Source organism: Anopheles moucheti, chromosome 3, assembly GCF_943734755.1.
Source record: "Anopheles moucheti chromosome 3, idAnoMoucSN_F20_07, whole genome shotgun sequence".
Lineage (NCBI taxonomy): Eukaryota > Metazoa > Arthropoda > Insecta > Diptera > Culicidae > Anopheles > Anopheles moucheti.
Genome location: NC_069141.1, coordinates 18,949,114 through 19,010,061, shown reverse-complemented (window position 1 = coordinate 19,010,061; position 60,948 = coordinate 18,949,114). Strand labels below are relative to the sequence as shown.

Sequence of the window (60,948 nt, the reverse complement as noted above, 5' to 3'; positions counted from 1 at the left end):
CAAACAAAAGGATTCGTGAGAAAAGCAGTGCGGTTGTGCCAGCTGCAGCTATAAATCGCCTTAAGCTTAATCGATGGTGTTCCATTGTCTTGGTCTGCACGGTCGAAGTTGATGGTGTCGATGATTCCGTGGGAAACATAGTACCGTGAACGAAATTCCAACTGCTAGTGGCAGTGGTGTTTGACTGCTTTTTTTATTTTTGCAAAATTTTCTTCAAATAGCAAAGGGAGACTTTTCTAGGCGAGCACCAAGAAGGCAAACTAGAGCAAACGTTTTGTGCATTGCCACAATCGGTAGTCGTTGGTACATACCGGTCGTACCTAGGTCAAAATCAGCAACGTCGCCATTGGAGCTTAACGCTTCATTAAACCTCTGCATACAATTTAAATATTGGTTTTTCGAGCTACTTCAGAGTTTTGATTGCATGATTTTGTACAAGTTTTGCGTCTAAAAGATGAGGCGATAAAAGTTTACCGGCCACTTGAAGCGAAGAGCATGAAAAACGATTCCCGCATATCGTTACCGCTTAAAAGTGGTAAAATATGCTTTAGATTCGTTCACGCTTTCAACTATCTTTGGGGAGTGCCAGAAAATATGCTTCTCCCGTGTTACATCATTCAATAAACATAATCAATCTATTAAATCTCTTCAGAAAGAACGTTTTGCAGTGAGGTTTGCAACAGGTTTCGCATCGCTGTTGCACCAGCAAACTTCACTTAGTTTTCCCCTTGGGGAAACCTGTGGCCCTCCGATAACCATCTGCGGTGGTTCCAGGTTTCATCCGGGTGATGAAACAGCCACAACACACGGCCCGGGCGCAACCCGAACGAACATTGTTTTAAATGGTAATCCTGCATTATTCAGCATGCAAGTGGTCGTGAATAAGTAATCGCACGGTAGTCAGTTAATGCAAAACACTAAAGTCCGAGCAACCAGCCAGAGTCCTTGGGAGTGCTCTGCCCGGGAGCTGTAAAGTATGCTGCTATATCTCAGTTGCGAAATGCTACCTGTTGCCTGGAACCGTTCAACGCAAAGAAATGTACCACGGCATTGTGCACGGGGGAAAGTTTGGCCCCACTGAAACCAAGTTGTGCAACAAAATCATCAAAAGTTAATTAGTATGCAATTGTTTTGGCAATTTTCCCGCATTAATAGATGCCGTTGGTTCGGATGAAATTCGGATGAAAGTTATGCTAGTGCTGCGCGTTGTTGTTGAACTTCTCTACTGTTTTAACCATTCTATATTTTAACGTTGTTTTGTTTTTGTATGTTAAATTAAAATAATCACATGATCGTTTTTTTTTTCTACACCAGTTTGAATTTGTTTCGCACCTGCTGATTCTTCCGATAGCCATTTCTCTACATGTCCCCAGTTCGTGGCTACCTTAGCCATGAGTAGCACCAACAACCACCCTTTCTCCATTTTGCTGCTGAACCTTTGTAGGCCCCGGCAGAAATAAATATATCCATTAATAAATAGTTTGAACCGCTAACAACAATGTGTAATAAATTAGTATAAATTACTCTTAACAATGACTCACCGAATCACATCCTAACATCTCTATGAATGCAATTTGTCTCCTGTCACCTTTCATAGCGCAGGTTCGCTTCTCGAACTTCGTACCACTACATATGTGTTCGCGCGATAAGGCGCCATTGAAAACATGTTTTTTTTTGTGTGTTTGTGTAGTTTTTGTGGCTGCAACAGCCGATGGGCCGACTACTCTTCTGATCGTTTTGTTGCATTCCTGGTACCTAATGTTCCAAGCAGGTTATACCTAATCTTTCTGCTACGTGTTACACACTTCCTAGCTGTCGCTATCGTACACACACACACACACTCAACGGGATGCTTCCGAGTTTGTGGGGTGGTTTTAAATTGTTCTCCTGTGGGAGTATAAAACCCGGACTCAAATACTCATACATATAAACGGATACACACAGCTTCCGACGTTCACGCGAGATGTCTTGGTAGATCTTCCGCTTCATACATACGCAAGGACACACACATCCAATCATGCACACATATACACTCGCATACCCATGGTGCATATAACCCCTAATGCCAAAGAGTTGCACACACTAACACCACTGCTCTACCTCCTACGCCTTTTACACCCTGTTGTGGGGTTTTTGGGGGGATGCTAGTCGGGGGTGTTACTTCACGCCAGTAACGCTTCGTAGCCAGGGTTTGTAGAAGGTCGTCCGCATGTAGACACCGGGCAGATAGGGGGCGGCACACCGGATACCGTGGGATACGGTACCGACCAGCTCGTACCGGCCATCGGGACGCTGCAGGACCAGCGGACCACCGCTGTCACCCTGTGTGCGCGGAGAAAGGAGAAACGTAGGTATTTAATTACATAAAAGTTCTGTCTGCCCGTTACGATGCGCCGCCTGATGCAGCTGACGATCGGTTCGTTTTAATTAGAAGCGTAATGTCATTTTTATCACGTCACGTTTTGTGTGGGATCGTGTTCTAAAATGTCGCCATAGTTTTGGGTGTATATTTGGGTAATTAAAGGCGCCGGGGTGGAATGCACTAGAATCATAATGGAGCAGCATAACGATGGCGTATTATGGAGAGGTAATTGGATCTATTTTGAAGCGTAACACAACACTGTTCAGGTACATGCTGGAAGGCTTTTGTGACTATTCATTAAAGCCATTTTCAGAGTTAAATTGCTTTTTATGGCATCCATTGTGTCACAATTTAAAGGAAATAAGGGTGGAATAGATTTGATCATATAACCTTGAATCTTTTCCAACATAATTAAAGTCATCTATTGTAATATAATTGTAAAAAAAACTTAACAATTTAGCACTGCTCCCTAATCATCTAACTTTTAAAACAAAGCATTTGTTTAAACATAATTTGTGCCATTAAAATCATACAAAGCAAGCTCACGATTGCTACCGCATAAATTAGTCATTCGTGGCAAATCCTTCTGGTGGTGCTCGCATCAGCACATTGTGCTTGCTGGAAGCATACTGGCGAACCAAGAGAGCACGTACATCGCAAATTCCCACGGTTCCTGGGACCGCATTCTATCCGGCGTGGCACCATTCAACAAAAGCGCCAGCAATTTTTGTTCATTATGCTAATGAAATACTTTCAGACGATGACGGAAATTAATTAACCGAAGCTCCCAATCAATAATACTGAGCTCCCCCGGTGTACCGTGGACGAAAGGAGTTGGTAAGGATATGAGGGGAATGCATCAAATCGTGGCCCGTGGTCCCGGTAGGATTTCCCAACCAGCGTTTACCTCGCAGGAATCTCGCTTGCCGTTTGCGTAACCGGCACAGACGAACGACGGTAGGATCTTCTTGTTGTGTCCGGCCATGTGGAACATCTCCTGGCAGACGCTGTTCTCGATGACCGGCACCTGCACGGTTGGAGGAGGGCCACGATTGGAACACCATTTCCGAGTCGAGTTCATTTCCACGTTGTCGACACCGACGCGGTATGCAAATTAGTGTACCGATGGGTGGATTGGCAGGCGGAGCCCAGAAAGGGAGGAGGAAAAGAAAATCTCATTAGTTGTAATGCGAGTTGTTGTTTGCGAATGAGATGATTTAATGTTTAATTACCTGCACTTCCTGGAGGACGGAGGGTACACCGCCACCGTAGGTCAGCCGACCCCACCCCGTCACGGTTGCCATGCGTCCAGTAAAGTCGGCATCATCACCTGGCATACAGATTGGCACTGTTCGGGGGGAAAAGCGAGAGATATGCATGAGACAAGCAAGAAAACCGATGCCGAATCGCGATGGCACAATGGGTGAAGCTGGAACGTAAAGGATACTCGGGAGTTTCCCTGCCCTGGCTGGCTAATGGTTGCAGCAATCAGCAACGACCGAATGGCCGAGTTGCTGTGATTTGCCCACGTAATGGAGTGGATTAAGCTGATTATGTAAAAGGTTGGAAGTTGTTGGGAACACATCCCGCCTGTGCACGGGGAAAATAGTTTCTTACGAGAAACAGTCGCCACTGTGTAGGCGTCCGGATGGAGGAACTTGATTATGAAGACCGGAGTTTCACCGTCCCGCATACCAACGAGGTACGTATTTGACATTTCCACGAAACGAAAGCCACTTAACCGAAGAGAAGCCAACTTTCCGATCGGGGATGGGAAGAATGGGATGTGTGACGGGCAGGCAAACTTACCTATATGAACGTCGTAATGGATGGGATTCTCGAGCTCCAGGATGGCCAGATCGTTCTCGAAGGTGGCTGCATCGTACTGCCGGTGGACGATGACACGTTTTACGTTCTTCGTGACGGAACGCTTCGTTTCTAGGTCGCTGGAGATATCGAACTCGCCGAACACGGCCACCAACGAGGCAAGGAAGCTGCAAAGGAATGGAAGGACATTCGGGTTTTATTGCGAACCTTTTGAAAACTGAATCAATTACGTGAAACAGTGCCCCCAAGTACCACCATCAAAGCTTGTTTGTGGAGGAGGTATTGTTTTCCCTGACGCATTTCGTTGTGAGAGGAAATTGTTCTTCAATTTCCGGGAATTCCTTGCGATGCTTCTTGAGATGCTTTTAACCTGTAACGCATTTATTGCACTTTGATGCGTTTCTCGTCGCATTTTCAAATCCAGTAAAAAAGCTTTTCTGTGGTAGTTAGGGATATTCTTTCATCTAAATCGCACTACCTACCCAGGTTGACAGTGAGCAGCAGTGATGACGTATTCGTTCGTGATCAGCACACCACCGCACTTGTTCTTGGTGAACAGTCCGAGCCAGGTTGACTCACGTACCAGCACCTGCCAGGGCCATTCGCCAAACTTCGATGCCTTACCGCCTACCACGCGCCCACTCTTCATCAACGGCCGCTGGCCACAAACTGGAAAACGAAAAGGTGTATCAGAATATCAGCCATCAGCTCGTCAGAACTCCCCCCATCCCGGTCCCACTGAGTGTCTCCAATGCTTACGAATCTTTCTTCCTCCTGCCGGCTGCTGGTCCACCGTCTCGTTCGTCTCCTCACCAACGTCCTCGTCCTCTTCCTCCTCCTCGTCCTCACCGTCCACGGCGTTTTCCTCCTCGTCGATCGTTTCGTCTTCCGGTGGGGCGGCGGTGGTGGTCGTCGTCGAGGATGGGCGTTTGGTGGGGCGCTTCGTGACCTATAAGAGTGGTTTTTTCAACTGATAAAAAATGGAGTTGCTAATTTTTTATCATGCATGCCTAGTTGGTAATCGAACCTACCTTGGTGGGTTTGCGCGTCGTCGTCAGCTGGGTTGTGGTGAGGTCGGCATCGGCCAGGGTGGGTCGGGTGCTGGGTTTACGCGTTGGTCGCTTGGTAGTGGACGCACGGACCGGTTTCTTGGTCGTGCTAGCAGCAGACGATGGTTTTGGAGAGGTGGAAGGCTTTGGTCGTGAACCGGCTGCAGTGCTGCCACTGCTGGGGGATGTGGAAGGTTTCGGTTTCGTGCTGGATGGTTTAGCCGGTTTCGCGGGAGTATCGCTGGCGATCGGTTTAGTGAGCGTGGTCGCAGTGGTCGGCTTGGAACCGGTGGTTGGTTTGGTGGAGTTGCTTGGTCGTCGTACCTTGGTTGGTTTCTTCGAAGGGCGAGACGATGGTTTGACGGAGGTTGCGTTACTGGCGGCATTGTCAGCAAGTGCCGTCGGTTTAGCGGTTGGTTTCTTCGTTGCGGTTCCGGAGCTGGAGGTAGTACCGTTGGAAGGCTTTCGGTTGCCACTGGGACGCTTCTTCTTCTTTTTCGGCTTTGGAGTTGTACTGGAGGTAGGAGCGGATCCTTCACTGGTGGATACACCCGATGAGGGACCCACCACGGTGGTTGCGCCCAGAGATCCAGCCGTACTGGTGACGGTCAGGTTTTTACGTTCCTTGAGAATTTGTTCAAGCTCCTCAAAGTTGCCATTAAATGTCTGCACAATCTTGTTGACCAGCATGTTTACCTTGTCCTCTTCGCTGGCCGGCGTACCGTAGAGCCCGTTCTCGATCTTCGTAATGTTTGACATGGTGGTAGGGTCCGTTAGGTTGAGGTTAGGATTGCGCACCGGCGGGAAGTTGTTGATGTCATCCGGTGTCGTGTAGAGTTCATTCTTGAGCGTGGATGCCTCCACAACGGACGGTGGCCCATACGTTTGCATGCTTGGTTGGTTCGGTGGGACACGGTTTGCGATCGGGTACGTTGGAGTGGAACCGTATGAAGCTGTCGGTCCATACGGAGCGTACGTGGAGGACGCGAAGTTACTTATCTTGTTGTTGTTGTTGTCAACTAGCGTGTAGATGGCGGTAGAGGTGACAGCATTGTCTAAGGCGGGACGGTTAGTCGATCCGAAGTATCCCTCATCTTCAAAGTCTGCAATCGAGGACATGTACACGGGCGGTGTGTTCTCGTAGAAACCGGGCCGAGAACTGCTCGGTGCTACCGACGAGCCCAGTTTGTTGTTGTTCCATGTGGAAGACGTAACCAGCCCAACTACCGGTTTCGGTGTGATGTGTACCGTAGGCGAAGGATTGTCAGAGGCACTTGCAATCTGAATGTAGTTGACGTTGGCTAATGTCGATGGGTTCTGGTGGGATAGAGTTGACGACTGTACGATGTACTCTGGCAGCTTGATCGTTGTGGCAATTGGACGTTTGGTAGCGATCGTTGTGATTTTCTTGGTCGGTTGTACGGAAGATATGGCCACAGTTGAGCCGGGTCTCGTCGGACCTGTGTAGTAGCCACTGCTGGCAAGTGTATCGGTGGTGATGAGCACAGGTCGCTTGGAAGTACTCGACGATACTATAATCTTTGTCGGCGGTGGTCGGTGTGTCGAAGAAGGCTGAGGTTCACTTTGCGGAGCAGCGGATCCTCCATAGGAGACGGCACTATTGGTCAACATTGTGGCCTGTACTACAACCGGTGCTAACGTTGGCCGCTTTGTGGGCTTTGGACTGTAGACGTAGCTCGTCGATGGAACATTGCTTGTGGTGTGAGTGACCGTCGGTGCCTCAGTCTTCTGAGGCTTTGTGATGTAGAAACTGGTCGGTCCATACTTGTCGTAGTCGATCGAAGCCGTGCCGTAAGTGGACGGGACGGTGGAAGCCTCAAACGAAGCTTTCGTTGCATTCGCATCGTCGGTTTCATACTGTGGGCCAACATTGGAATCGTTCAGCATAAGAATGATCGACTCGATCGAGGGTATGTTGTTCATGGAGACGGTGGGTTTTGCCTGGGTGTCATTCTTAGTGTCATTTGAGATTGTCTGCACCAGAACGTACTGGCCACTGTTGCCAGATTCATTGGAACTCGGTTGCGTCGGTTTCGGACGTGGTTTAAACTGGGGCTTAGGATAGGTCACCTTGACAGGCTTTACCGTAGGTGCGGATGGTTGGGGCACCGCTTGGGATGCCTGCGGTACACCGGAAAAGTCATTCGGGTTTGCATAGCTCTGATCCACGGCACCGTGCTCGTTCAGGAGATCTGTTTCGGCGGCAGGATGCGTAATGTCACTGTGATCGAAGAACTGGCTGTTTTCCTGGAAAATTTGATTGGCTATTTGCTGGACACCGGTCGCAGTGATATCCGTGCTCGTTTCCGTCGAACTGGCGGATGCACCGGTGCCAATCGTTTCGATCGAGCTGGTTTCACCGTACGCGCTGAGCAGTGAAGGGATCTCCGCGCTGTAGACATTGTCCTTGTTCACCTGCACGTAGTGCGTTTCATCCGATTCCGTTGTGGAAGGATATCCGAGGGACGATGCAGGCAGCTCTTCGCTTTCGGTTTTAATCTTGTTGGTGGAGGGCGAATAGACAGACACCGCATCGCTGGCCACATCGTACTTGTTAGCGCTGATGCTGTTCAGCACGATGTCCTCGTCCAGGTCGTCATTCACGATGTAATTGTTGTTCTGGATTTTGGTGAACAGTGGCTTTATTTTCTCACTGCTCGCCGTATATCCTCCACTTGTGTCGGTTTCCAGCGAATCTGGCTTTGAAGCGCTCGGCTCCATATGCACCACTCCTTCCCCGTAGCCACCGCTCGAAATCTGGCTGCCGAACTTCTCGTACTGACTTGCAATAGCCGAGCTCAGCGACGACTGGGCCGTCTGCTCGGTGGTGTTGATTTGCTCCATCAGCGTGTCCGTGGCAAGGGTGTCCTTGGTGAGGGGCAACTCGCAGCAGGTCCCAAACAGAAACCCATCCATGCAGGCACCCACAACTTCACCCTGGCGCTGGAAACATTCGTGATTGAACATGCAGATCGTTGGGCCACGTCTTTCCGGCTCACGTTTCAGTAGCGACCGCGTAGCATTGCAGAACTTTGGCGTAATTCGGTACCCACCGAAAAGTTTTCGACTCTCTGTTCGGGGCGAAACGAGAGAAGGCGGAAAGAAGAGGTTTAGAAAAAAAACGGTAACGAATAGAAGAAATAAAGAATAAAACTCGTTGCACTCCGACGCTTGGGATGTTGAAAAGCTGTCACAACGCTAGGCACTGGAAGAGGAACTGGAAAGGGGCGCTACTGGGTTCGCTTCGGAGACAGGCGGGAAAAAAGGTACGTGACCTGAAACGAGCAGAATCTAGCACAAGTTCTTTGGCATTCTATCTGCAGTGTGTTTTGGTGCAGCGCTGGGTAAACAGTAAATTTTACTGCCCATTTTTTGTGTATTCACCCCAAAAAGGAAACAAGGTGAAAGAAGGTGGCCCCCGTACATACACATACACGGGGGCCCATTTTCTCGAATACGGCACGAAATGTACGATGCTGCTTCCCCGTGTGCGCAGCATCCCACTTGCAGCTCGACAGTGCCGTTTATCTTCCAGCGTGTGTGTTCTTGTGAACAAGAAAAAAAATGTATCGATTTTTCGTAGGCGTCAAAAAAGCACCGGGTTTGGGAAGGATCGGATTGCATTTGTTACGGTTTTGGCGACCGTTTTGAAATCGGTATGTTGAAGAAGTGAAATAAAACGAGCAAACAAAACATACGGCCACCAAAACTCAAATGCCACCATTCACCCAACGGGTGGCAAAAGGTTCGATCGATGCCGGCACCCGGGAAACTCGGGGTTTCCACCTCTCGGGCATATGGTTTTGGGTTGGCTGGGATGTCGAGCGCATAGGTCGTGTGTTCGGTTGTTCTAAGGGCGTAGTGTAATGCCACAGCCCATTTTCCGATGCCGGCATGGTCACGTAGAATATTGCACCATGCTTGCGGGGAACACCGTGGTCGAGGCAAAGCGTGGGCGAAAAATCGGTGATTGCTCCAATCACGTCCGGAAGCTTTTCCGGAGCGGGTGGGGAGGGTTAAGCTTTTTGCACGATTGACGTTTGAGGTATGCCGTATGGACGACCAGATTTCAGTGCGAGCACTGGCACGCACTTGGGTACGATGAATCAATTTCGGTAGTTTAAATGGAATTAAACAGAGTGTCTTTTTAATTAAGCGAAAGTAAATGAAATACTTTTGTTGCCATAAAACAGAACGCAATAAAATGGAGGACCAACAGCAAAAATGTTTGATTTATCGTGATGAATTAACAGAAATGGCGCTACCAAGGTAACAAATGACCTGTTCTGCGGGGTCCTAGACATCCTTTACCAAAACCGTTATCATTACCATCCCATCGGACCGGGAAAGCGGAAAACCATTTACCGTTTCCCAATCAATCCTGCACAATGGGCGGAAATGCGTGCAATATTTAACATTGCGTTTGCTTTTCTTCGTGTCGTGGTTTACCTTTTCCCAACCCAACGTTTGCAGTACGTGTCAAGATCGTGCCAACACCGTTCTATATTAATAAACCGCTCGCAAAAGCGTGTAATAAAATGGCAGCAGCGCTGGGAGGTGCTTTTTCGGTTGGTGCTTCTTGCCGGGCATAACAAGTCACTTGCCGGACCGGTACCACCTGCTGGTGAATGTCGTGATCCCCGGCGCAATTCAAACGATATGCGTTGTGTATTTATTTTATTCTACCCTCTTTATGCCCCTCCCCCCCTCGCCTACTTCACTCCACTGCCATTCTCGCCAGAAAAAAGGAAAAAGCGGAACCGGAAATGGCAAAGGTAAATGTTTGCCAAGAACGGGCATGACCTCGCCCTGTTTGAGTGGGCGTCGTCAAGGGCGGGATAGGTGATCCAGTGGCAAAAGAATTACAATCAACGAACAACTTGTACAGACACACGCACGCATACAACGGTCCACTCTTGACACGTGTGCTTTGACGTCATGGCTCGCATACGTTAGTGTTGATGTGGCGCAAGATTACTTCTACACGAGGATGTTCGTTTGCTTAGAATATGATGTAAATTGAACAGGCACTTGGAATGTGCTGTTGGTTATTATCATTTTTTTCTTCTCTCGATTCGCTTCTTGATGGTTTATTAAATATTGGCATAAAACGAGCCTTGAAATGAATTTACTTTCTTCCGGTGTCGGTGCCTCCGCCCGTATCAGGATCGTACGATAAGATTCAATGTTTGTGACGCACATGATGTTTTGCGGCACTGCCAAATGAAGGAACCTCCCAACCAGCCGAGAAGCAGATGATATCGATCAACCCAGGGCGGTCGCCCGTTGACGCCTGCAAACACATTTAATCGCGTGCCAGAGGGCGTAGGCAATTAATTTTCTTTCCCCTCTCGGGGGGTCGTGTTGCGTTCGCTTCATTTCACGCGCGCACACCGCGTAAGTGGTGTGTAAATTTTGCACCCCTCGGTAAAGTGGGAAAGCTTGGATCGAGCATACCTCGCACACAAGGGAGGGTGTGCTTTGGCCACGCGGATCGTCGCAATGGTGTGAATTTTTGACTTTTGCTACGCAAAAATAAAAGCACACGGGTCTGACGCTGAAGACATGGCGGTGGGAGAAATCATGAGGGAAGGGATGTCGGAGCATCTCGGAGTAACGTTGATATGCTGGAATTGCAGGAATGTGTCTGCAGCAGCAGTGGGTCGCAATGTCGTAGCGGGTGCTGCGCATCATTAATTTCAATGTACATTCTTTGTTTAATGTACGTGTGGACGCGCGAGGGTGAAAAGTGAAATCTCGTACGAAAGTGAAATGAGAAGCTTACACGGATTTCGTATAATGAATAGTTTGTTCCCATCTACGGCGTAATCGTTGGCAGCGTTAGATTGATGGTTTAGAGTGTTTTCGGTGTTTTATTCGATACTTAGAGGAGATTATTATTAAGCGCATATTGCAAAAGCTTCCGGAAGCAACTGAAAACATTCCATTCTTAGAACTTGTAGGGTTTTGAAGTTTAGGTGGCAAATCCTAAGAAACCTCTGGAATTGTTTCCGGACAGTTTCGGAGTTCAATTTCAGAAGTTTGTACAAGTAACTGGCAGTTGCGGAAGACGTGTTGTCAAGGTTGCTCTGGAATTCTTCGCATTTAATGGAGTTTAAGCAAATTGATTCTAAGTTTTCTCATATTAGACGATTGAAAAGCTTAATTGGAGTCAATCGTGAAAGCTTAGCATAGTATTGATATCATCTTGCCAAAGTTCCTGAAATTATGAAGGAATAAAGAACTACCTGTAGACATTACAGTTCAACTTGAAAAGAGTTTGCTCCACCTTTTTTTATTTTAGAATGTTGATAATTCCAAGATAATAAACAATATTTAATTATTGTGTGCCACAATAGAAAGAAATTTGAATAAGAATTTTATCTGACAGACAAATGATGATAATCCTCTCCTTTATAAGAATGCAACTGTATATCACATCACCACGGATATTCTATTGTTGAGCAACTATAATTATTTCATTAAAACTCCCACAAAATGACATTCAACCCGATGATTATCACCTTAAAATGGCAACAAATTTCCATAGAAACTCCGTTAGAATAACCCAGCGAGAAACAGTCCCCAATGGCACATCGTCCGAGGCATAAAGGAAACTAGCGGGTGGATACTGGCAGTTCGATAGGCCCTCCTGTGGTGACCTGAATTTGCTTTCATTAGCACGATTGCCTGCATCCATTGCCGGTGCTCGTGTGCACCAGGTAGAGGCTTTTCGATTGTCCTTTCAGCCCAATCATCCTACACCTACACCGAGACGAACGCTCGCACCGAATTGCGGAGAAACCAGCCTGAGCCTCTGCAGTGTTTTGCGGTGTTGATCTAATTTTGATCCACAGTTCGGTTGGTGCTGTTGGTGTTGGTAGCGGTGCCATGCGAAACCCGACGGCCCTGGGGGATAAAATACCTTCCTTACACACGTTTAAATGCCATACCGATCTGTCTTCATCTGCAAATCCCTACCGTATAATCCAAAAATTTTGCCGTAACCGGTGTGGTCTCGTCTACGAGCAAATGTCAGGCAAAATGTTTCGTGGTAATCTGTTTGCAAAATAGAGGAAAAGTTACTGTTGGTACCGTCGTTCCATGGGAAACGAACGATGGGAGCAAAGTTGGGCCGGGTGCGGCTATCGCTCGGCTAGGTGGTTTGATAAACGTAACCTAACGATAATCGTTTGGCTTTCATGAATAAATATTTTCTCCTGCAACTGTACGGGTATAAATTTCGTTCTGGTGAACCAAGCAGCAATAGTGGCTGTTAATGAGACAGCTTGCCAGTTTTGCGTGTACAAAACCCCAAGCCGGGCAACGCTGGGAAGTCGAAGCAGGATCAAACAGCTTTCCGCGATTGGCACGGTGCCAAAACAATTTTCCCCAGAAGCGCCTCCTGCCGGTGGTAGCTGAATCGTTTAGGAAACGTTTTGCCTGTGCAATGCAAATAAATGCTGAAGAGCGGATCCTTACCGGGAGGTATGGTCGCTCGTTTCAAAGCAAATTATCCTGCCTTTTTCCGGTTGACGCTTTTGCGTTACGGGTGAGCCGTTGATTATAAGGACGAAGATAAAGTGGATAAACGGTTTGGTTGCAACATATTTTTGAGGCCAATTATTATTACTTTTTGATTGTGTTATGTGGAATGGCGTAAATGTTATGGTAACAAAGCGAAAATTAAGGAGTGATTTAAATTAGATTTTACGGGAGATATTACATTATGGATGTTTTTTGTGCTTGCCGCCAGTAAATCGTTTCAGGTTGGTAAACTCATTTTGCCATTGAACCTTTACTCAGACCAGCTGCTGTTGTTACTGTTTTGGAACTTTTCTCTTAGAATTGAGATTTAGTTACCGATAAGAAATTTAATTTCACCTCCTTACTTCTTCACGAACGCCCAGTGCATTTAATAAAGGGAAATAAATAAATGCACTCTATTCTGATAAACCTGATGGAAGGTGAGACGAATCATCGAAAGGTGATAGAAATCAATCTCGAAATCTTTCCCAATCACCCGAACGGACCTCCTAGAGACGTTTCGTATCTGGGGTCTATTAATCATTCCACTTCTCGAGAACGATTCAACAGCAGTCTTGCAACGGTGGAGTAAGTAATTAGGGTCCGAGCGTTGGTACTGTCCGATATAAAGATATTACGAAAAATGCTACAAAAGAGGCTGCAATAAATCAAACAGTTGCTCTTATTTCAATCCCTCCCACAGCTTCTATCGCTGGGCGTAGCAAATTTATAATAAGTCTCTTCCAAAACGATCCACTTAAAGCACCGGACGGTACGGGCATTCGTTGATCCTGAGCCAGGGCCAGTGTCTGGGTGGACGGTTTTAGCCTGCCGGAGGTTCATTAATCACCCGAGTAATTGGGCCAAGGGTTCACAGGTTGAAAAATCGGTCCCATTCTTCGGGGTCGGCCATCGCCTCGGAAGCGTTTTCGAGGACGTCCAGGCGTACGAAGCACCCCCCTCCAGAATGGTGCATTTGTATTGTGTTTGTTCAGGCCCACACCGGTAGTCACCTGGTGAAGCTTTACGAGCTTGGGAGACACATTGAGCTTTACCAACGGAGTGGGCAAAACAGATGCGAAAACTGCACCATCATCTGTAGAAGGTTGAACGAGATGCTCGAGGTTTGGTGTGGGCGTCTGCGGGGGATGAGTTTTAGTGATCCGTGTTAGGTGTGTTCCCCAGTTACGGGATGAACTCTGTGGCCATCTGGCAGGTGTGCTCCGGTGGTCCAAAGAAAAATTGGTTTGATTAGCTATTTTAGTTGGACTTAAGTTTTTGTTTTTTCGAATAAATAAAACCTAATCGTACATCTCGAAGGTTAGCTGATGATTATTCTTTTGTTTGAATAAGCAGAAAATTGTTTTTATACTTTGCCCTTGGCGTCATTGTAGCAGTTCTGGAAGATGAATCAGTTTTTTTCTAAACTACCGAAAAAAGCATTTCGTAAAAACAATTCCGATGAGATGATTTCCACTAGCAAACGTAGTCAGCATAAAGCGGAGGACCTTTTCAAATTTTCATTTAATGCTTCTTTATCTACCATTCTCAATCCGTAGTCCCCGAGGACTGGTGTAAAGCAAATGAAGTAAGGACCCTTTTATACCTCCGTATCGTTTGAATCGTGGTGAGATGATGCGGAAAATTAGTGTGTTTCGCATTTCGAAGGTGTTTGGATTATTCTTTCCCTTAGTTTGACCTTTGCTTCTTTGCCATTGTTTTTGAAGCAAGTACGGTGGTGGTCCAAGAGAAGCACCATTTTTCCCAACCAGTGCAAGTCGAACAGAGTGGCTTAGTCACGTTGAAAATTAATGTGGTGCTGTTGGCCAGACGAAATAAATCGTCGACGGCGGACTAAAAATAAATGTTTGCACTTTTGCATCGTTTACTGTCAAATAAACGTTATTTGTGTGCTGAAACTGAGTTTTAATATTTTTTGGGAATGCTTTCAAAAGAAAAAAATGGATTATGATTGGTGGCTAGTAGACAAACCGGAAAGTTTTGGAAGGGTTCATTATTTATATTAATAAGAACCTTTTAACAATTGAAAGTCATGGCAGTTATATTAAATTTATAGCTTGGGTAATCTTTTTATAAAAAGTTGTTTAATTAGTCTTAAAGATAGGAATTCTTTTGATGATAGGAATTTCCGGTTGATATAACAGGTTAATGATAGTAAAAATCAAATTAAGCAGCCAATCAAAACAAAGCCTCACATTGTTGCTATTGAACTACCGCCTGCCCACTGAATCGCATTGTAAAGCTCTCGACCTAAAACAAGCAGCTGACTGGAATCGAACCAGGAACGCAGTCACATTCCTAACATACATCACGCTTATCCGGTTCGTCACCGTCAGTCAATTGGGCGTTCAGAAGCGCAACCTTGACGGTCACCGCCGAAAACTGAACCCCCCAAACCGAATCCCGAACGCATCCCACCATAGCGAAGCTTCTACGCACTCGAACCACTCGTACAACTGTTAGTTTTTTTTAGCGGCTTTCTCTTTTGCCGTCATTTCTTGCTCTGTTTATTTTGCTTTCCATCTTCGGCCATCCGTGTTCCGATTGCCGGTCCCGAACCACCGAGCGGGAGTGTGTTTTGTCATGAAATCAAACGAAAACCTTCCACCCACCGTACAGAAGCCAAAGCAGGGGTCGTTACCTGTCCGTCAAAAAAAAAAGCCCCCCAGAGGAGGAAAAGATCATCGTCGATCGACTGCCCACTAGACGCGACGGGTTACGAATTGAAACACCTGTGGCCATGTACGGCGCAAGAAAGCATAATTGATGATAAGCGTTGCGTGATGATCGCGATTTGAAGGCTTTGTGGAAAAATTAATCTAGGCAGAGTTTAGGATAACCTGTGCGTGGAGCTGACTGACTGACCCCGTGGGCTATCTAGATGGTGTGATCGGAAGTCGTAAATAAAGTGGACCAGGCTAAGGAATTATACATCTTTTCTTCGTGTTGTGGAGGATTTTGACATCGTTGGGGGTATGGTTAAATATTGGAATTTTTTCGGCGTACGTTTGTCTCGTTGGGTGTCCAGAGCGAAGCTGAGATGATGGGGAGTTATCGCTCACCAGCGATCGTACAGACCGGAAACAGGAAATCGGTGGTGCCAAATGAAACGCCATCGCGCTTGCTGATGTTCTTTGACGAAGAAACCCCAAAACGAAGCGATCATTCGCCTCTGTGCAGGTGTGATAATCTTGATCTTGAGTATTTGCACCTTCGTCGAACGTTTGCGTGAAGCTTCTGGAGCATATCGCACCCCTTATCTGAAGCCACTCGGACGGATCGGTTACTTTAGAGTAACTAATTTACGACGCTGGAGGCAACCCGGGCGCCTCGCTTCGTACACTATTGGGGTCAACATTTGGCCAGAAGAAGTGGAATAGCTCACACGCCGGCCGGTGACCGAGTTATCACACCACTCACACACGATGGGATATGTGCGGCGTGCGTGCGTGGAACCGGGTCGGTCCGGAATAGAGTGGACATAGTGTGCGCTTTGTGAGTTGGATGGCTAATTGGGGAGTGAGTGTTAGGGAAAAAATATAAAGAGCGAACAGAGAGTGAAGAAGGAAGAGAGATGTGCCATCTTCATGTCGGATGTCTGAATAGTTTAAGCATAATCCGCAGTGGCATAATGTTTGACACCCTTCTGGTGAGCTTGATGAAAGGGGTTGGAAATGAATTTTTGGGAACATATGTTCCCCTAATTGGAAGTGAAGTGAGTACAACTGTTTGGATTCGTTAGTGAAAGATGAGAGTGAACGTTGTTGAAAGATGTATGGAATGAAACAGTTTGAGAATTGATTTTGTTCTTTTTTCCGCTGTATGAAACTCATGTTTAAATGCTTGAATTCATCAAAATTGAAGCTGGGATATCCACTCAAAAATCAATTTTATTTCTCTTTTATCGTTAACACCAGTTTTTGATTTACCGATCCATCAAAACTAAGCTTGTTGTTTAAAGGCAACATAGTTTTTTCGTTTTCAGCCCCTTCATTGCTTCAAAACCTCGAGCATATGGTGTGATTTGATGATGAATTGTTATGTTTGGGGCTAAAAGCTTTGCCTAATTTTGTTTAACTAGCCACCATTGTTATCAGCCTAATGAAGCTGTTAATAGTACCGCACTTCATTCACACGTGGTCCAGTTTAAATTGTGTTAAACAAAATAAATCTTCACAAACGAAGAAATAGAACGATTATTCACCCTTCCTGCTTCGCGAAGTACGATCGAATGGGTGTAACAACAGCGGGGAGAAAAAAAACGTACACATCGTAAAAGAGTGCTGCTAGTAACAGTAGTTGCTGATGAGCGTATTGTGCATCACGCAGCTTTATAGCTCCCATAAAATTGATCCATTACGTACCGGAGCGATTACATCACACCGCGGCTAGAACGTTTGCCACTTCAATCCACTGACCCAGTTCGTTGCACCAACCGTTACTGGGTCATCTTTGTAGGTTTGAATTTTAAATTCTTCCACGTGCGTAGCCATCGATAAAGAAGGATGTTATTCTGGCAGTGGTGTTATCACAACGGTATCCCAGTTTGAGTTTGATTAGGAGGAAAGGTTCGTTCTACGGGATTATCATGATCGTTGATTGTGCGGAAAGAAGATCATGCCGACCGGCTAGCGGTATCGTACTGATACGGATGAACCGATAAACTGTTTAAGGCCATCCGCCTGCAGACGAGTCGGTTTCGGCACTTCAGAACGCAGCAATTGAATCGGGGCACTCGTGGCAAAACGGTGTTTACTGATAGTATGCGAGATCAGTTCTGTTGGAATAATAATTACAACATTTTAGAAGATATTATTCTCCAATTTCTTTTGAACCCATTTCCAAGCGCCATATTTCTATGTCGGGCAGCATAATGAAGTGATCGCGAGTCGGGCAATCGCTCATGCTTCATTAGCACCAACTCGGAACTAGTTTGCTGTATTTAGTAACGCACCAGTGGTGTGGGAAAATCGAAAATTCGGTTAAATGTTGCTAAATAATCTCCAAAATTGCAACCCCAAAAATGTTCTGCCCGGGAAACAGCATAGCGAAACTTTTTCCTTAGCTCAGAAGCTAACCGTCTGTTCGATGGTGAACGATCGATCGGTGTGTATAATATTGCGGGCTGGATGGCTTTTCACACAGGATAGGGTGGTTTTTGCAAAACTGAGCAGTACTTGGGATCCGAACGGTGGAGTTCCTAATGAGTGAGTTAGGTGAAAATTTAGCGTTGAAATTATGGTGAACCGTTTCGGGCGTACGGGCGAACTTTCCTGCAGAGCAGCCAGATTTGAGCTATCATCTTTAATTTTCCGAGAACTCAAAGCGAGAAGATTGCGAAATGAGGGAGGTTCTAGGGTTTTACCGTTGCAAAACTCTGGCAAAAAAGCGATTAGAATAATGCGACTCCATGCAAAAGGGGGAGAAGCCGTAAATCGATTGCTGCTCTACGCAAGCATCGAAACGTACGCAAGAAATTAGGTCACCCGAGAACATCCTGGGCAGAATTGGGCAGAAACGGGGAGGGCAGACGTATTGGGTGTGATAATTTGCACAACAGCTCATCGGTCCATTTCTACCAGCTCTGAACGAAATGGGTGGTTTGGCGTGAATTAGAAAATTGTTAAGTCAACCCCAGGGCGGGCAAGGTGTTCGATTCGGGTTGCTTTCCTTTCTAGGTCACCCCACCCAGTCTGCCTGTGTTGCTGAAAGTGAATATCATTGAATCGAAACGGGAATTTGATGACATATTGGATGGAAAGCCGGAGATCGTGGCATAGCGGGCATGTGCTGTGCGCGTGTGCTAGTTGGGAAGCGATAAAAGAATTTCTTCGAAACATAACATTCCACGCGAAGATGCTGGAAGGAAAAAGGGTAGCATAGAAGCAAATCTTCACTGCATTTTAAATATTAAACAAAACAATCGGGCCGGATTGTGGAGAGCACAAACATAAAACAAAACGGTAGAATCGAACTATAAATAGAGCTGCATTCCGTGGCAGGTGGAATAATTGGGTGGAGAATTTATCTGCCCCGTTCCCGGCAATCATCATCAGTCTTGACCCGATTCTGGAGTGGTAGTGGAAGAATTTGTTGAAGAGAACGATTTGAACAGTGCGAACGTGTAAGAAATTGTCTAGAATGAGCTTCAATTGCGCTTGAATTGCTTACGAAAGAGAAGAAGTTTCACTTCTACCATGTTGGAGATCGGGATTGGTTTTTGGATGCTGAATCTCGGTAAAATCACTCACTTCGAATGTAGATATGTAAATTAATTGCTCTAGGTGAGTAAGAGATGGTCCACGGTATCGTGCGAACAGCCACTTGCTTAGGTTGGCCTGCTGATGGTTTGCATGGGATGACGATGATGCAGGGTTTGCGAGTATGATCTTGATGGATAGTCAACTTTTTTTTTTACTAAAATGTACTTCACAATATTTGAATTAGGAAATGAATTACTTGAGGAAAAGGAAAGGTTTATTAACCACTATTTTGGACGTGTTTTATGCTGATATCGAATATTAATCTAGGATATAATTTCTTAAAACAGAAGATGGTCATATTTTAATGTTGTGCTAGAAACGGGTGATGTTATGTATTTATGCTCGATGTCTAATGGATTTTGAGGTCTTCATTTCTTTGGGTTTGTCTGAATGATTGGATTTAAAAATGTTGTTACAGCTGATCGCTTTATTAATCTGTCCAACTAATTTCAAGAGCGAACGACGAAGTTATCGAAGCGAACCTTCAATTGATATAGGGTTGAATGGTAGTCCCATAAGCACTTGAAAGATTTGTAATATAATATAGTAATATGTAATGTAATATAGTAGGCTATCATGATCTCAATTAAAGTTGCATAAACATAAAACCGAGTAACCCTGCAGACATTATTGGAAGTGTTTCTTTTTCGTATGGATTTCGATTTCGAACGATAGCAACCCGATAAGCAACCACGCGTCCAGCTGGTGAGAAGAACCGGCCGGGGTTGGAACGTCACCGTACGCAACGGGGAAAGGTGATAGTTTGTCAAACCGTTCAGCACGTTCGATGCGCATCGGACGGGCGCATATGTGTATGCTCGTCAGCCGGGGTGCTGCATGCGGGCACTAACACGCACACGGTCCCGGGGAGCATACACACCGAGCTTGCCCGACTCGTTATTCCCGTTATGTCCTGGATTCCTCTGCCCGGTTTTCGCTCGAGCCAAACGGTCAAATGTGGGACAATCCGGTGCTCGGGCGGTACTGCGGGGTTTCGTTGGCAAACGGCGCAAGTGCGCCATATAGCCACTGTTAGCTGCAAATGCGTTTGCGTGCCGTGCGACAAAACGGTGGCTCAACATTGATGTTGGCGTTTTGGTGGCTTCGATATATTCTAGGCACGCAGACCAGAGTAAGCGTCTCGGTGCTTGGTTGCATCCATCACCGCGAGTTGCGGGTCCGGTCAGCGTGCAGTGAAGAGAATCCCGGACGTGATTGATTGCGACCCGTCTAGATGGGATGCAACCAGAAGTGTCCTGGGCATGTTTTACTCGAGCAGATAGATGGCTGGACAAAGTCCAGTTCTACACCGCAATGGATACTGATCTGTTGGAGGAACGGGGCGGTGGTTAACTTTTTCTACCGCTCACTCAATTGCTAGGGTTTCCAAGAGCCACCGTTGTCCATTTAAATTAGCATCATATTCTTGGCTGACTTAATTGCATATTTCCTAAGCGTTTTCATTGGCTTCTGTTCGCTAGACTACACTGGAGATACACGGAGTTGCATGACGTTTTGAAGTCGATTCGTATTCTAAGAAAGTTCTCGGTAGCTTACACTGGAAAGGCGTTTGATTAAAGCTGGTCCTTTCGTCGTTTAGAATATTCACAAAATATGCATCTGAGTTAGAGTAAAAGATTCTTTGCTATTGCAATGCCTTTTGCGGTTATGATCTCACCTGAAAGTAGAAGAACACATAATACAAATGTTAAAAATGTGTACGTGAAACGTTTTATGCTGATTTATTGGCATTAATCGTGATTGTATCAATTGAAACCAAAAACAAAATAGAAGTATTTTTAGTGTAGTTAATGAAGGTTTTTTTCTCAATGATCGTAGTCAAACAATTATTAGCAGCACTATTTGGATTACTCTCTTCGAGAAAACACCAACTTTAGCCACGACTCGTGAGTTGCAAGCCAGCTATTAACCGTGAACAAAGGTGGCGGTCGTACAAAGATGCCGTAAGTTAACGTGACGCACTTCTTGTAGTTGGTCCGTTATGATTGATTTCGTTCTTTTGTTGCTCAGTATGTGGCAAATAAAATGGCAAATTTGCTACGGTAGGGAACGACGTCATCGTTCCATTATGGTACTGTATCAACAGTGTGTGGTCCGGTTGAGTGTAGGGTTCGAAATTTTGTTTTACGATCATGCGACGGATTAGTCCGAAGCGACGAAGAAGTAAGAATTTTTCCTGTGGGAGATGCATTGGGGGATGAGTTGAAAAACAGAAACGCAAAGAGACTAAAGCGCCATCTTCTGGTACTGGAAAGAGTGATGAGAAAATGGACACCTGCAATCACCGGGACTCGTAAAAGAGCAATGAGACCGTAGCAAAATAAAATCCATCATCAGTATCGTACCTCGGTCCAGACTGGAGGTCGGTATAAGGCAAACGTTTGTGAAAAAAGCATCACAACTCCTCCACAATGTTTCAATTTTTTGTTCATCAGCTCCCCCGCAGGTTACCGGTGAATGCGAAATGAGCACAGATTTGGTCAGGTGCGCAGCATAAATAGCGGCTCGAAGCGAAACTTCCTAAAAACCCCAAATTTTGTTGAACCTCCCTTAAAAAAAACACAAACTTTCCCTCTCGCGATAAACCCTACGCCGTGCGACGGATGCCAAGTGGAATGGTGTTATTTTCCGAAAATAGCAAACTCATAAAGAGACGGAAATTGACCGGTTGCTAATTTTACAACCGCTTCACTGGGCAAAGGAAAAACAAAACCCCGGGATCGCAACCCACGCTCCGGTGGTCAATGTTTGTTTAGCGTTTTTCATTCGAGCGAACGATTTTCTGACCGGATGCAGAAACACCGGAGCGCCGGACACTACACAGCACCGAATGTGGAAAGCTGTCACAATAAATGATTAACATAATTTAAGGTTTCGAAACTTTGGAACCCAAAGCACTCGGCATGGAAGAGTTTGGATTGGAAACCGCTTTTGCAAAGGAAAATGAAATCACGCGAGAACGATAAGAACGTTGGACGAAATGAAAGGAAAAGCAATCGTTGTAGCTTTGTTGGAAAATTCATTCACTCGGAACGTTTTCTATTTCTCCTCCTGCGCCAATACTATCTGAGAATAACCTCGTTTATCTGAACTTCTGTGGGCTACTCTTTAATTTTCCTTTCAACGTTAGAAAGCGTTACGGTGCGTTGCTGGTGCGAAAGAACAATCCGAAAGGATTTGTAGCATTAAAACTATCTTTCTACTGGGGGGGTGGTGATCACGATCACGAGATCCAGTATAGTTTTCTTCACTTTCATGCTAGTGGCGCTGTGAAAATAGGTGTGCACTGCGAACCGTAACGTTAGGAGAAAAGTGAATTTTCTTTTTTCGTTTTTCGTCGATGAGCTGACAGAATTGGGGCAGAGCTGAATTAGATATCTACTTGTTTTCTCCTGCACCCACCACACGTCCTTGTGCGTTGGACAACATTTGATGGAAGATAGTGAGGAGAAATTCGATCAGAAGCCTATCACGGTTGTAAAGCGGAGGTAAAACTGGTGCGTTAATTTTCACTGAAAGCAGCGCTTAATTAGGTATACATTTAAATTAGTTACAAATTCGTTTGATATGAAGCCTAAGGTCTTAATGGGACCGTTTCCCTACGTTGAAGATGCTTAGATGATATATTTATTGAAATTATTTTTTCCGCTTTTACAAATTCATAACAAATTTCCAAATTTAAGCCACATGAAAAATCACCAAAATTATTTTTTTTTTACAATACAATAATGTTTTTCATATTTTTCACCAAAGCAGCAAATAAAGCGTTGTAAATAATTTCTTAATTTTGTGACAAAAAATCAATTACCTATTCAAAACATGGCAAAACTCACACAAAGAAGCACTCTGGAAATGACACGTTTGATCGTTTTGTGACAGTTTTGATGAACCTGATGAGTATTCGGTACCGTTCCATTGGTGGGAACAAGCTCAATTGTCGACAGTAAAAATCAACTATGGTGCAATCAGTGTTCGACAGAGTGTAACAACAGAAAAACATAACCAGCTTTGGTTCTTCTATACAAAAGTAAACTAAATTGGTAAATGGGTTGTTCAGAGCTGGACATTGTTACAGTAAACTTTTAAGCTGTCGTAAAAATGCTACACTGAAAGTATACCTTCAATATTATTAAAAGTAGTATACAAAGGTTTTAATCAGTATACAAAAAGTATACCAAATCACTATTTGGATAATAAAAGTATGCTAAGATTATACTAAGCTAGTATTAAAATATGCATTTAAAGTATACTAATGTAAACATATTATGTAATATATGTAATATGTAATACAAAAGCAGTGAATGAATTTCAGGAATGTACTATAGTAGTATACAGTCAGTACTTTTATTTATTTTGAATAGATTAAATTCAATTTAATTTATTTGCCAACATTTGAAAATAAGTCAGCATTTTATTATATATTTAGTATTCTTTTAGTTCACCATTTTAGTATACAATATAAAAGTGTATTACCATAGCACACTAGATGACGTTTCCGGTAGTCAAACATTTTACGTCGGTGTGCGCCTATCGAGTCGAACGTTCCGGGTACTCCTTCACCAGACTGCTCCTTCGACGTCATTACCCCCCGTGGCCATACCGTTGTGTTGCAAAGAAGGTAGTGGCAAAAATGGTACAGCAATAGTGTCCAAAACATGACAACTGCTCTACTGGACAAACTTCATGTCGTAGCATAAAATTTTTAATGTTTCCCATAGCAGCAATGCTTCCGTAACCTCGACCCGGTTTGTAACCGTTGGCCAAGACCGTGCCAAAGCTGGAAAAATCCGTCGGTTGCGCGTTTCCCTAAAATCACCCAGTGCTCACGACTGTGGATGACATCAAACCTAGGTCGGACATCACGTGAGTCCGTTTTGAAGTTGGTGGCGTTTTTCTTGGTCTTTTCCGACTTTTAAAACACTCGCTACCTTGAATTGGTTGTTTTCCGGTTTCCTAACCAATCCGGTCACCGAAAGCGGCGCAGACAACGAACCCGGCGTAACTAGCCGGCGTGTCAGCGGGTCGTGCGACGCGGTTCCGTTTAATGTTTCGTTGTTCGTTCTCCCTCTCTTTCACCATCTTCTGGGGCTGGTGCGTTTTGTATGGCACGAAAATTCGGTCTCGGGATGGATTTGACGGTTTATGATTTCGGTCATCCATGCCGCGCCGGCTAGCGTGGTGATGTAGGTTAGTGAAACAATTGCGTTGGTAGGGAAGGCAAACGGCGGGTGTGTTTAGAGGCCGTTGCCTTTTGGAGTTTTATTTACGTCCCAGCGGAGATCTGTGACAAGTTGCTCGGGAAAGCTCAGTCGTAGAGCTTAATGTTGGTATGTGCGTGTGGGGTGTAAGAGTGCATGATTCGTTTGTTGCTCGTTAGAGAGCGAATAACGAAAGGGAAATTCGTTGGAGCGATAATCAACTTAGACCATAAACGGAGTACGCATTTCAATGACTTCCTTGCCGGATGTCTCGCAAAAATGCCTAAAACTATTCTCAGAATCAGAATCACTCATCAGTAACAGTTCAAGAGTGTGTCCGCATTCATCTGCCGGAATGCGTCCCAAATCGAAAGTAATAAAGTTGTATAATCTAAATTTTCTGATTTTCTTGCTTTATGCTTCGCTGCATTCAGGAACAAATTCGGTGGGCTCTCGAACTTCCCAATGAAGCGCCCATTTTGTAAGCAATAAACTGTAAGACAGGTTTATCAAACATCAAGTAATAAAGTCGATATTAATGATGGATCCCCCTTTGCTAGAAGTTGCCTAGGTCTGACCCTTCTTTATTCTCTATTACTGTTTACATCCCACTCCGGGCGATAAATTCGATACTGTTCGCTATTGTGAAGCCCACTTGATTGTGGGTATTAATCCAACATGCTTCGAGAACGGTCCTGGAACATGCAAAGCATTCGTTACGTTGCAGTTTTGCCCGTTGTGAATGTTAACCGGCAAGTCATGTCTAGATTGGATTCGTTCCTCGTTGTTTTGGTACAACTTTCTCCAGTAAAACAACAAAAAAGGCACATACTTTCATAAGAAACAGGACATTCACGAAGCAAATGCTCGGGCATCTCCGATGAAGGTGGACGTGATTGTTGCAGAGCTTAAGAATGAACCGGTTTTAACGCGATCGAATGGAAAAAGGCGAGTTCAGGGAGCTACAAACACTTTACACTTTTCAATATTTTTATTTTTTATTTCGATGAGACTTTGTATTTTAAACTTACTGTGAACATTGTGACGTAAACGAGGCCTAATACAATCCTTCGCGGTGATAAAAAGAACAATTGTGATTAATTTTACTGTTTTTGTTACTCATCCCATTGTGGCATGGGATAATTAAGGGGAATTTCACCGAAACATTCACCATAACTCCCTTTCACGTACTAAACAAAGAAGCTGGACTTGAGAATCCAGCTAGTACAGGTTTGACACCTCGAAAGGAGTATGGAAGAGCACTGGAAAAAAAATATAATCTTTCTTTTGGCAATAGCTGATTGATCGTCACCAAACAAAGCAAGGTAATGAAAACACAAAAAAGGATCCTCAAAGAAACTCATGCAAGAAACGAAAAAAGGCATATCCATACATTGGTTGACCACAAACAGAGATGAACCTCACCGGCAGCAAAAGTGGTCAGCAGCCCATTATCACTGAATTGTCAGTTTGGTGTTATTGCAAACTGATGGCCGGCACGTTCAGCAAAGTCAAACAGCTCTACAACAACAAAAAAAAAAAAAGCCCAAGCCACAGACAGTTTTCACTTTCCATTGAAATCACCGTGAGCCATTTCGGTCATCGCTATGGCGCCCGCAGGAATGGGGGATTTCGGCTGCCCGACAGCCGGTAATTTTGGACATTGACTTTTGCGTTTTACCGGACCGGGTAGTTCCGTTCCGTGTGTATGTGCGCGGGTCGATCGATCAGGCGATTGGAAAGAAAACGAAACCGATCATCGATCTGCAGTGATGGAACGATCGGGGAAAAAAAAACACTGCCGGCGATAGATAGTCGTAGTGACGACCGGATCAAGGATGGATTGAGGTAGAAAAACAACAACTCCACACGCGATGAACGAGATGAAGCGAATGGAGTATACCGTAATCAAATTCTCAATTTCCCGGTTTTTGGATATCAGGGATGCAGTTTTAAATTGAGTTTTTCATCGACCGGTACGCTCGTTTCCTCGATCGATTTCGGGGTATTTATGTTTCCATTTGCTCTCTCGCTCTTTCTCTCAGTAAAAATTAGAGGCTTAGAGAAATTGAAACCGATTACAAACAATCGGTTAGTCGATCGGTGCATAGCATTGACCGGGTTGGGTAGCTTTAAGAATGGAAAGTTGTTCCCGGTTCAGAAACGCTTGCCTACGGGAACATGGGAACATTGGCGGGGTGAAAATGTGAGGAAAAAGCGTGACGCGCCATGTTCGGTAGTGTCTTCCCGGTTATTCCTCCCACCGAACCCACCAAAATGGCAGCGTGAGGTTAATCGTGTGGATTGAATTAAACTCGATTAAAACCGCGCTCTTCTCGCGCCGTTTGGGGGGAAAAAAGGTGGTGGCTACCCCCCTTAACTGGCGTTGGTAATGCAGACGGCGAACGACGAAGGGTTTCAGCAACACATTTTTCCGTGCAAATGGAAAATCATCGATGCAACGGGAAGTTTTCTTTCCATAGTGCACTCTTTTCCAGCGGGGCGACTCCAGAAGTGCTATGCCAGGCCGGGTGGGGGTGGATTTCATTGCTCGATGCCAATTTCGGAAATCAAACGGAAGCGCCGATATCTACGCTTTCTCTTCATTGCCGATGCACGGTGGAATTTATGCTACGGATTTTAAAAAGTGATTTTTTTGCCCTCTTATTTCTATTTTCGTTTTTTTTTTTTTGAGCAACGAATCATCAATGAGCGCGACATTCGGAATTCATCTTTTAGTCACACCACACAGTCACACATAGCGGCGGCGGTGACAAATACTTGTAAGCTGACTGGTGGTGGCATTCTTGGCTTGAAAGACAAGCAAAACAAATAAAAGGATGGTTCACACTTGCAACCCCACCAGCCGAGCGCGATTGTATGAAGCGAAAAGTAAAAGTCGTCATATTTGCATACAACTTAACAGCCGGTGCAAAAAAGAAATTGCCCTCGCTCGCTCCGTAGTATATGTGACATATTTACTGCTCAAAATGGCACTGGATTAGTTGAACAATAAAAAGCTAAAACTCCAAACGAGAGTTGTTTTTTGTCCACCACCGTGTACAACACGAGCCCATTATCCAACTGATTGATTGGGCTAGGCCTCCACCGAGGGAAACATCTGAGTCGCCCGCTATGGTAATAAACAGATTCACGCTTTTTTTTTACTGTGCTTATGCCTCCACCAGGCAGGGTGGCGTCTTGGGGTGGCATGAAAACAACCCCTGCGCCTGCGGGTGGGCTGTGGCCAGACAAGAGGAACGACGCTCTTCCACAACCGAATGTTCACCAAAACGCGCGGAATCTTGTCGGACATTTCCCAACGCGGAACGCGATCGGTCTCTGGGAGCCGTTAGAAGGTATTTGACCTCACAGCGTTCGTTTGGCACAGCCCCGAACAGCACCCAGGGCAGCTTCATTCGCATATAGGAAGGTGCGGATTTTCTCCAACGGATCGGTTTGCATTGCGTGTGGCTGTGTGAGGGTTTGTTGTGTTTTTTTTTTATCGCAGCCAGATTCTTACGTTCAGCACCAGCAGATTGTAGGGTTCCTTGGAGGATGCTGGTGGTAGAGCGGTGGTCCCGCTACCTCTGTTGATGATTGCAGCCCGGGCTTCAATTAGGTGTTATTATTTCACGAATTAGTGTGCACAAATCAGCTAGAAGCTGACCGGATCTAGCTGATTTTTCGGGGTGGCCAACACGTGAGGCTTGTTTAATCGAGCAAAGTGGGAAAGCATTTTAGCAGACTGAGGGAAGATACCCAGCGAGTGGGTTCTAAAAGATGTGAGATGGAGAAAAAGTTACTCAAGGGCCATTTGAAGCGAGGCAAACAATCTATCAGATCGTTTATTTCCCGTTGTGTTAATCCGTTTAAAGGTAGCTCACTAGGAATGTTTGAAAATCCTTGCAAACGTTCAATGTTATATCATTCGAATTCTCCTATTAAAGTCCACCATAGAACTGATACTAAATCAACACGCAAAAAGGTGTTGACGACCCTGCCTTCCTTTTATAGACATACTGCTCAGCGCGCTTACCTCATAATCTAACGAAAGTTTGTGCGCATAATTTATTTCCTGCGCATGTTAAAATTAAACAAAGCCATCATCAGCCTTTCGACCGCACTTTCTATGCAAAGCACACAGACACTCAGCTTAATCCCACCCCCCGGCCCGGCATGCCTTCGGCTGGTTAGCAAATGTTGATTCTATTGTTACCGATTTTATGGACCCAATTTTGTGCCGGGTGCGCGTCTTGAGCAAATATCGATTTCCTTTGGGAACGCCAATTTCGGTCCACATGACTGTGCCAAATGTGTCGTCCAAAGTGTGTGTGTTTTTGTGTCCGTGAGTGGAACAACGCGGGGGCTTTCACTTCTACGGCGGCGTTCAACCGAGCACAAGCCAGACGGTGTAGCAGTACGGTTGAATTCCGTTCGGAAGAAGGATGACGCATGTCACCATCTGTGTCACATGTCGCGTGAAATCAAACCATTCACATCGGCCACAGAGCGGACATGGTCGGGTAAGGAGGATATGTCTAATCATGTGTGACGACGGTACGGTAAATCCTCTGGACGATTTGGTGTTATTTTTTTCCCCCGTTTTTCTCGTGTGTCTCAACACCAAAAACCACCAAACCACCGATCCGGCTTTCTATGTTGCCGAGTGCATAGCTATGGTGGCCGGTCAAAGTGAACGGCTTTCATTGTCAATACCGATGAGAACGATGAAAGTGAGTTAAATATATGTTTATCGAATCGTATTTACACACACACACACACTCTTCGCGCCACTCCTTGCCCGGTTGTCGGTTAACGGTCTGTTCCGGTAAGGTTCGCGATACACCTTCCCGTTTTTCTTCCAGTTTCGTTCGCGTATGTCTAACCGCGTGCTTCCTGACAGGTAGGGGCCAATTTCTTGCACCTTGTATCCCTTTTTTATTTTCGTCTTTTCCCTGCCTTTCCCTGCCGAACACGGAGCCATGGAGGATGGAGCATTATTTCGTACCGCTACTTCCTGGCACCGGTCCGATCCGGTCAGGGACGCTGGTGCGCTGGCCGGTCGATGTAAAAATGTGAAAGTGAACTCGCGTGAACTTCGCGCACCCGGCTCATGCAGCTTCTGAATGGAGGCGCGTTTTCGATTCACCCGCTGCAACTGGCAGGGTAGGTACATTTCAATGGTAGCATATTAGCGGATAGAAAGTTGAGTGAGTGTGCGGTCTCGCAGGCAACCGTTGCAGGAGAGTGCTGTTGCTTTGCTCTGCTCGTACGCTCGATGCTCGTGGGGTTTTGCCACTTCCCCACGAGGCCACGGGCACAAGCGCATTCGCTCAATGGATGCATCGAGGGAGAGCGCCCCCGTGAAGGAACGCGGAATAGCGTTTCGTGTGATGGTTGAATTCGTAGCAGAATTCAATAAACACTAAATCAAACTCCGGCGTACAATCGTTACAGCCGCTGGGGCTCATAATTCAGCCCATTGTGATAGGGAAGGTACCATTGACAAGGAAGGCAAAACATAAGCACCTAGAAGGTAATTGTACATTAGCGGATTCACCGAAAAGGGAAAGGTTTTGTAAAGACCCATTCTATGGTAAGCAATCGCACTCTGTACTTTCATATCAGAGCTGTTGAAGCTTTTTAACTCTGGCAAAACTTTTCAAAGCATTTTCCTTTTTTTATAAACAGAAAACACGTGCTTTATCATACTTTTAAAACCATATTGCAATCACGTATCGTTTAAAGACATAAAATTCTTGTATCGAAGCTTTCCGCGTATACCGTACAAACATATGGTGCCGTGACCAGGATAAACAAAACAGCGCTTAGTATTTTTGATCATCCTCGAATGTATTCATAGACGATAATTCTATAAATATTTCAATTTAAACATATTAAAACTTGATAGCAACCCAATCATGCCACTTTGTGCGTCAGTACGCAACCATGATCGATTAATTTCTTGTAAACTTAATTAAACCCACTTTCACGTACCCAGTGTGACGCATCCCGGGCGAAGGTCTTCCTACACTCTCTTTACCAAATATTCATCTCCAAACCAAACCGTGCGTTAAAACTTTCCAAGTGCGTCAACTCTTTCCAAGAAAATCTTCTCCCATGACTCGGAGCACAATCATCCAACCGTCTGTCGGTTTTTTTGGTCACGACTCGCCAGGATGGCAGGAACAGAGCGTGCCAGGACGTGGTCGGGCAACATGTCCGCTGCTCCAATCAACCGTGGTTTCGAACTGACGGTTGCTGTTTTGTACCGTTGTAATTTGTTACGCGTTAATTTCTGCCTCCGGGCGTACTTTGCTGAATCCGAGCACCTTGGTGACATTGGTTGCGGAAATAGCTGTTCGCGGTGACGCGTGACGTGCGCTTGAGGCATCCTCGAGCGGTGCTGTTGTGTAATATCCGGCCACCCAGATAAAGCCGGTTAAGCAATAGCTAACTCAGCCAGCCAAGTTCCCGAGCCGATGGAGGATGCAGAGGATGTGCACTAATTGATAACATCCTTCCAGGGTGTACGTGGTGGGACAGAACAGGAAGCCCACTGCCCAAGTGGCGAGTAATTCTAACAGTAGATAGATTCCCCGTAGCCCGGTATGCCGGCAGTCGAAGCGCACCGTTCGAAAAGTAACGGTTCGGGAATGCTGTTGGAGGTCGTCCCGTGGTTCTGCTAGCTGCTTATTTTTTTTTTGTTGCTCTCTTCTCCAGTTGATAAGAACTTGTTCGCAAGGAAACAGCTCGCGTCCGGTCTGTGGCACGGTCTTGCCGACCTAGATCTGCACCAGAGGCTCAGAATCGTTCACTCCGGTCGATGAATGTTCGATGTGATGGATCTATTGGGGGAATGCCGAGAGTTCCAGCGAATCAGGTATGTCCGGAGCGCGTTGACAGTTATAGCTTCATTCGGGCGCCGGACCGCTACAAGCGCTGTAATCGTGCGCTAGAGCGAAGTACCTCCCCATCCTCCCAGGTGATTAGTGACGGGCGGTGAAAATGGCTCACTAAGTAGGGTAATCAGTGACTCATTTAGCCTCGTCTCTGGTGTACGTTCGTTCGCACGGGAAAACACCGGTGAATGATTTATTGATGAATGATTTATGGTCGACTACGGGGATGGGTTTGGGATTCGTGACAGTGGGCGTAATGTAGCGGGGTACGATCGTTGAGCGATCAGTGCCGTCTCCGGCTCGTTAGTGGTGTGATTTCGAGCATTATTGTGCTATTGTTTACCGGCGTGATGCAGGCGGTACTTTGCGACTGATTTTTCAAACTGACTTTGGATTAAGATTTCACCCGATTGTGATGATTTATCACAATCCTGTCATCCGTGCCCTTGGCAAATGGGTTGAAGGGCGGTTGGAAAGTGTAAATGGTATCATTTTGCCGGTGTTGCAGGTGATTACAGGCCGAAAATAATATCGCTTTTGAAACAATCGAAGTAGGTAAGTCGTCAATTTGCGTGAGAAGCTATCGACAAATGTGATTGATGGACTTTTGACAAAGCAGGTAACTAACGGTGGAATACTACAATTTTATTATACGGTCGAGTTTATACTGAGAAAAACGAGAGAAAGACGATCATTTAGAGCATTAACTGTGAAGTAAAATATTTTACGGGCCCAAAATGTCACTATGTCACACCAATGGTTAATGTACTTATAATATTTTAACACACTTTTGGCCCGGATAGGATTTTACTTCAGTCCGTTCGTGTGAAGACAGGCTCCGCTACCATCATGCCACCAGGCCTCCCCGATCTAAGATTGGTTACGGCAAAATAAATTTAATAAATAGACTTCCCGAGTTATCCAAAATCACGACAGACGTGGACGAATTGTTTGATTATCGCACGAAAAAAAGTAAATAATTAATCCTTTTTATTACGCACTACAATGCTTATCTATAAAATTTTAAGTTGCCATTTTGTTGTTCAGTTCTAATTCACAACTGCTTTTTCTACAGCTTCTTTTTGTTCTTCGGTTCATTAATAGGAGCTTGTTCTATTAATTCCCTATTAAAAATGCAATCGAAAATTTTGCTCAAAGTGCACAAGAGAACATTTTGCGTCATTTATATTTTGGAAGCGTGGAAATAATCATAACGTAACATATTTCTTGTCGTAAAATCTTGTTAATTTTTTTCGAATATTTGAAGAGAATTTTAGACTGCTCGGAATAGATAAGAACTACTAATGTTACTTGTTTGAGTAAATTATGATGACTTGCTAATGCATGCAAAAGGTCTTTTAATCAAACGAGATTATCTCCAATAAATTAAGAGATAAAATAGCTGGTAAAACGAAACGATCGTCGATCAAAAGATTTTGCAACAAAAGATCGTCTTTTCAGGAACCCGGGGGGGAATGTTAATTAAACAGGCTAACGAGTCTCTCCAATTCATTCGCGACTTCACGAACACCTCATTTCATCCCGTGTCCGTGCAAATCGCATTTGCATCAGCTTGCTGATAGCTCTTTCCCTGCTCGACCGTGCCAGAGAATGGTGCTTTCGCATCCCTCGGGACTTCCTTCTAAGAGTGCTTTTCCCGCGGTAAGCGTTTCGAAACGCACAAACAACATCAGCGACGCAGAAGAATAAGAAGAAAAAAACGATCGAAGTCCACCATTGACTGGCGAAAAAATTACCAACGCCAGACACGAACGTTCCCCAATTCCCCAAACGTATCTTAATTTCAAATGATTTGTGCCATTTCGGGCGCGACGATGGCGCTCGAAAAAAAGGCGTACTATCCTATCGATCGTGCACCGAAAAAAAATCCCCCCTCAACCCGCGAAGCCAACCGAAAGCGAAGCAACGTGAGCGCGCGGCGCACGTATTGGAACTCCCGTAGCGAAGCGCCGCGAGGGCAGCAAAAACGGGCGGGGCAACCGATGGGGAGGATGAAAATGTTTTCAACTCGACACCGAGACCTACTTTTCGGGTGGCTTCTTACGGATGCGCTGTAGGGCGGCTAGACCTGGGCTCCCGCGCATCGTCCATCGGTAAGCGGGTGGGGAAATCGAATGGAAAAGTGGATATTATTTGAAGCAGGCAAGCGAAACCCGACATTCCGGGCGGGTGGATGTGTCCGATCCGGGACGAACCCGGGCGAGGCCACCGTGGTGCCGGGTTCAATTAGATTTTGCCGATATTGGGAAGGGTTTGTTCTCACGACCGGCAAACCTTTCCTCATCTCACCTGATCACACGGCTCATGCTCATTTCCGACAGCTTCTTTATGCACGGATAGCTCAAGATAGTGGGATGTATGCCACCAGTGCCCCGGGCGCAATGATACGCTGGGAGGGCGTTTTCCCACCAGCAGCGAAACCTTGACCCTGTGCCGCGCAGCATAATTGACGCTGGTTGGGTTTTTTTTTTCGGTAGGTCTTGGTAGGTAGGACCGAACACTCTATCGAAACCGGATCGACATCACATTTGCCCTTTTTGCTCGGGGCGGGAAGTGGGCTGCTGGTATGGTGGCATCAGCCGCCGTTACGAAAATCCGTAGAATAGAGGAAGCACGTGAAAGGAACTGAGATGCAATCGTTATGGAAGCGATTAAAATTTTCCTTCTTCATTCGTTGCTTTGGGGAGTTTTTGTTGGTTTGATTCGTTGGTTAACACTGCTTTCGCGCCCCGATCGAAGCGGTTCGATCCGGTGCGTTGAATGGACGGGGCCCCGTTGATGAGGTCTCGTTCGAGCTGTACCTACGGCTACGGGCAGTTTCATCTACGGTTCCATTACGTAAAGAAAATGCGGATGAATAACCAAGAAAAATCAGATTAGGTCACCGAATTCTTGCGTCTCTGAGCAGCAGCAACAGTATTGCAATCAATTTCTAATCAAAACCCAAACAATTACCGGTGAAATGATCCATTCCAGTGTCACGTCACTGGGAGGCGCAATGTGGCCAAAGGGGGGAGGGGAAGGCGATGGAGGATGCTTTCCCATGACCATGGGCCTGGGATGATTTGTTGGCTGGTGCGATCCGGGTCCGATGCGTGAAAACTGCAACGGATCGATTCGTGATCGTCGGCGATCGCCTTGGCCTTGGCGTGTCCATGTCGAGCTGTGTTGTTTTTTTCTTCGACCGAACGGTGGCATCCCTCTACCACCAGCCAGGGCCTACCACGCTCCGTCGTTGTTGTTTTGTCCGGGTTGTAGCCCGTGTGGGATCCGTTACATAAATTGATTCGGGTGATCCGAATAATGGCGATAATTAAAAGTAAGCACGGAAAAAGAAAGCGCAACCGATGAGCTGGTGATTAATTACTGGACCTGGTGCGCAAGCTGCGTAAACACGGCCAGCAGTACCCGCGTGCAGGGCGCGGAAGGGAGCACGGGCCTTGTGGGTATGTGGTGGGCTAGTAGAAGCTGGCGTTTCTGGAGCATCGGGCCATCTCGTCGGAATCGGGGTGCCCGTGTTCGGAGCGGGTGATCGATCGCCCTCATAGATCGGGTGTGGGATGGGGCGGGAGGGAAGCGAGGTGTGTTTGGAGGAGGCAGCAAAATGTGAGGCAAAAATATACACGCAAGCACGCACAGCTTCACAAACTTGTTAGATGGCACCAGATAACCTCCTTCCGGATGTGCGCGCCCCATGTACCATGCGGGTCTGATCCTCTACGGTCTATAAACAGCTGCAAACGCGATCGCTCTGCAGATCGCTTCCTGTTTTGTTGGCTTTTTTCTCAGCTGCTACGCAATTGATGAACCTGATCGACTGCATCGATCAATTATGTAGTGGGATTGGCGGGCAATTCCTTCTGCACCTCACATAGTTTGCCCGATACACGATCGATGGTCATTAGAGTCGGGAGTAAAGCATGCCACTTGTTTGCACAGCGTATGTGCGTGGTGCCCGTTCGACAAACCGTCAATTATCGTTATTGCCCGAGGACAGCGCTAAGAAAGCGATCACTGGCAAGTTCATTCGAGTTCGATCATTGTATAATAACCTAATCGTAGGTCGTTGAGGCGCGATGAACGTGTCTTCGGATGTAATCTCCGGACGTGATCTAATAGTAGGAGATTGGTGCTAACTCTTGACATAGATCTCATGATAATAGAGACTAGCCGATCAGCTGGGGAATGATGTGGAGTTATTTGTTTGTTTGAAATGAGACACTGACCCTGATGAAGAAAGCCGCGATTTAGTACGAGTAAAGGAGATTGGAATTATCGAAAATGTAACAGATAAACCATTGAGAATGTCGTTCTGCAATTGGATACCAATTACAAACAAATTATGTAATAAATTAATATTAGTATTTTCAATAATTAAATAAATATTGGTAAATTAGTATTTTCAATAATTCGCTCATGCTTAACTTGTAACTTATTTTTTAAGAACTCAACTTCAAAGAGAGTTTAATCAGTTAGCTTGTTTGGGTTCATTTTTTGTAGACCGAAAGAAGCGTATTTAGACGTTTGAGAATATACCGGAATGAGTATAAGATGCCTGTAAAGATGCCTTGTAAATCTTATTTCACTTCGATCTAAAACCTCGGGTGATCTTAGTATTAGCTAAAGTTCGTAAAGGTTTTAGTACGGTTCGTTTGGAGAGGAAGTCCTACAACCAAATTATCTTGGATATGCAGACTTCAAAAAAAGGTCTGTATGATTAAATAGCGATTCCAAGTACCATGTAATACTATACTCGCTAAGCTCTATCTTTCTATTGCGATAAATTCATATAGCTATTGAAATAACCGCAGATTGCTTAGTTAACTAATTTATAATTATATCACATGGGTCCATTGAGGTATTCATTAGATAGAAAATCAATTTCAAAGGCTCTACACTGGCTGCAGGGTTTGACGTAGTGAGAACAATAAACAAATTAGTTAATCGTAAAATATCAAAAAATTAATCAACTAATTAGCATATCTTTATGGCGCCGACGTTTGATTTAAATTGTTGATCATGCCTACAACTTGATGATTAGATTTGCCGATCAGATGCCGAAAATACCGCAAACTTGTTTAAAAGAAGTATCATATTTTATACCACAAGAAATACAATATTTCATCGAACGTTTTGCACTAATCATTACAAAAAAAACATACAAAGCTAAATTATGCCAAATTAGAAAGCGGTTCGGTTTATCAAAAGCTAGCGCGATAAAATGTAATACGGCTCGGGTCAGGGTCCAGATCGATGTGAGCGTAATATTTGCATTCCTGCGCATAACTTGTTTGGTCTAGACACGGTTATGTGCGAAAGGAAAGCGATCTGGCTCGTCTCAGACATCTATTTATCAGATTTAACCTTTTGATTGTTTTTGTTGCTCGTAAAATGCAAATGCGTGATGCACAGTATGATGCAGTATAGCATTTCTCCCGTAAGGTTATGGTCGATAAATATTCATTTCGCAGAAACTAAATTATCTCAAATCTACATCTCCAAACAGATATTGATTTTTTTTGTGCATTCAAATAACTTCCTACCGGATGTGTCGTTTGTAATGTGTGCAGACTGTCTAACTTGCGTCCAGCAGTGTTAATATCGCTTAGGAAAACACTCAAAATTCTATTTGTGACAAGAAACTTCAACACTGATGTTAATCAACGTCAATCTGTCTTCGAACACATCCAACTCTATCGGACTGCCGGTAGTGAAGACCCTTCATTCCAGTGATAATCTTCCATTCCAAACCGTCAAGATCACATCACAAGAACGGCCGAAAGCGAACCCAAAACCAACTGACACACCTGATCGGTCGAGACCGGTTTAGCAACGGAGCAATGCTTACCTCTTTCACCTGTTGAACTTAACCCATTTACGGACGCGGTCAGCAGAGCGATGCCAGCCAAGATTGCTACCACAAGCGGCAGCATCCAGGCGTAGGCCCGTTGCCGGTGGTATACAGTCGCCATTGCCTTCCCCCGTGCGAGGCAATTGTTGAGGGGTGTAAGATGAGTTATCAACACAGTCACTGACACCGGCACCGGTCCGACAACACGAATAGAACAAAACCGAACAAAACACACAAACACACGCAGCGGGTGATAGGACTCTTCTGAGGCCGAGATAATTCCACACTGGTCCGGTTCTTCGGATTTCTTCACCTCGAGTGACGTTTGCCTTTTTGGAGGTTCTTCTCGATTCGACGGACGCGTAATCACACCCTCCTGTCAGCTAATTGACAGCGGTGGGTCTGTGGGTTGCCTCCGAGCACCGAGTTCCGATGGTATCGATAAGACGTAACGTCTCAGATCCGGTTTTCCGGGCCGATTATTCCTGGCTGCCCCGAGCACTTAGAGCGTTGCCGGACTTCTGACGTGCACGAACTGTAATGCCCCCCGGACTCCCGGATCGCATCCGGATGGGTTTGCCGTGGGCGTGTGCGTGTGGCTGTAAGCACGTTCGCCTCTGCCCGTCGGTCACTTTCACCCGAAAGATTCCAAGGAAAGAGAACCTTGAACTTTCCCTTAGCGGTGGAACGCGTCAAAGTTCCTTGGGCCGAAGATTAGTGGAGAACGGCGGGTTCGTCGCCTGCACTGACGTTGTGTTCTTTCCGCTACGGCTCGAAACAGTTTTGCGAGAGATCACACCGATGCTGTGTTTCGTCAACCACGTCCGTTCCCGAATATTGGGAACGCGCAAGAAAACACAAAACAACAACACACAGCAAACACACGCGGGATGACAAACAAATGGCACGCGTGCACTACGCTCCCGCACTTTGTACTGAGGGTTGCGCGTTAGGGGTTCTTCGCGGATATACTGTACACACCACGTACGTTCGTGCGCAAATGCCGCGAAAAAGAAAGTAGCACTCGCGACGCGCGGTTCCGAGTGCTGGTCGAGACGGTGTTGCTCGTATGCGCCTTGCGTCGGAATTGACCGCGCTTCTCCGGATCGGCACCGTTCGGAGGCCCCAGTTTTGGTCACGATCGGGCCCGGGAGTGTCGGTTGCAGACGCTTTCTTTTTACCGCTTCTTTCAGCTGCTTGCGCACTCTGTTCCACTACCGGGAATGCCGCAAACACTCATAACTTTGCACCTTTCCCTCACACACTTTATATCTCTCTGGGGTTCTCTCTCGCTCTCTTTACCATTTACCCTCCCTCTCGCACACCGGTGCAGATCGCTTTCTCCGGCAGTTCGATCTTGCCGCGGAACGGATTCCTAGCGTTACGATTCGTCGCGACGTCGCGTTATTCCGTGGGCCGTGGCCGTGGTGTTGCGTCGTCTCGGGTCTACTAGGAAATAGAGCCCGCGGTCGCGCAACATATATAATAGAACTCCAAGCAGCCGAGAGAAAGCTCCGCGTTGCTCACGCATGATTGTCGTCTTTCGCTCGCACCTGTTAGCATTCCTATGTTCACCGTTTCCTACCTTCGCCAGGGATACGCTATGCTCAGAGGCTGCTTCTTCAGATGCTGCGCCGGTCGGATATTCTCCGGAGTTGCCCATCCGATAGCCTCTCGAGAAATTGAAACATCATTGACCGATCGCTTTATGCTACGGGAAGAAAGCATCTATGCGAACTCTCCCTCTCAGCACCTCTCAGGTGTGATGTTGCTCGTACATTTGATGCTGCAATGCACAGTCAGGGGTGCGCTGCATGGCGTCTGTTTCTTTCCTCTCTTCGCATGCCATTTTGTTTAGATCGCCTGGATGGTGGCACTTGCAGCATAGCTTGCAACGATCGACAGGTTGAAGATGCCTCCGTAAGGATTATTAAGAGCATCTTGTCGATGTTTTTATTTGCAAACGCGGTGACGATGCTTGTCGCCACTCCGCTTTGCTCTGCTTTGGACCGTTGTCCCAAGAAGCTATCCCTTGTCAAGAGATAAATTAGAAAAGCACTTGTATTGGAAATCGTTCCTTTGAGTGATGTGAAACGTCACTTTGAAGTGAGGCGAACGTGTGATTCGTGCCTGAAGATTGTTTTGAAGCTCATTGGTCAACAGGTTTAAATTGGCTTTGAATAGATGTACCCTTCGCTAGCCGGATTTATTTCTGGAAAAATCGCAGGCAGACTGCTTTCCATTCGATTGTAAATTAGTTATAAAAAAGTTATAATAGTTATAAAATGCATTTTTTTTCATGTAATAATTAAAGAACAATTTCAAGGATTAACCATATTCTTATTGTTGTAAATTATGCTTTAAAGTGTATAATTACGAAATAGTATAAAAAAATTGTAAAATATAACAAGAGGTGCACTAATGACTAAAGATGAACGAAACAATCTAAAAACAAAATTCACCCCTAATTCCTAAGAATATGGTTTTACATATTTATTTATGCCATACGTTTGTTAAGGGACGGCTCGGTGGTGTATTGGTAGCATCACCGGTCTTCACAAGACAGGAGCGGTCGAGTCTCCCGTACGCAGGATTGATTATTCCGCTACGGGTAAATAAAATCAGAGGAAGTCAGAAATGGCAGACCAAGACCTCGTTAGGTTGTTGTGCTGAAAAAGAAGATACGTTTGTTAAAAATTAAGATAAAATTATAACCCCCAAGGGAGATGTATAGTTTGTACATTCTAACATTTTTTGTTCCATTGCTTGCATTGCTTAGCTTTGTTTTGAACGTATGTCTTGAAGATATGTCTCATCTAAGGAACCCCTATTGAAATCTATGCCGAGGGTATTTTGCAAACACGTTTCAAGTGCGGCTGGCACGAACACCTTATTCATTCGCTGTTCGATTCACCTGCCATCGCATCGGCTGGTGCTTGAATGGCATCCCGTGCGATAATGGCAATGGTTATGACGATGGTTTGGTACTTCCGATCATCAGCGCGATCGGCCGTTATTATGTGGATGATGTATGCTTCGCCGCTTACCGCTATAATGTGTACCAGTGGCCCATATTTGGTCGATCGATTGCGTAGACTTCGCATGGCCTCTACACGCTTTGCACGTTTTGCTGTTCAGCGCGGCTACCCAAGAGATCGATTCCTTTTCCTACGCATGGAAAGCATATTTTCTGCCATTTTAAATGGGGGTGTATTGTAAAGCATCCGAATGAGTCTGTTTGCAAAACATTGGGCCGTAATTTCCGGAGTGTTCAAACAACAATAGTTGTGAAGTGACAATGAAATCATTTATTTGATTGCAAACGAACATTGTATCGCTATCGATTGAAAGTTAAATATGTATCGTATCTCATGCTGTTATAAATGATTAAACAGGTTAGCTGTAGCTTTTTCCATGCTTTTATTTAAACAATCAAATCACAATAAAATTCACTTGTATGTCACATTTATCTTCTCATGATGGTCCTAGATTACCCACGCCATTTAAATCACGAACGGAAACCCTTTGCTGGTGCACTCTTTGACAGCATGACATTTGTGCTAAACTTGTGCCTGGAGGACCAAGAGAAGGGATGGGATCAGGAATTGATCATGTCCCTTCCTCCCGTTTCATAGGACTTCCAACCCTCTCGAACGCAACCAACGAACCGCACCACATACGAAACGATGCGTCACATCGAAAACGCTCTCGTTGGCATTTATTTACGACAATAGGGTCCACGGTCACGGGAAAAAAGCGCATAGCAATATATGTATGCACGTATCGCATGCATAAATAGCGGGAAAATGCGAATTTGCTAGCCTTTACCATAGGGGTGAAGGTTAGGGACAGCAGGAAATGATGCTGCTGCTGCTGCAAAAAAAGGAAACGATGTTGCTGTACCAGGGGCACGCGGCACGGTAGACAGGCATAGAGGGTAGATAAAAACCAATTGAATCGTTTTTCAGTGCACACAAACTGTTTCCCGGGAAGGAAGACGGGCACGTACCACGGAGGCTGCCATTGCACTTGAGAGAAAGTGTACAAACACACAGCTATGCGCAGGTTTCCGGCTGCCATGTGTGTTCGTATGCGGGCGGTGGGGTAGTTTTATTTGTGGCGTAGAACAAGTTTCCGTCCTGGTTTGTTGAGTGTTTTATTTGTCATTGAGCTTTTCATATCATTTTGCGCCTGTCTGTCGGCGCAGATTGTGTTGAAAAGATCGTGTTTCTGTTTATGCACGGGGTTTTCAGTGTCTTACTCGCAGCCATCTCTGGATTCTGCAAAAGTTGAATTTGAAGTTGAGTTTGCATCAAAGTAGATTTGGATAGTTTTTTTTTCCCATGTGTTGATACTGTTGAGGGTTAAACAAATGATTCTCAACTGATACGGAGAATGCTTGAATTGAATGAATTGAGAATGCTTTAAACAAAATTGATTTCAATTTGCAAATCTTCCAGACAGTCAAGGGGATTTCAGATCAACTTGAACATATTTTGTTTTATTTTTAACAGAATTTAAAAATAGCTCCTTCTTTGCCACTTGGATTCAAATACTCTGTAAAGTCACAATTGTCGAAAAGAATTCGTAAGTTTGCTTTATTGGAGAGATCATAAAAATTTAGTTGATTGACCATTGGTTTCATGAAGACCTTGAGCAGTAGATGAATACATAAAAATAGAATATATTTAGTGGTGCCATCGAAAATGCTCTGTAATAAACAGCGGCGGATCAAACGGTAGGCGGAGTAGGCGGTCGCCTAGGGTCGTGTTGGGGGCACCAAAAAAATTGTGCCGATTGTGCGATTTTTCAAAATTTAACAGCAGAGTTAATTTATAGCAAACAAAATAATTTAAAAGGTAAAAAATTGATCAAAAATATCTTCCTTGGTTATATAAAACATTTGTTTCTATGTGATAAATTAAATGCAGAGAAGAATATTGACTTTGTGACTTTAAAGTATAAACGAAATTGCACCAGGATTTTTGCATCTTCCTAACACCGATGACGCCGTAGCAAAATTATAAGCCCCCCTTTGAAAATACCGCCCTGGGCCTCCAAGGGGATTGATCCTCCACTGATAATAAAACTGTCATAAATATTAGATACATAATGTTCAAGTATAAATCCCTTCCAAGCCTTTATTGTACCTCCGCATAAGAAAGTGTCGCTGGCTCGTACCTTCGCCACCGAACGCGATTACCCTTTCGAGTCGTGCACTTTCCCCTTTAACGGACAGCGTGGAACATGGTGCATGTGCTGCAAATAAGTGGATAATAACATTATTTTCAAACGAAACGTTCAATGCGAACCTCCACCGTTCCGCAGCATCGCATCTTGTAGGACAGCCCTAAATGGTGTAGGAAAAAATTGTCATCGAAAGAATTGATGGAGGTGGCCGGTGTGGGCACGGGAACTGTGATCGTTGTGTCGGTAATGACGACATTGTTTAACGTTTATTACCACCAACAGTAATGAGCTGGCCATTCGGTTTCACTTGATTTCCGTTCCGGAGGTGTATTTGGGAAGCGCTATTAGCGGTTTTAATGTGTGGTACAATACATCAGCGTACATCATTTGACAAAAATGAAGTTTTCTTTATCATGTACTGAAGCAGTGCTTCTCCCGTTCAGAAATCAATTGTTGGAATTTGTTGTAATGTTTTGACTAACTATTTACGGGTAAAGCGTTTATATTTTATTGGATATCATGCAGCTAGAGTTATTGAACAATTTAATATCACATACGACATAATTTCTTATTATATAAATTCAATACGATGCGTGCTTTGAAACTATTTTTAATATTACAATCTGAATTTAATTATGATTCTCTCAAGGATGTTATTCCTTTCGAATTTTCATTATCATCTAAAGAGAATCTATCCAAACTCCAAAATGTTTCTTAAACGCTTAGTTAAATTAAATCTATTTTATATCGTGATACATTTCAAAAATGTTGAGTAAAGGTTTGGGTCTAATTGATTATTCGAATTAAAATGTTTAAATGCGTAGCCTATATACAGCGAACTCACAATTCACATTTGACCATCCATAAACCATCATTACCCTTTAATGGTGGTTCAGTTATTTATCGTAAGTTAACGGAGTGACGATTATGTGCTGCATCTTCGTAATAAATCTTAAACTTACCCCTTCAGGTGTATGTTGGCTATCGCTTTATAAGGTGAGAACTAAACAGTTGGCTGTCGTTAACATGTCGGTAGGCGTGACGGCAAAAAGAGAAGAAAATGCAATGGAAAAAAGGAAAGAAACTAACAAGCGCCGCTGCATGGATGCAAATGTCTTCGCAGTGGGGAAAATTTATTTCTTTGAACGCTGTTGTGAACGGTGTACGAAACCGCAACCGTAGATCGCCCCCAAGCGCACAGGTGGTTGCGCTATCCCCTCGCTTGCAATGTCATGCTTTCCCGCAGGAAAAGTAAAACCATTTCTCCAAAGTTCCCGAAGACGCCACGGAGAATCCCCCCACCCGCGACTGGCGCTTTCCCGTATGCACTTTTCAACGACAGTGTAATGCATCGCGATTGTCGTTCGCGTCTGTCGCTATTATTGGCAATAAATTTGCATCAAAAACATCCCATCACACGCATGTACGGTTCTGGTTATGCAAATAGTAGCTTTCGCTTCTGTGCTATGCTATGGTTGGTTGTTTTTGTTCGCATTGGTGGAATCGTTTGCGGAGAGGCCGTAATTACAGTGGGAGTATTTGGGCAAAAGTAAGCCCACGTGCGGTTTGGTTTTCCACCGTTGCAGGTTGACAGTACGTTGGCAGGGAAAATGTGTGGTCGTACAGAATGTAATCTTGATGCAAAACAAGTGATGGAATTTTCACACAATTTCCGCCGATCCGATGCATTCCTGGTAAATGGATACGTTTGTGAGCTTGACAAAGAGATCTTTTAAGGTTTATGAGTGGAATGCTCCGTAACAGTCGTTCCTGGGGTAGCGTATTGCGTGTGTTTATTGGATATTAGTTTAATGACACGATGGTTGCCGTTAAAGAGAAAAATGTGTTCTCAACGGCTTACGTATTTGCAGATAAGTTAGCATTGGTGCAATTAATTGTGAATGTATGTACAATACTTTTTCTGCATCCGCTGCTTGCAGAATATCATATGGTACCGTTTCCACCATTACGGACAATCATTACAGTCATTGTGCGTGTGGTTAATATGTCGATTAAACATTGCTTGCGAGCAATTTTGCGTACTCTCCCGGTATGTGTGCTAATCGATTTAGTCTGCATCCCTCGGTGGCCGAACGCTACCGAGCCGTAAATTATCGCCGGTCGCGGATCGCGCACTGGCACAGGTGTGAAAGCAATTGGAGAATCGGTATTCGTATTAAAGCTCTGCTTTGCTTCCCGTCCAAACCAAATGGCACGTTCCGGTTGGTTTTGCAAAGCGTAGCTCCAGCATCATTTTTTCCACCCCGCTCGGAGGTGCAGCAGTGATGTGAAGATGATTTTAAACGAATTTCGATGGTGGAAAATTGGATCGCTAATTGTGCTTGGGTGAATTAAGGTGCGAGTGAAGCGAACGATGCTAAACTACGTTTTCACAAATTACTATGAAATGGGTGGCCAAATGGAGGAAATATACTTCATGTGCAATATTTTGCAGGATTTTGACTTTTATTTACATTTTGATAATATCTGCAGATGAACGACGAGTTGCTGCACCAAGTAACATGTGTTTGTTTTGTTTATTTGAGCAAGACCGTATTGATTGGAATATTTGTAATATTTTGAGTAGTTTATGTTTCGATGCAATTAAGAGTATTTTCGTTTTATTATTTATAATTTTAAAAATCATTACTCCAATTTTCCTAGACGATTGAAATCTGTTTGAATATTGGAGAAATAAATTGAAAATAAATGAAAAAATGGAAAAAATGAAATGAGGAAGAAAATGAGAGAAAATCGTACCCAATAGTTACAGAGTTCGCGGTATAATAGCAAGAAACACAGCATCATGTGGAATCATCCCTTTACTTCGGCTAAAGATCCTCTCAAGAAGTTCCTTTTCGAAATTCCACCATTAAGTCCAAAATTCCACCATGCTCGAGACAGAGGGAAAGTTTCACTCGAACCGAACACCGCTCATCGCTTTTCATACAGAACTCGAATCGATCCTTCTGGACACGATTGGCACTTTTACCGTCCGGTCTAGAGCACCGCACATAGCGCGCCGCAACAAGTAGCAGTTTCACTTTCCAGTCATCCAGCTCCCAATCGAATCGAGCATTGCTCAGGCAGCCATCAGTCGTGTAGCTGGTGCGTTCACTTGACACGCATCGCAAAAGGGGGTTGGTTAACATTTTTTGTCGTTTCGTGTCTTTTCGCTGGGATCTCTCCCGAGTTTGGTTCCGGTTCTTCCGGGGAGTAGCTTCCACGCTTGTCGTGCGCGTCATACGGAACCTCAGCACGGTTTCGGATAAGAGTCGTGCAGTATCTTGATTTCCGGAAAATTGAATAGGTGGTTCAATTGGATTTGAAGGAGTTGGGAAAAAATGGACGAGGACAGGCGGACACAATTTCATCCACTGGTCCCTTTCTAATCCGAGGGTGCGATCGCTCACGATTCATGCGAATTGATCCGATGGTGAGCGTTGCAACGCGCACGACAAAAACATTCTCAGGCTTGTGATTATTTCCCCTCTCCGTTATTGATTTATGGCAATATTGAGCTGAAAATTTAATGGTTCGATATGGTTTGCAATTTCATTAGCTGTACTTTTGAGGAATTGAAACTGGGATTTATGATTTGAAAGTATTTTAAATTGTTTTTTTTTTTAAAGGCTGTTTGATAATTGAAATATACCCCATGCAATTTTAGGTAGAAGGTCCAGTCAATAAAATAAAAGATTAAAGAGATTTAAAAATCAGACCAGAAGTAATACGGTTGTTGATGGCTATATTTGTTGTAATGGTATATTTTTGAATCTATACTACTTCTAACTTAAAATAATAATCATTACTTCAGATTTAGACAGGAGCAAAAGGAAAGGGAAACGATGTCGAGCGAATTCTATTAAAGCGCTCTTAAGCAGCTTTAGAATACATTTTTAGTGCGAAAACAATCCTCAACATTTTGAAGCCCAATATAGGTCAAACATAGCCAAGAAACACTTTCCGTTCATCAATCGCCATTAAAATCTATCGTTTCGCTGGACACTTTCAAATGGAAAACAAAAACTTCCCTCCGACGAAAAACAGAAAATTTAAATGCTACTTTTTAACTATCGTTTTCTCCATTAAGCGGAGCCGCGATATCGCTCGATAGCAGTTGACGGCTTAATGACTTTGAAGGCAAAAACCTTCCGACGTATGGGCAAGCATCTTTGCGAAGCCCAGCCCGCGACAGTGTCAACAAACGAATCAGTAATGCTTTTTAGACTTTGTATGTCTTTTTTCTTCTTTGTCGGTTTGGTTGCTTCTATCTCCGAAATGTACTGCGACGCCTCAGATGACTTTCTTACAGTGCCGGAAATTGACATCCATCCTCCACCGGCCCTGCAGAAAATGGAGATACCATTCCAAAAGATCCGTCAATTGATGAAGCACTTTTATTTGCTGTATCTATTTTCAGCGGTAGGTTTTCTTTGTTTGAGTATGGTTGTTATTTTTGTTGTTGTTGGGGATGATGTTTTCTTTCCCTCGCATTTGACAATCGAAAGTTTTTCTGGAAAGCCCAAAAAAATAAGACGGCTTGAAAAGCCCATCCAACGCAAGGGACTAGCTATGGAAAGCAAAAGTTTTTGTTCGATAGCAGGTACTTCGCATGACGGGGGAAAGGTTGAACACGAAGCCAGACACGTTCAAAGTGTGATTTTGCTAAATGGTTCTCTGTCGTTTGCCCCGCAGGTGAAATTAATCTGTCGTCATGCAATGGACGATTGCTTCACGGAAGCAATGTGAAGAAAATGACTTTTAAATGCTTCATACGCATTTAAAGTCATCAGTCTGAAATATGTATCAATATGGAGTTTAAAACTCTTCGATGCATATGCATTACTCCGTGATGAATGATCTGGCTGTATGAAAATATATTATGTATTATTTTTGTGAAATTCTGTCGTAACTCCTTAATGATTTTAATTTTAAACATAAATTGATTTCTGTATTCGTATTTATGTCCTATTGAAAGAGTAGAGAATCCGTACGCACATCCTGCACCCGCAGCTCAGGAGGAAGCTTCCTCTAGGCAGAATACACCACGTCAACGTGCCTGGAACGGATCCTATGGCAAATGGCTTGTTGAAAAATTAATTAATTATTATTATTAAATTTAATGAAAAATTAAATTATTTTTATTGAGTGGTACAGCAACCAATAAGGTAACCTGATCAAAGTAACAAAATTTCTAGCTGAGTTGATTATTGTCCACATTAAACCGTTTTGAAAGTCAATCGTTGACGTCTTTTTCATAAAATTTTCGTTACTATTTTAGAATAATAAGCGTAAATATTGCAAGCTAACAACACTTTAGTGAACATGCCGTTTTGTTGCAATTTTTATGCATGTTGCAGAAGCAACGAATTTACAATAAAATCGAGCAGCTGTGATCCCGCCTTTTCTCGAGTTGAAGGTCAGCGCCATCTAGCGTGAAATCTTGAAACTACAATGTCGTGTACATTGCATAACTGTGGGGTTTACGAGTTTGATTTTATTTTAAAAATTATTCAGAACGGTTTTTCTTTGCTAAACTAACTTGATGTATAATTTTTTGTATTTGTATGATGCAAATACAACATACGTACTGTAAAATTGATAGAAATAAACGTACAGTTCATAACACAAAGACAGCAGCTATACAACATCAGCCACTTCACAACAATATAAGGTAGATATGGAAAATAACAATAAACACATGATTTAAGTTGTTTAAAATGTTTATTTCAAAGTATAGTACAGTCGAATTTAAATAGATGTTATCGGAATGGATGTGGCTTCTTATGTTAAAATATGTACAGGAAAATTGTCACACGCTAGCTGAAAATCTTCTGACGAGAAAGCTCACCGAATACGCATGTGTCTTGCACTAACAGAAGCACCTATACGCGAATGTTTTCAAACGTGTCGTTACTGTCGCTCTCACCCATAAGTTTGTCCCTTTATCTGCGATTTGTTTGACCCCTAATCTAGCCATGTGACGCTACCAAACGTATCTAGCGGAATATAAATAAATAAATAAAGTCGTCTTACCATGTAACATGTACTATACTTGCAAAATAGTGTCTAACTACCGATAACTGTCGTAACTCTAGTTTCGCATCATCCATCCCTGTGCAACACAAGCGCACTGGGATCCGCTACGCTTCGTTGCAACGCTTGCGAAGATGCATTGATTTATCACAACGTACTTTAATTAAAACCGTCGTACCTTACCACTGTAATATTGTCTCTGTTTTGTTCGTGCTAGGCTAAAGTTACCGTGTGACCTCTGTGAGCATTTGTGATCGAAATGCGCACCGCTTGGTGTGTTTGTAACGATTGCAGATTCTACCACCGCTTGCAACTAAATAATACCTACAAGTCGAGTGTCCATGAACTCACTGGGTTTGTTGGGATGCTTTGAGCAAAACTTCGGGACGGGAATAACTTAACACAATTGCTCTAAACTGGACCGTGTCACCGAAAAGCTACGCTCCGCCATCGTGTGTACTGTGTCGACGATCAACCTGCCAGAGGGGTCAGCGATCGCTTACGGGACGATCTGTACCGCTGGCAGCTCGATGATCAAAACGGCACCTTATCAAAGTGTATGCTATGAGTAAACGAATTATCAAACATCAACAACAGAACGTCAACCGTTTGTGTGGTCGACAAGGCCGACCTGGAGCCAGATCCAGATCGAAAGACGTCCGGAGAGCACTGTTCCAAACGATCTATACACCAGACAAGTAGCACGGCTACTGCATAAGTTTATCCATTTAGCATCACGCGTATCGCGACGCTTTAGAACTGTAGAATCTGGTTAATCCAATCCCGGAACTCAGATATCCTGGTGTAGACACCGGGTTGATTCGGTTCAGCGCAACCAATTCCCCAGGAAATGACACCCGCGAGGAGGAACCGCTTGTCTGGACGTTGAATTACCATCGGGCCGCCGGAGTCACCTAAAAGAAGTGTCATTGAGCACGTGTTACAAAAATGTGATGCCAGCTGCTTCCCGCTGCTTGTGAAAGCCCTTTACATACCTTCACAAGAGTCATATCCTCCCTTCTTCCAACCGGCGCAGATGAAAATGTGCGGAATGTGTTCGATGTAGCCGGCGCTCCTGTACATCGTCTCGCAGATCTTATTTTCAATCACCGGCACGGTAACCTCCTGTAGCACACTCGGCAGTGGCCCATCTAATGGGAATGGAGAATGGAAAATGGAGCATTAATACAATGACTTGTCCTGTTTTTTTTTGTCCGCCAGTGGCTTCATCTTACCTTCGTATAGACGACCCCACCCGGTAACGAATGCTGTTCTTCCGATGAAGTTCTCATCGTTCTCCGGCACACAGACGGGTATGATGTTCGGCTGAAAGATCACCGGTTCGTAGAATCTAAAGAAACAATCCGAGTGTTAATGGCGTCCACTATCGTTCGATCTTCGACGAGCTGAGATTGCTTTCTCTTACCTCAAAAGTGCCAGATCATATTCGAACGTTCGCGGATCGAACTGTGGATGGGAGGCGACGATCTGTACCCGGCGCTCCTGATATCCGTACGGTTCCTCCTCCAATGCCAGATCGTACTCGCCTAACCGTAGCAACAGATCCGACGGTGGGACACTGGAATAAGAGTTTGCGAATTAAGGAGATGTCGATCTGAGACGAAACTCTTGTGGCAAATTCTTGCACTTACTTGTCAACGCAGTGGGCAGCTGTGATGGCCCAGTTTTCGTTCAGCAGTGCCGCACCGCACTTATGCAGATAGGTGGACGTTCTCCACTGACGCAGCGAGATTTGCCAGGGCCAACGGCCAAACGCTGCCTTCGTGCCACCGACGATACGCGGCTCCGGGAACATCCGTTTGCCGCACACTAAAATCAGACGGAGAAGAGTGAAGAACGGCACCGTGTAAATAAATGCTCGTAATGTTTGATCGATAAAATGAAACGAAAACGCGGCAGATAAATAGGAAAATCAGCCTCAGCTCGTTTTGTGGCTCGGATGCGTGCATTAATGAGTTGTACCACGGCCCAGCGAGGATGAATGAATCGTAATTATGCTGCCATAAAAATTGTAAATGATCCTTGGCCAATCAGATCCGTACGATCTTGATGTGCATGGGCGCGTATTGCGTATCACTTAAACGCGCGCGGCCGATCCGCTGAGTGGCCTGCTGAGTGTGGGAACCAGTTTGTTTCGTGTTCTTATCTCATGCTGGCTGCAGCTCTCCCACCGCGCTAAACGTGCAGCCCGGCTATCGGGCGATGGCGAGTGCAGCAGGGAAGATTAATTCGCTTCCAACCGATCGGTTGCAGCGTCACCCGCACGCAAGGATGCGCAAACCGTACCGGAGGACGACAAGATCACAACGACAGCGTGCATAATATGTAATGAAATATTGGTCGGCATTGGACAGAAAAGAAGCCCGAAGAAGAATACGGCATCCGATTATCATTAGACGGGCCACGGATAAGAACGGACGACGCTGTGTGTGCGATCGGTCTTTATTCGCACTCTGCTCGACCTCTCGGCGATTGGGGAACTCTGGACGTAATTCGCTGTCAGCGAGAGTTTTATGTTTCTATGCAAGCAGCACCATACCGCGAAAGATCAATTCGTAGCGGCCATCAACGCTGTCGTCTTAGCTGGGCTAGGTAATTGAATGTTAAGACTGGAACTGTTCAAGGAGGGGGGTAATGTATGATAAATGAACCTTAGCTGTAGAAGTAATCCATCTTGCAGGGATGATTCTATCAACACGAGCAACAGCAGTGTGAACATGTGGAATATAATAAGATTAATAAGAACACTTAAAGAGCTCAGCAGTTGAGTATTAATTGTGCTCTATTAATTGTAAGTGCTTATCAGTATGTACTGAAGTAATATAACTTTTTCGGGATCTGTACGAAACGATAAACATTACAAACACATGTTAGCTATCGATTTAAATCGATCACAATGCTGTTGAATGTACCATTTCTGGCAAGGCAAGAAATGTCAAAGAACTGTATCCAATTACCTTCCAGACCAAACAACACAATGTCAGTAACCGGACGGCAATCCGATGTTGCCCACCCTGCGGTAACAATTAATTACATAATGTTTACATGTACGCGATAAGCCACCGGCGAGCGATGGAAACCGTGAATTCCACCGCTTGAAATTCCATCCTGCGTGCGATCCGAAAAACTGAAGAATGCGTCACGGCGATCCTTGGCCGTGGTAAACCTCGCGCTGCTAGGTCCCTGCTGGATCTTGCATTGCTCTGCACAAAGTGTGAAACGAACGCGGGCGAAATAAAGCAACAACAAGAGAAAAAAGAGCAAACCGGATAACAAACGACCTGTGAATGCCCTGCATCGGGCGACAACGATGACTCCTAAAGCGGGCAGGATCACGCAACGCGCGCACTGTCAAAGCCGGCTGCGTGCAGCACCATTGCGGGACATAAATCAACATTACCGGTGTGATAGTAATGATACCATTAAGTAAATATAAATAATTTATTTTATTCAAGCCCGAAAAACCAGTAAATCAGGTGTCGGGACATGTTCACGCTTACCAATCCGCTTGTTCGCTTGCGTACGTGTGATCTCATCCTGAATGGAGTGATTGTTACTTTTGTATTTGCGCTGCGCTGTGCTAACTACGTCAAGATTCGATAATATTTCATACCGGGCTGGGATGTGTGTGGCTTGGTTTGAGCGATTAAAGTTAGTGCTTGAACCGTGGTACAGTGGTGGGTGTTATGTTAAGACTGTTCTTAAAGAATTTCCATCAACAAGGGAACGAATCAAGAGGAAGACTTTAAAGCTTTATTCTGTGAAGGATGTTTTGCAAACAATAGTGAGATCATCTACAACACACGAAAGAATTCCTTTGCGAATTCCTTTGCCAAAAATCAATTCTCGACAAAGTTGGTGAGGTCGCGGACCATGGAGGGTCGCGAACGGGGGGTGCTTAAATACATAAAGCTAATTTATCAGACTATCAATCATTCCCGCACCATTGTTCGTCCCGCATGGCCCAAAGGCAAAGGTAAATAGAATCTACCTGTCGATATTGATCAGTGTAATCGATTATGAAGCAGGTCGTGCTCAGTCTCAGTTGTGGCCATCGGGGTCGTCGTAAGGTGCTCGCAAACCTTTCGCGTGAGGTATTGTTTATGTGTTGCTTGCTGAATGTGCAAACATAAAAAAATCTGCACAACACCACTCGCGCCACTCGCATCGATCCATCTCGGCGCGAAACACCTATTACAGGATCCTCCCCGAAAGGGAGGCATTCCAGCACGAAGATGATACATTCATGCAAGGTGGAAGAGGGCCGTTCTTTTCGATTCGCTTCCCTAGCGCTCTTCGGGACCCCCGCAGAAAAACGGCAATCGCGCGAACGAGTTGGGATTCTCCGGTCCGGTTTGCATTAGGCAATAGGGACACCCGACACCCGCCAGCTCAATGTCTGCTGCTGCTGCTGCTGCTATCAGCAGACACCAGTGTTGCGAAACGGCGGTCCGTACGGTGGTAATGACAAAGACCGGCTGCAGAAAACGCGGGACGGCATTGGGGGCGAAACAGACCAAGCGGCATGAGCATTGTTGCTCGTTTCGATCCTTACGGTGCTCTCCGTACGGTGAGGAGTAGAAGGGTAATGTCGATCGGATCTTCGTGACCGTAGCGTTTGGCTGTGGTTTTCCCATCTTGCAGGGCGATGGCGTGCGGAGGAAGCATTGAACTTGCTTTCAAGGTTGAAATTGTTTTATGTTATTATCAATTATTTATGTTATATTTTTATGACCATCCACCGACGGATCCCCGAAGGCATCCTCGGCCGTGTGTGTGTGTGTGTGTTGGGATGCAAGAGAAGCAAACAAACATTCAGAGCAAAACGTGCCCGCAAGATGATGAGCGAAGATCGGAATTGCCCCGTAATGAGACATAACGTGGCGTCTCGTGGACAAGAAGCCGTGCGATGAGATAATTTTTGGGACGTTGCGTGTGCGATATAGTTCAGGCAGGTCAAAGGTTTACTCACCCGATCGGTAATCAATGCCCTCGAGCGTTGGCAGGGTGGATGTGGTCAGGAAATCCGGTGCCAGCGTTACACCGTCCGTGGTTACGTTGGCGAGCATCGCCAGTGTGGTCGTTGTCGGAAGCGTCGACTGATTGCCGGCCGGTTGCTCGGGGAACTTGATGGGCATTCCGGTTGTCGTGCCCTCGGTGGCTGGACCTCGGTCGGATGTCACTGGCGGTGGCAGTGGTGATGCGATCGTCGTATCGTTTGACATCGTTGACAGCGTTGATGGGACCGAGCTTGGGCTCGTCGTGCCGCTGGAGATCGAAACCGGTGACAAGGTGGACGCTGTCACAGTGTTGGGCTCCAGCGATGTCGAGGTCGAGGACACTGCCGGGCTCTGCGATGAGGAGATACTGGCCAGAGTAGAAGGCGCGTGTGTGCTGCTTTCGTTCGTCACCTTGTGCAGGGAGCCGGTAACGTTCTCGATCGAGGCGGTGGTTGCATCGGTGGTTTCTTCACTTTCATCCGTTCCTTCCTCTTCCTCCTCTTCCTCGCTCGAACCTTCTTCGCTGCCACTGCCGGACTCTTCCTCGCCACTACCTTCGGTGGCGCTTTCGATCGACTCGTCCACAGCAGTTGTGGTCTCACGGACGAGCATCGCTTCCGTGGTGGAGGCCAACGTATCGACGGGGCGTTTGGAAGATGACCAAGCATCGGTAGTAGAGGATGTGCCTGTGATGATAGCAAATGAACGGTTATTAAAGGCCCCACATCGAACGTCTCTACTTGAAGGTAAATAAACCGTCAACATGTTGTGCACGGATCTCCTCTAGACGGCAACAACTCAATGGAAATGTTAATGATTCATCAGTGATATGTGGCCCTTTAGTAAGCTTTTGCTACAAATAATTTTATTTATCCTTGGATTAGGATACACGCAACAAGCGAACCCAAAATGAACGATGTCTTGAGCGATACTCGTGCAAACTAATAAAAGGATAATTGACATCTGTTAATAGTGCCATTTATACAACCTCCCGGCACAACAAACCGCGGACGTTCATGCGCACGGAATTATGTTATTAATGATTGCATTTACGCGGAACTTGTCATTGGATTTACTTGGCGCGCTGTGTCGTTACGTTTTATCTTCCTCCCATGCAGTTAGTCACAAAATGAATGAAGTTAGTGTGCGGTTCGGTTCGGAACCGATTATTTTAAAAGCCATGCAATTTACCAGATTCCTCACTAGATGCTGATGATGTCTGTTCGGATACGCTCGCAAACATATCACTGGTCGTTAAGGTCGGTGCGGCGGAAGATGTAAAATGAGTCGAAGCTACATTCGCGGGCGGAATCGTCGTTGTCGGTGCGGTTGCAATGGTCGTCGATGTCACGGTGGTTGATGTCGTTGGGAGCGATTCGTTAATCTCGATCGGTTGGCTACTGGGCTTTGGGGGGGACTTGGTGATAGACAGCTGGTCGATGGAAGGCACTGTACCGTGCCCGGTCACCGTCGTGCTACTGGCAGTTGTCGACGACACGATCGATGAGTGGCGAACTGGGGTGCTGGTACGCGGCGGCTCTATCGTACTCTGTTTGGTGTAGGTGCCGGTACTGGCAAGGGAACTCTCAGTGGTCTTTGCGCTAGCTTCCAAGGATTCGAGATTTGTTGGTCCGGGTGATCGAGAAGTGGACGTTACTTGCGAATGTACCGAGAGCGCGTCCGGAAGCAGGAGAACGCTTGGGGCAGGTTCCTCCTGGACTGTGTTGTACACGTACGCCGCTTCCGGGAGAAGCGATTCGATCGGTAGCTTGGTATCCTGCGAGAAGGACACCTCGACGGATGCTGGTGGTATGTGAGTGGAGGATGATGGTTCATGCTGGTTAGTTTGATTGCTAGCAATGACCTCTTCGGGGGTTAGTGTCTGTATAAGTATCCAACTGTTGGAAGTGGTTGGGCCTGTCGGGATGCATGATGTATGAGCGTCATGAGCGAAACGAATTCGTATGTGAAATGCGTAATCTTAAGCCTTAGGTTAAGACTGACTTACCTTGATTGACAATGGGACGCTCCGTAGATGTGTCTTCCAGAATACTCGTCCACGTAACGAGACCGGGACGGGAAAGGGTCGCCAGGTCTCCGGTATCGCCTAGTTCTGGAGAAGATTCTGGGAGCTTCACGGTTGATGATTGAATGGAAGGTTCGGGTTGAGTGGTTCTCTTAGTGGAGGACGCCGGAGTTGGCGTAGGTGTTGGCGTTGTGGGTTGCGTTACTTTTACAGTTGTCGTTGGGTAGGTTAGTTTAGGGGTACTAGTTGAAGTAGCAGCACTAGACGAGGATTCTGAGCTGGTCGAGTGTGTTTCGATCAGATGATCTAAGGATGTAGCCGGTACGGTGGCTACCTGGGAAGTTGGTTTAGGTCTTGGACGAGGAGCTCGAGTTGTATCGGTGCTAGCCGTAGCCGCCACCGTCGTTGAGGTCGATTGTGTCGTACTAGTCGTAGGTCGTCTTCGGTTCGAAGTGGGTTTCGTTAAAGGCACCAACGAAGGAGACGTTGTTGGTCGTCGCGAATACGTCACAGAAGGCGTAGTTGATTCCGTTTTCGGCGAAGATTGAGTCGTTGTAGGTCGTCTGGAGGCAATGGTGGTTTGCGTATGTGCAGCGGCAATCGTGCTGGGAGGCTTACGGGATCCAATGGTAGTTGAAGTGGTTGGTTGTCTAGTGTTTTGTCCAGAAACTTTCCTAGTCGTCGAGGGTGGTGTCGTTGTTGGGGTTTCCGTAGTTGTCGTTAATGGCTGGGGAGGACGTCGGTTAGGAGGTCGTATCGTAGTCGTCTTGTTAGCAGTTGGACGACGATTTTTATAAGGCTTGGGAGTAGTGGTTCTAGTAGTATTCGTTCGATTATCCTGCGTCACCAAACTTGGACCAGTGGGACGCGCTGGAGGACGTTTGTTTGCTCCTGCTCCTGCTGTTGGCGAGGAGGATTGAGTGACAGCAGGATTTTTACTACTTTGCACATATTGAAAGGTTGTGAATTCTTGATACTCTGTAGTCGTCTGTACATCATCTTTTTGCTGAAGCTTTAGAGGAGCTTTCGTGGTTCGCATGGTGGACGTTGTGCGTCGATTGTTCTTCGAGGTCGTTCGTCTCGTAGTCGTCGAGGTACTGAGCAGTTCGTACTTGGTCCCATTGCCAGCAGGTGTTGTCGGTAAGCGCGTCTCCGTGAGTGGAGGTTTTCTGTGCGTATTCATCACAGAGGATTGGGGGAAATGTTGGAAGTTTCCAACTGAGTTGTGATCTATGCTATTATCCGTAATGTCGGGATCAAACAGCAACCGATCATCCTGTGGGAAATAAAGAAATGATAAGAAATAATAAATAAAGAAAACGTAATCCCCAAAGATTGGATTGAGCGGTGTACACCGTTGTTACTTACATTGACTTGACAGCAAGATCCAAAGAATATTTTATCGATGCACACACCCAGATGTGTCCCATTGGACTTAAAGCAATCGATAGCGAACATGCAAATACCTTCCTCACCGGTATTGCGTACCACGCAGGGAAGATGTCGAAGGTTTCTGCTAGCTTGAACTAGAAAGAGAAAATGCAAAAGAAACATAAGAATGTTGGTTGCTTCAGACTTTCGTATACTAGCATGAATAGTCACGCATAAATAGGGCAGTTGTATGCATCTGTCAGTGTTATTCTTGAATTCTATTCATCAAATGTTTCGGAAACCAGAATTCAACTTATCCCATCCTGAACTTTGCTCATCACGTCCAGAATTTCATCACGTCGAACAGGACTAGGTCAATGTGGTGTTTTTTCTCTGCACCATATCTCACGTAAAAATCTTCCCCCCCAACACTGACACCTGCGAAACCAACGATCCATTTGCATACTCTCTAAAACCATGCGATAAGCGCCAGTCCGAGCACATTCGAGCGTTAGAAAACGCTCTGACCGTAGCTGTTGTTAGGCAAAAGATAGGGACGCAGCAAAGAAGGATGGAACTGCTGCCACTTTTCGTGCGCTCATGAATTACTGAATGTCCCGAGTAGGACACGCTTCCCAGGAAATGGTTGGATGCTGGATGGAATTTAAATTGAAACCGTTCCATTCACCCTTACACGGTACCTCGCGGTCTCGCTCACTCTCGCCCTTTCTGCTGGAACTTGTTACAGCTCGGTCTTGTTTTCATGGAGCTCCAAAACGGGAGCCCTCGAAAGTGGGTCAGCCCGGGGTATCGTTTACCTCGATTTATGGTTCTTATACAATTGCCCCTTTTGTTGGCGTATGATTGCGCTCCGAGAGGCGCTCAAAACTGCAGCACTGAATGCGCCAATGAACCACGAGTGAAGAAAAGGGAAGTGGAGTTTTACTTTCTTCGGCTCGGAAATCTTTTAAGCTGCACCGTGTTTGGGTGTCGTTTGGTAGTTTGCAAGCAGATTACTTTCTTTTCCGTGGAACCATGCACCGTTAAAACAAGATTCCGTCCGTCCCGTGCTTGTACAGTGATTCATCGCTGTAATCGCGGACAAAGATTTGCTTTCGGTAAAAGTGGAATGAAATGTTTGTCTTTATGTGAGGACCTGCCGCATTCGGTTGGGGGATGTCCCAAGTGAGTACGTACATAATGGTTTTTTTTAATGTTGCTTTTTATCGAAGGAAGCGATCAGACACTTAAAGGAGTTATGAAAGTTGTCAGCAGAGGCGTAACATTATCGCGATCGCTACTGGGTGACACCGTGGAAACCGAAACATTTCGACGTGATGAACTAACGCACCGGTTTACCAGAGAAACAATACATCATTGCTTCCGAACCGGAACTGACACTTACAGACATACATGATAATTCTTTGCTCCTAGGAAGGGGCTATCCAGATGTTTTCCCACCGTAACCGTAGTAACGGAATGGCGAGGTCATGCATTAACAAGAATGCCTTGCAAGCACACTAGTCCGCGCGTAGCTAGAAGAGTCTCCAGCTGTCAACGCTCGTTATAGACCTGACGTAGCAAACGAGGCACCAGAGTTTGCAGAGCTTCGAGTCGGACATTGCAATAACCACTCCCTCCAACAATGGGTTAAATTAACTTTGTTTGTTTTCATTGCTACAGTAGACAGTGGACAGGTCGTTTCAGAGCCACTGATCATCCCCTCATCGTTCCGGTTAGGCTGGAAATGGCTCGCTAGAATTGGGACCGTTGGGGGTTTGCATAACCAAAACCCGTTTGTTCGCTGCCGATGAACGGATCGGTTTGACCAACATGCGAACCAATTGGAATGGCAATGGCCGCAATGGTCGGTCAGCGAGACTTATCGCGGGAAAACGACTGGTAGCTGCTGTTTTTTTGCTTTGTATTCCAAGAGCTACAGTTGGCAATGGCTGTATGATCTCTTTTGTGTCATTTCAGTTCCTTCTTCCTGCACGCGCAAGTTCAAAGTCAAGTTCAAGTTGGAGGGTTGGTAGGTCGCGTTCGCTAGAATCAGTTCCTGAGGCATCTGGCCACAATGTTTCTCATCATCCTCAGGCCACAATGTTTGTGCTGATTATGAGGGAACAAGGGGGTGATAGCCTCTTGTCTTGTATAAAGAAGATGAATCGCTTGTAAATTATCATTGATTATGATTGAATTATGAAAAGGATCGCTCAACTTCTCTAAGGAAGCATAATTAATCAATGTCCTCATGTCTACAACATGTCCCGTACAGCGTGTTTCTCATCGTGCATGCTGCTGCACCCATATTATGTTCAATTTCAATGCCTTCAGACTTGAGTGACCTAATTTTTTAAGCTAAAATTGACAGCAACATACGTTTCCAACGAGTGAAACCGTCGGGCAAGTTTACTCTTCATAAAACATCCTGTTCCTCTGGGAGTGATATGAAACACACACAACGTCCTTGTGCCCACAACACGGTGTATCCTGCCTAGCCCCATTCTACGCCTACGCCTGTTTGCTGCACGTTTCACATCTGTTTGGTCAACAAAACCGGACAGCAGTGACGGTTGGTGGCAATACTTGCGCTTTCGAATCGAACCCGCGTGACTCATGGCACACTCACCGGTTCGGCTGTGTTCTTCTTTCACGCCGTTTCCCCTGGGTGCCATTTGTGCCGCCAGCAGCGTTCGCTTCACCCCACGACACGACGGACACTTTCTCTGGGTCGGTTTTGACGTAAAGTGTGAACATAATCCGCCGTGCGTCACCCACGGGAATCCGGTTTGCTGGTGTCCACAATGTGTCAGGTTATTTTGTACCGGAATTGGCAAGCCATTTGCCGATACCCGTTCAAACTTTTGGACGTTGACAAATTTCGCTCCCTTAACCTCACCTTAATGATCGTGACGGGTGACCGTTTTGTTTGTGAACGAAAGTGAACGTTTGGGGAATTTTGGGCGTACAGCGGCGTTGCTGTACAGCGGGTAACGTACGGGGTTGAGATCCGGATTGTTTCACTCCGTCACCAGAACTGCAACATTTCCTGCTTTCCCTGCCTGCGCGAGAGCGAGGGTCCGAGGGAAACGGGTTTTTGGCGGAAGAAGAAAGTAAATTAAAGCTGCCCAGCCAGCCAGTTTACCCAGTGACCTCAAAAAGCGTGAAACGCGTGAAACTCCCGCCAGCCAGTCCCCAAGGGGCAGCTTTGGGTTTGTAATGGCAGCTCCGCGGCAGCAATGGCTGATTCGGTGGTGGCGTGTCAATTACGCGCACATCCCCGAAGGTGGCTGATCACCGCGGTGGCCGATGATGATGAGCGATGATGATGGTGCTAATGTAACACAAAGAAAGCAACCGCGTCCAAACGAAATGATACGATGCGGATGATTTTTCCGTTTGCAGGTAACCTCAATTTCGGTGCTCGGGGCCCTCCTCCCCTCTCCTGCCACGCATCGCCATCTTGGGCCCCGATCTGCACCGAAATGGCTAAATTGGTATAAAATGAGCAATGCTTCTAAAAAGCAACCCCCAAATTCCGCCAGCATCCATCTCTCGGGTCCCTTCCAGCCTTCCCTCCGCACAATGAGCGCCCCGAGGGACGAATTGTTATGATAAGCAAAGTGCCGAAGCGTGGCACCGGGAAGGAAGAAAGGTTGCTCCAAACGATGTTTGCGAAAAAAAACAGAAGAAGCAAACGTAAAAGAAAATCAGCACCGAAAAGCGAAATCGAAATTTCACGCAATTGTCCGTGCGGTTCGCGTCAAAAATGTGCTTGCCCTCTTCGGGGCTGTTCTCTTCTTTTGTTTGCGAAGAAGCTTTTCTTTCCTTGCCAGGGGAGGGGGTAGTATCTATGGAAACTACCGGCGAAACTGTCACGCAAACGGTGCGCTCAAACAAAGTGGACACGCGGGCTGGCGACAGGACGGTGTAAGGAAAGAAGATCTATTTTAGCCTGCGAAGACAATTTTTTTCCTCCCGAGGAGCAAAGCAACATTCGCTTTCGTTTCCATGTCGAATCCGGAGTTGCACTAGAATGGGACATTGTTTAGCCTGTTGGTTTTTGGTTTGTTTGCCGCTGCGCGGTCTTCAAGCCCACGCCAACGCCATACTTTCACTCGCGAATGAACTCCGAAACTGGAACTGGTACGTGTCGATTTCGGAACTCCGTGCAAATCGAGTTAGATGGGTTTTTATTTGTTGTTTTGTAAGGGAAAGCGGACCGTGTGGAC

The 60,948-nt window shown here is 45.4% G+C and overlaps 2 protein-coding genes across 2 annotated transcripts in view; both read right to left on the bottom strand.

Moving 5' to 3' along the window:
• Window positions 1–2,157: 2,157 nt before the first annotated feature.
• On the bottom strand, window positions 2,158–37,187 carry LOC128303985 (serine protease filzig). The gene is made up of 8 exons (XM_053041094.1): window positions 37,064–37,187; window positions 5,221–8,330; window positions 4,949–5,138; window positions 4,672–4,858; window positions 4,172–4,356; window positions 3,595–3,710; window positions 3,270–3,389; window positions 2,158–2,322 (listed from the first exon to the last, which is right to left on the bottom strand). The coding sequence occupies exons 1-8, from the start codon at window positions 37,185–37,187 to the stop codon at window positions 2,158–2,160; spliced, it is 4,197 nt and encodes a 1,398-aa protein (XP_052897054.1).
• An 11,861-nt stretch (window positions 37,188–49,048) lies between these two features.
• LOC128303907 (mucin-5AC) overlaps window positions 49,049–60,948 on the bottom strand; it is a 14,611-nt gene continuing 2,711 nt past the window's right edge. The window contains exons 2-10 of the mRNA XM_053040991.1: window positions 56,711–56,868; window positions 55,325–56,618; window positions 54,508–55,233; window positions 53,289–54,002; window positions 49,948–50,125; window positions 49,722–49,874; window positions 49,531–49,646; window positions 49,291–49,446; window positions 49,049–49,209 (exon numbers count right to left, since the gene is read on the bottom strand). Of these exons, the coding sequence (XP_052896951.1) occupies window positions 49,049–49,209; window positions 49,291–49,446; window positions 49,531–49,646; window positions 49,722–49,874; window positions 49,948–50,125; window positions 53,289–54,002; window positions 54,508–55,233; window positions 55,325–56,618; window positions 56,711–56,868 (3,656 nt within the window). The remainder of the gene's footprint in view (window positions 49,210–49,290; window positions 49,447–49,530; window positions 49,647–49,721; window positions 49,875–49,947; window positions 50,126–53,288; window positions 54,003–54,507; window positions 55,234–55,324; window positions 56,619–56,710; window positions 56,869–60,948) is intronic.

Excerpts from the sequence above, each read along its gene's own strand:
- LOC128303985 (XM_053041094.1), bottom strand. The coding sequence starts at position 37,187 with ATGGCGACTGTATACCACCGGCAACGGGCCTACGCCTGGATGCTGCCG. Across the intron at positions 8,331-37,063 it reads AAGTTCAACAGGTGAAAGAG|AGAGTCGAAAACTTTTCGGT; the intron begins GTAAGCATTGCT and ends CGCCCCGAACAG. Across the intron at positions 4,357-4,671 it reads GCTGCTCACTGTCAACCTGG|CTTCCTTGCCTCGTTGGTGG; the intron begins GTAGGTAGTGCG and ends ATTCCTTTGCAG.